The 72,089-nt window shown below is 46.2% G+C and overlaps 1 protein-coding gene, 1 long non-coding RNA gene, 2 other non-coding genes and 1 pseudogene across 4 annotated transcripts; 3 read left to right on the forward strand and 2 right to left on the reverse strand.

Moving 5' to 3' along the window:
- Positions 1-14,082: 14,082 nt before the first annotated feature.
- Positions 14,083-20,821, reverse strand: LOC119269973 (annotated as a pseudogene).
- A 2,155-nt stretch (positions 20,822-22,976) lies between these two features.
- Positions 22,977-25,016, forward strand: LOC119272549. Its single transcript, XR_005134762.1, has 3 exons — positions 22,977-23,089; positions 23,834-24,404; positions 24,886-25,016. It is a non-coding gene; the product is annotated as an uncharacterized LOC119272549 (long non-coding RNA).
- A 328-nt stretch (positions 25,017-25,344) lies between these two features.
- On the reverse strand, positions 25,345-25,418 carry TRNAV-CAC. The gene has a single exon. It is a non-coding gene; the product is annotated as a tRNA-Val (tRNA).
- A 20,246-nt stretch (positions 25,419-45,664) lies between these two features.
- LOC119272770 lies at positions 45,665-58,191 on the forward strand. The gene is made up of 8 exons (XM_037554170.1): positions 45,665-45,670; positions 46,060-46,758; positions 47,122-47,243; positions 51,620-51,746; positions 51,892-52,259; positions 52,348-52,474; positions 54,336-54,862; positions 56,108-58,191. Exons 1-8 carry the CDS (start codon positions 45,665-45,667, stop codon positions 57,759-57,761), a joined length of 3,630 nt encoding a protein of 1,209 aa, XP_037410067.1. The 3' UTR covers positions 57,762-58,191.
- On the forward strand, positions 53,079-53,163 carry TRNAY-GUA. The gene is given in 2 exon segments: positions 53,079-53,115; positions 53,128-53,163. It is a non-coding gene; the product is annotated as a tRNA-Tyr (tRNA).
- Positions 58,192-72,089: the final 13,898 nt, after the last annotated feature.

Consider the following 72,089-nt stretch of genomic DNA (forward strand, 5'->3'; position numbering starts at 1 on the left):
CCCATGTGGCCCCCCGGGGCAGGTGGCCCCACCCGGTGGACCCCCGGGACCCTTCCGGTGGTCCCGGTACAATACCGGTGACCCTGAAACTTGTCCCGATGCCCGAAATAGCACTTCCTATATATAATTCTTTACCTCCGGACCATTTCGGAACTCCTCGTGACGTCCGGGATCTCATTCGGGACTCCGAACAACATTCGGGTTACTGCATATACATATCCCTACAACCCTAGCGTCACCGAACCTTAAGTGTGTAGACCCTACGGGTTCGGGAGACATGTAGACATGACCGAGATCGCTCTCCGGTCAATAACCAACAGCGGAATCTGGATACCCATGTTGGCTCCCACATGCTCCTCGATGATCTCATCGGATGAACCACGATGTCAAGGATTCAAGCAACCCCGTATACAAATTCCTTTGTCAATCGGTATGTTACTTGCCCGAGATTCGATCGTCGGTATCCCAATACCTCGTTCAATCTCGTTACCGGCAAGTCACTTTACTCGTACCGTAATGCATGATCCCGTGACCAGACACTTGGTCACTTTGAGCTCATTATGATGATGCATTACCGAGTGGGCCCAGTGATACCTCTCCGTCATACGGAGTGACAAATCCCAGTCTTGATCCGTGTCAACCCAACAGACACTTTCGGAGACACCCGTAGCATACCTTTATAGTCACCCAGTTACGTTGTGACGTTTGGTACACCCAAAGCACTCCTACGGTATCCGGGAGTTACACGATCTCATGGTCTAAGGAAAAGATACTTGACATTGGAAAACTCTAGCAAACGAACTATACGATCTTATGCTATGTTTAGGATTGGGTCTTGTCCATCACATCATTCTCCTAATGATGTGATCTCGTTATCAATGACATCCAATGTCCATAGTCAGGAAACCATGACTATCTGTTGATCAACGAGCTAGTCAACTAGAGGCTTACTAGGGACATGTTGGTGTCTATTATTCACACATGTATTATGATTTCCGGATAACACAATTATAGCATGAATAAAGACAATTATCATGAACAAGGAAATATAATAATAATGCTTTTATTATTGCCTCTAGGGCATATTTCCAACAGTCTCCCACTTGCACTAGAGTCAATAATCTAGTTACATTGTGATGAATCGAACACCCATGGAATTCTGGTGTTGATCATGTTTTGCTCTAGGGAGAGGTTTAGTCAACGGATCGGCTACATTCAGGTCCGTATGTACTTTACAAATATCTATGGAAACCTGGGCTCCTTGGCAAGAGCAATAGCTCCAGTGTTGTCACAGAAGAGCTTGATCGGCCCCGACGCATTGGGTATGACTCCTAGGTCGGTGATGAACTCCTTCACCCAAATTGCTTCATGTGCTGCCTCCGAGGCTGCCATGTACTCCGCTTCACATGTAGATCCCGCCACGACGCTCTGCTTGCAACTGCACCAGCTTACTGCCCCACCATTCAAAATATACACGTATCCGGTTTGTGACTTAGAGTCATCCAGATCTGTGTCGAAGCTAGCGTCGACGTAACCCTTTACGACGAGCTCTTCGTCACCTCCATAGATGAGAAACATTTCCTTAGTCCTTTTCAGGTACTTCAGGATATTCTTGACCGCTGTCCAGTGTTCCTTGCCGGGATTAATTTGGTACCTTCCTACCAAACTTACGGCAAGGTTTACATTAGGTCTGGTACACAACATGGCATACATAATAGAACCTATGGCTGAGGCATAGGGGATGGCACTCATCTCTTCTATATCTTCTGCCATGGTCGGACATTGAGCTGAGCTCAATTTCACACCTTGCAACACAGGCAAGAACCCCTTCTTAGACTGATCCATATTGAACTTCTTCAATATCTTATCAAGGTATGTGCTTTGTGAAAGACCTATGAGGCGTCTTGATCTATCTCTGTAGATCTTGATGCCTAATATATAAGCAGCTTCTCCAAGGTCCTTCATTGAAAAACTCTTATTCAAGTAGGCCTTAATGCTGTCCAAGAGTTCTATATCATTTCCCATCAAAAGTATGTCATCTACATATAATATGAGAAATGCTACAGAGCTCCCACTCACTTTCTTGTCAACGCAGGCTTCTCCATAAGTCTGCGTAAACCCAAACGCTTTGATCATCTCATCAAAGCGAATGTTCCAACTTCGAGATGCTTGCACCAGCCCATAAATCGAGCGTTGGAGCTTGCACACCTTGTCAGCATTCTTAGGATCGACAAAACCTTCCGGCTGCATCATATACAATTCTTCCTTAAGGAAACCATTAAGGAATGCCGTTTTGACGTCCATTTGCCATATCTCATAATCGTAGAAAGCGACAATTGCTAACATGATTCGGACGGACTTTAGCTTCGCTACCGGTGAGAAAGTCTCATCGTAGTCAACCCCTTGAACTTGTCGATAACCCTTAGCGACAAGCCGAGCTTTATAGATAGTCACATTACCATCCGCGTCTGTCTTCTTCTTAAAGATCCATTTTCTATGGCTCGCCGCTCAACGGGCAAGTCAGTCAAAGTCCATACTTCGTTTTCATACATGGATCCTATCTCGGATTTCATGGCTTCTAGCCATTTGTTGGAATCCGGGCCCGCCATCGCTTCTTCATAGTTTGAAGGTTCACCGTTTTCTAACAACATGATTTCCAAGACAGGGTTGCCGTACCAATATGGTGCGGAACGTGTCCTTGTGGACCTTCGAATTTCAGTAGGAGCTTGATCAGAAGTATCTTGATCAGTATCATTAACTTCCTCTCTAGTCGGTGCAGCCACCTCAGGAACATTTTCTTGAGTTGCGCCATTTTCCGGTTCAAGAGGTAATACTTCATCAAGTTCTACTTTCCTCCCACTTACTTCTTTCGAGAGAAACTCCTTCTCTAGAAAGGATCCATTCTTGGCAACAAAGATCTTGCCTTCAGATCTGAGGTAGAAGGTATACCCAATAGTTTATTTAGGGTATCCTATGAAGACGCATTTTTCCGACTTGGGTTTGAGCTTTTCAGGTTGAAGTTTCTTGACATAAGCATCGCATCCCCAAACTTTTAGAAACGACAACTTAGGTTTCTTTCCAAACCATAATTCAAACGGTGTCGTCTCAACGGATTTCGACGGAGCCCTATTTAAAGTGAATGCGGCAGTCTCTAAAGCATAGCCCCAAAAAGATAGCGGTAAGTCGGCAAGAGACATCATGGATCGCACCATATCTAATAGAGTGCGATTACAACGTTCGGACACACCATTACGCTGAGGTGTTCCAGGCGGCGTGAGTTGTGAAACTATTCCACATTTTCTTAAGTGTGTGCCAAACTCGTGACTCAAGTATTCTCCTCCACGATCTGATCGCATGAACTTGATTTTCCTGTCACATTGATTCTCAACCTCACTCTGAAATTCCTTGAACTTTTCAAAGGTTTCAGATTTGTGTTTCATTAAGTAGACATACCCATATCTACTCAAGTCATCAGTGAGGGTGAGAACATAACGATAGCCACCGCGAGCCTCAACACTCATTGGACCGCACACATCAGTATGTATGATTTCCAATAAGTTGGTTGCTCGCTCCATTGTTCCTGAGAATGGAGTCTTGGTCATTTTACCCATGAGGCATGGTTCACACATGTCAAATGATTCATAATCAAGAGACTCTAAAAGTCCATCAGCATGGAGCTTCTTCATGTGTTTGACACCTATGTGACCAAGGCGGCAGTGCCACAAGTATGTGGGACTATCATCATTAATCTTACATCTTTTGGTACTCACACTATGAACATGTGTAGCATCATGCTCGAGATTCATTAAGAATAAACCATTTACCATCGGAGCATGACCATAAAACATATCTCTCATATAAATAGAACAACCATTATTCTCGGATTTAAATGAGTAGCCATCTCGAATTAAACGAGATCCTGATACAATGTTCATGCTCAAAGCTGGCACTAAATAACAATTATTAAGGTTTAAAACTAATCCCGAAGGCAAATATAGAGGTAGCGTGCCGATGGCGATCACATTGACCTTGGAACCATTCCCGACGCGCATCGTCACCTCGTCCTTTGCCTGTCTCCGCTTATTCCGCAGCTCCTGCTTTGAGTTACAAATGTGAGCAACCGCACCGGTATCAAATATCCAGGAGCTACTACGAATACTGGTAAGGTACCATCAATTACATGTATATCACAATATACCTTTCGTTTTGCCGGCCTTCTTGTCCGCTAAGTATTTGGGGCAGTTCCGCTTCCAGTGACCACTTCCCTTGCAATAAAAGCACTCAGTCTCGGGCTTGGGTCCATTCTTTGACTTCTTCCCGGCAGCTTGCTTACCGGGCGCGGCAACTCCCTTGCCGTCCTTCTTGAAGGCTTTCTTACCCTTGCCCTTCTTGAACTTAGCGGTTTTATTCACCATCAACACTTGATGTTCCTTTTTGACTTCTACCTCTGCTGATTTCAGCATTGCAAATACCTCAGGAATGGTCTTTTCCATCCCCTGCATATTGAAGTTCATCACAAAGCTCTTGTAGCTTGGTGGAAGCGACTGGAGGATTCTGTCAATGACCGCGTCATCCGGGAGATTAACTCCTAGCTGAGTCAAGTGGTTATGTAACCCAGACATTGTGAGTATGTGCTCACTGACAGAACTATTTTCCTCCATCTTACAGCTGAAGAACTTGTCGGAGACTTCATATCTCTCGACCCAGGCATGAGCTTGGAAAACCATTTTCAGCTCTTCGAACATCTCATATGCTCCGTGTCTCTCAAAACGTTTTTGGAGTCCCGGTTCTAAGCTGTAAAGCATGCCGCACTGAACGAGGGAGTAATCATCAGCACGTGTCTGCCAAGCGTTCATAACGTCTTGGTTCTGTGGGATGGGTGGGTCACCTAGCGGAGCTTGTAGGACATAATCTTTCTTGGCAGCTATGAGGATGATCCTCAGGTTCCGGACCCAGTCCGTGTAGTTGCTGCCATCGTCTTTCAGCTTGGTTTTCTCTAGGAACGCGTTGAAGTTGAGGACTACGTTGGCCATTTGATCTACAAGACATATTGTAAAGATTTTAGACTAAGTTCATGATAATTAAGTTCATCTAATCAAATTATTCAATGAACTCCCACTTAGATAGACATCCCTCCAGTAATCTAAGTATAACATGATCCGAGTTAACTAGGCCGTGTCCGATCATCACGTGAGACGGACTAGTCAACATCGGTGAACATCTTCATGTTGATCGTATCTTCTATACGACTCATGCTCGACCTTTCGGTCTTCTGTGTTCCGAGGCCATGTCTGTACATGCTAGGCTCGTCAAGTCAACCTAAGTGTTTGCATGTGTAAATCTGTCTTACACCCGTTGTATGTGAACGTTAGAATCTAACACCCGATCATCACGTGGTGCTTCGAAACAACGTACTGTCGCAACGGTGCACAGTTAGGGGGAACACTTTCTTGAAATTATTATGAGGGATCATCTTATTTACTACCATTGTTCTAAGTAAACAAGATGCAAAACATGATAAACATCACATGCAATCAAATAATAATAGTGACATGATATGGCCAATATCACATAGCTCCTTTGATCTCCATCTTGGGGCTCCATGATCATGTTGTCACCGGCATGACACCATGATCTCCATCATCATGATCTCCATCATTGTGTCTCCATGAAGTTGCTCGCCAACTATTACTTCTACTACTATGGCTAACGCGTTTAGCAATAAAGTAAAGTAATTCACATGGCGTTTCTCAATGACACGCAGGTCATAAAAAAATAAAGACAACTCCTATGGCTCCTGCCGGTTGTCATACTCATCGACATGCAAGTCGTGATTCCTATTACAATAGCATGAACATCTCATACATCACATATAGATCATTCATCATTCATCATAACTTTGGCCATATCATATCACAAAGCACTTGCTGCAAAAACAAGTTAGACGTCCTCTAATTGTTGTTGCAAGTTTTACGTGGCTGAAACAGGGTTCTAGCAAGAACGTTTTCTTACCTACGTGAAAGCCACAACGTGATTTGTCAACTTCTATTTACCCTTCATAAGGACCCTTTTCATCGAATCCGCTCCAACTAAGGTAGGAGAGACAGACACCCGCCAGCCACCTTATGCAACTTGTGCATGTTAGTCGGTGGAACCGGTCTCACGTAAGCGTACGTGTAAGGTTGGTCCGGGCCGCTTCATCCCACAATACCGCTGAAGCAAGATAAGACTAGTAGCGGCAAGAAAGTTGACAACATCTACGCCCACAACAAATTTGTGTTCTACTCGTGCAAGAGAACTACGCATAGACCTAGCTCATGATGCCACTGTTGGGGAACGTTGCAGAAAACAAAAAATTTCCTACGGTTTCACCAAGATCCATCTAGGAGTTCATCTAGCAATGAGTGATTGGATTGCATCTACATACCTTTGTAGATCACGCGCGGAAGCGTTCAAAGAACGGGGATGAGGAAGGCGTACTCGACGTGATCCAAATCACCGGAGATCCTAGCACCGAGCGGACGGCACCTCCGCGTTCAACACACGTACGGTCAGCGTAACGTCTCCTTCTTCTTGATCCAGCAAGGGGAAGGAGAGGTCGAGGAAGATGGCTCTAGCAGCAGCACGACGGCGTGGTGTTGATGGAGCTGCAGTACTCCGGCAGGGCTTCGCCAAGCTCTATGGAGGAGGAGGAGGTGTTGGAGAGGGAGAGGGAGGCACCAAAGATGTGTTATGAAAAGCCCTCCTTCCCCCACTATATATAGGGAGTCCAAGGGGGGCGCCGGCCCTAGGAGATCCAATCTCCTAGGGGGGCGGCGGCCAAGGGAGGAATCCCTCCCCCCCCCAAGGCACCTAGGGGGTGCCTTCCCCCTTTGGGACTCTTCCCTTCTTGAACCTTAGGCGCATGGGCCTCTTGGGGCTGGTGCCCTTGGCCCATGTAGGCCAAGGCGCACCCCCTACAGCCCATGTGGCCCCCCGGGGCAGGTGGCCCCACCCGGTGGACCCCCGGGACCCTTCCGGTGGTCCCAGTACAATACCGGTGACCCTGAAACTTGTCCCGATGCCCGAAATAGCACTTCCTATATATAATTCTTTACCTAACCATTCCGGAACTCCTCGTGACGTCCGGGATCTCATCCGGGACTCCGAACAACATTCGGGTTACTGCATATACATATCCCTACAACCCTAGCATCACCGAACCTTAAGTGTGTAGACCCTACGGGTTCGGGAGACATGTAGACATGACCGAGATCGCTCTCCGGTCAATAACCAACAGCGGGATCTGGATACCCATGTTGCCTCCCACATGCTCCTCGATGATCTCATCGGATGAACCACGATGTCGAGGATTCAAGCAACCTCGTATACAATTCCCTTTGTCAATCGGTATGTTACTTGCCCGAGATTCGATCGTCGGTATCCCAATACCTCGTTCAATCTCGTTACCGGCAAGTCACTTTACTCGTACCGTAATGCATGATCCCGTGACCAGACACTTGGTCACTTTGAGCTCATTATGATGATGCATTACCGAGTGGGCCCAGTGATACCTCTCCGTCATACGGAGTGACAAATCCCAGTCTTGATCCGTGTCAACCCAACAGACACTTTCGGAGACACCCGTAGCATACCTTTATAGTCACCCAGTTATGTTGTGACGTTTGGTACACCCAAAGCACTCCTACGGTATCCGGGAGTTACACGATCTCATGGTCTAAGAAAAAGATACTTGACATTGGAAAACTCTAGCAAACGAACTATACGATCTTATGCTATGTTTAGGATTGGGTCTTGTCCATCACATCATTCTCCTAATGATGTGATCTCGTTATCAATGACATCCAATGTCCATAGTCAGGAAACCATGACTATCTGTTGATCAACGAGCTAGTCAACTAGAGGCTTACTAGGGACATGTTGGTGTCTATTATTCACACATGTATTATGATTTCCGGATAACACAATTATAGCATGAATAAAGACAATTATCATGAACAAGGAAATATAATAATAATGCTTTTATTATTGCCTCTAGGGCATATTTCCAACAGGAAGTTCAGCGACGAGAGGCTGTCACCGCCGACCGGTGGAAAAGGGCAATCGCCAAGAAGGCCCATGACAACGCGGCACATGCGGCTGCGGCTTCGGCGGACCAAGCCGAGACCGAGGCGACTCACGCGGGGATGATGAATCCACCCGGCAGCCACACCCAGTACGCGCCCTGGGGCCAGCAAGGCGTCGGCTCTCCGTCGCCACAGCCATGGGGATGCGTGCCCTCGCCAGGCTGCGCCGAAGGGGACGCGTACAATGGGTTCAACCCCAACGTCACCTTCCCCCATGGACACCCGGCCCAGCGCACTCCCTCGCCCGCCTTCGGCGGCGTGCAGTACCCTCCAACAACTACTCGCCGTCCGCCTACGCGTCCTCCCCGACGCCCCTCTCCGCCGTGGCGCGCTGCCCTTCTCGCACCTCGGCGACACTGACGAGACCGAGGCCGACATGGACGACATCATCGCGACAGGCTCGGCCGCGGCCTCCGCGTCTCCCGAGTTCGTTACCCCGGACGACACGGTGGATCTCAGCGGCGGCATGGACGGTGAGCTCGGCTACGTCTATGACGAGGAGGAGCAGGAGGAGGAGGAGCCGGCGACTGTTCCGGCAAGGAGGCGCAAGAAGAAGAAGCATGCGGCAAGGTCCGGCGAGCCGCGCATCAAGTGGGCGTCCAAAAAGGAGGAATGCCTCGCCGAAGCATGAAAAGTCGTCTGCCTCGACCCGACCACCGGCACGAACCAGAGTATCGAGATGTACTGGGAGAGCATCAAGGCCGAGTTCGACGAGCGCAAGCTCGTCAACCCATACTTTAAAGGCGTCTACATGCAGCGCGGGTCGAAGGCGATGGCGAACCATTGGGGGCGTATCCAGGGGCGTGCAACAAATGGCATGGGATCGTCGAGGAGGTCGCGGCTCGCCCGAAGAGCGGCTCCAGCGTTGAGGATCAGGTATGGCACGCCGGTCTCCCGCCTCTCTTCGCCGTGTGCGCCCCCCAACTAGTTGTTCCTCCGCGCAGCTGCTGCGCATGTTCGCCATGTATCGGCAGGGCAACAGCGACGCCGAATTCAAGTACCTCAACGTTTACAAGCGCATTGACAAGTGCGAGAAGTGGGCGAAAGTCCGGCGCATCCTCGACAAGGCCAAGGAGACCTACAAGCCGGACGCGCCGACTCCGGGCGCGTCAGAAGGGCGTCCGGACGGCAACAAATGTGCCAAGAAGGGGAAACACGCCGACGCGGCCACCACTCGTGTGCAGGAGTCCATCGAGCATTGCCTCGCCGACGCGCAGGCCCAGGCCGCCCTTCGTGAAGAGAAGACCGAGGCGCGGTGGTCGGCGTTGATGTCGAGCAGCACCGTCAAGCTCGACCTACTCCGGACCAATGTCGCCGCGAAGAAGAGAAACACTGACCTGCCTTTCCTGCTGGGCGGGGCGGACATGCTCCAGAGCAACGACAAGGCGGTCAAGGCGTGGTACTTGGCGGAGCGTGGCCTCATCCTGAACCAGCTTCCCTCGACGACGACGCCCATGCCGACGCCCACGCCGAAGACGCCGCCAAGCCCGAGCGATGATGCCGCCGAGACTCCCCGCAACACAGAAGCCACACCGACGCCGCCCAGCACGGAGACCCCGCCAAGCCCGCGCACGCCGACGCCGGAGGCCGACCTTGCCGTTGATGCGCACGCGCGTCCTTTCTGCTTTTTGTACGCCGAACTTGTGGCCGTTTGATCGCCGGATTTGTGGCGTCTATTTTGTGAGCGGGAATGAGACGCCGTTTGAATTTGCCGCGGCCGGGGCAACGCCTGGGGGCGTGGCTGGAAGCTAGGTCGCCCCCAGAGGCTAATCTAGCGCCGGTTCGCCCCCAAACCATTTTTTTTCGACGACGCCCTGGGAGGCTGAACGGCTGGAGATGCTCCGAGTCCCAAGGCGTAGGGCGTGTTGGACGAAATAATGGCCTTTTTTTTGAATTGTTTGGATTGTTTTCCACATGTTTCATGTGGTGACGAAATAATGGCCTTGACCCGACGAAACTGGGATATTGGGGGTCCGACTCGGCACCTAGAGTACAAGGCACTCTCCTGGTAGAATCTGTTATAGAATCAATCAAATCAAACACTACCATACGGAAATTAGTAAAGCGACACGATCTCTTGTTAAACAAGGAAAAGATCATGCCGGAAATCAATGGGGCGGATATAAACCGATCCGCCTCAATAATTGTTCATACTATTTTCCTTCGTTTCTACTCGTAGCAATTATTACCTTCCACGGTTATATAAATAAAAGGGTAGCCATATTATTGTTTCTGCTATTACAAGTCAAACAGAACATCCTCTTTCCCATCATCAACTCAACGCCGCCGTTAGCCAAGATGAGGACCGCCCTGCTGTGCGTGACTCTAATCTTGCTCATGCTATCATCATCATCAGGTACGGACTCGTTTGTTCTTACGCCTATAGTACCACATGCTTGGACAACCGATCCGACCACAAATTAGACGTGCGATTCTCTATTAATTAATACTCGTATATAATGATGTTTTTGCAGATGCTAGACCCGGAGAATCTTGCTTTGGAAGATATGTTGGGACGCGTGATCCATGCAATTCCACCAACTGTGACGATTCATGCCGCGTTGAGAACAAGGATGAACCTCTTTGTCAGGGGAGGTGCTCCCAGGTGGCCAAATGCCGTCCAATCGGGTGCCACTGCGACTTCTGCAGGTTCCCTTGATGCACGTAGATTTAAGATAGATAGAAGGGCACGTTTACAATGAATAACGACGCATCAAACTCTACTAGCTCGAAGGTTGTTAAGAACTTGAATTTTGTATTCTAGCAAAAGTTGTGTGAAATTACGAAGTAAGATTTCCTTTTTCTTTTTTGTGATGTTGCATTGCGCATGTGCACGTATGTTTACATGTAATCGTACCAAAACAAATACGTGGTGTTTGGTTCACCGAGTGATAGATGCTAAGCGAATGCGATGAGGCCTTGCTGCAGGGTGGAGGATGAGTCGCGAGAAGAAGGTGGCGGAGCCGACGACCGGGGGGAGGAGGCTGGACAGCTTTTTTTTTTGAGCATCGGTACAGACACAAGCGCTCATATACACGCGCATACACTCACCCCTATAAACGCACACACGCACACCCTACCCCTATGAGCATCTTCGAAAAACTGAGCCGGCACATCATCTTGAGATTTACGAAGTCACGGTAGGCGCCTCGTCGTCGACGGGAACGTCTTCTCCCATTGAAAACGCATCGCCGGAAATCCTGAAATAAATCCAGGAATAATGCAAGCACCAGGATTTGAACCCTGGTGGGTTGGGGTACCACTGTTCACCTAACCATCTCAACCATAGGTTGATTCGCAGGCTGGACAGCTTTCGTGGCAGATGAATTGGGGTGTAGGGTTTAGGTCAAATCAACGGGATTAATTAAGGAGATCGCTTAATTGGCCGCCCATTACGTATGTGTCTGATTCCAAAACCGAATCTCTGCCCTGTTTCTGTCTCCCTCTCCCTCCTCTCCGCGCACTTCATGGCATGTTTTTCTCCTCGTCGAGGGTGCTAAAATTGCGCTTAGATTTGTTTTCCTTGTCAATCCGGTACCATCACAAGTGTTAGCTGAGCCAAATTCAGCTTTGGCAAAGACATTATGGAAGGGGCGACCTCTTATCAATCCCGAGAGTACCATTTTTCTCTTAAATAAATATATGACGAGTTCTTGTTATAGCCCATAATCTAACAATTTTGCTCCAAAAAGGTAATCTAACAATCAGAGAAAAAAATGTTGGACAAACTATACATACTATTTGAACAAACTAGTAAATGTGTACGTGCAATGCACGTTGATACCAGATAGGCCAATAATTAAGAGTTAAAATATATATTAATGACATGTTGATATTAGGTAGGATTTTTTTTTAGAAAATGTATGATATTAATTGCATGTTAATTACGTGGATAGTGCTATCGTTAATATTTGGTATGCTATTGATTCCACACTAAACATGTTGAGCGCTCGATATAGAAGCAATATAGGTTGTTGGGTGCACATGGTATGATGGCTGAGATTAGTTGGATCTGTCTCTTTGGGTCTTTTTATATTGGTATAGATACGGTGCAATCTTCCAAACGCCTCATATGTTTCTATCAGAACTCTGAACCTTCTGAGCTGACTTGTAAAGTTACCCGTCATGTCTCGCAAATTTTCAGTAGTAATCACTGAACTCTGATATGTCGCTTCCCGGATTTGAAGTAACTTTAGGAACTACTATTGCAATTACACACATAGTTCCTGAAATCTTCGCCTCCTGTATTTGCAGTTTAGGGTAGTCACGCTACATTCGTATTTTTTTTATAGATACCTCAGCAAATGCATGTGAGCATGTTGTGGTAGGTTGTATCTTCTCTTCAACATAGTTTCCAAAATATGCAGCTGTAGCTGACAAAAGTAAACCATTCTGTGTTAATGATTTGTTGTGAAACAATCGCTCATCTCTGTAATATTTACCAGAACTGCATTCGCTTTGTTGGGAATATTACTTGAAATTGCATGCATCTGTCCTGTTAATCACAGGAGTTGGCCAATTTGGATAATGTCGAGCTGATCAAGAATGATGGAAATCCTTTTGGTTCTAAACACTTTCTATCGAAATCCCCCACTACATATGACAAAGGAGGGATGTTCAAATAGTAGATCAGTAACCAAACACTCACGTTATTCACACTTTTTTTCTTTCTATTTAGTGTTACTCTTACTTTCTATTCATGATACTATGTGGTTGTTAATTCTTAATTAGCTATATATGCCCGTTGTTTGGTGGTTGGTATGAAACTACAATTTTCCCTTAAAAAATTCACCTCGTTCGAATTTTGCTATCTAGTATTTTCACAGGATGACTCAAAAATTAAAATAACATTTTATTCTGACACATCATGTTACTGGAAATTTTGACCTTCTAGTTGAACACTATATTACCTAAGTGCGATATTATCACTCACAACTTAAGTACCGTGCTAAGATGCTATGATGTAAGGCATTTTTTCCTTAGTAAGATGTTGCAATTCTCTACATTAATAAACGCAACATATGAGGCCCTAATTTTCCTTAATTTTCTTTTAATACAAAATGACACGAATTTAGGTGTGCATTAACAAAAAAATACGAGGCCCACCAATTATTAATAAAAAATTATATTATTTAAATTTTCTCCACCAAGAGATGAACAAGTCTCGTCAGCTCCTAATTATCAGTACAAAATGACATCTGCCGAATTTGCTCCACCAAAAAGAACATGTCGGATCACTTATGATGCGGTTGGTAATTAAGCTTGGATATGTGTCCTTAATTGATGTTGGTTTCTATATTTTGAAGTACCTTTTCTTGACAACTTTTAGTTTTAAAGAAATAACTAAAGCATCCTATTTTCTTTACTAACCCAATGGTTGAGGTTTAGCATTTGTTCTCTGCGGTGGTTCAACATGGGCTTCACTGTACATTGCATTCTGTAAAACAAGAAAGCTCTGTGAGTTTGTTCTCTATTACATGTAAGAGCACATTCTCTTCTCTTCTTATTTTTTTCCTGTTTTCTGTGTTTCTTTGTATTTTCTCTACGTTTATTATTTTAACCCTTTAGATTAGATGACTTTGTTATTGTAAATGTGAAAATTAGTAGGAGACTGCAAAAGAATTGGTAGATTCTGTATATATCTGTTGGGTATGCTGCAGCGGTTTGTTTTCCTCGCATTTCCTTGATGTCTTTACTATGCTATTTTGCTTTTGAGTGTTGATGCTGTTTGGCGATTTAGCATGTTTTCTTGGGTCCATGGCATATGATCTTTGTTTATAATGACATGAGTGATTTGCAAATATATCGATCTCTAATGCATACATGAATACGTTCTTGCGATAAGTTATAAGTGTTACCAGTTGTGTCATGACCTTTGCAAACAGTAAGCACAAGAGCAATTGAACATGACAATTACAGAGTGATAGACCAGCAAATGATTGATTAGTTGAGAAAATTGAGGAAGGTAATCCTTCTACTTTTTTTCCGACTCAAGGGGCAACGTCCCCAGCTTCAATTAAGAAGCTGATAACACAGCAAAAGTAACAGAGGTCTTTTTTCTACCAAGCGCCTACTTTCAAGTCCTATACTCTGGGAACTTGGGAAGTACACAAAACTACAGTCAAAGAAACTGAAACAGCGTACATCTCTAGCAAAGCATACCAGGAACAAGGATAGCACCTAAGAAAGCAAAACCAGAGCACGCAACAACATCCTGATAGTTCACAGCACCTTCTTTTTTTCACCACTTCCAACGCATTGCTTCTTTTTTTCATTCCAGTCTTTGTCAACGATGCCCAGCCTCTATTCCTGTTGAATCAGACGCCAATACCAGCAGCAACTTTGCTCCGTAGCAAAGGATTTTTCCGAGCCTTTTCCCTGTTCAGAATAGACCAAGAAAATAACAGCTGAGATATGACTATTGCCAAACTATTAGGATCAGCAGGGTAAACACGCTGGAAGCAGGCTTTGTTTCTAATTTTCCACAACCCCCATAAAATCGAAGCCACTCCAGATGCCACAGCCTGCCTTACCACATTTCCTTTAAACGGCAAAATCCAATCATAAAGCTCTTCTATTTTCCCAGGCATCACATTACAATCTAATGCACAAGAACTTACATTCCACACATATTTGGCTACACTACAACCGAAGAACAAATGATCAATAGTTTCTTTACAAGAACAAAACCTACAACGCTCATCACCTGTCCAACCACGATGCACTAAGTTATCCTTAGTTAGAATACTGTCCATAAAAGCCATAGATTTTTTTAACTCTAAGAGGTATTTTAATTTTCCAAAAGCTCTTAAATTTACATTGAACCTGCTGCATCTTAAGAAAATTATACAGAGATTTAACCAAGAAAAATCATTTCTTAGTCAAAAGCCATCTACAACTATCTCGATCTTTAGATAACATTACATTAGCACATTAAGCTCGGCCCAAAGTTTAGCTGTTTCACCAAAAAGGACTCTACGAAATCTAATACAACCTCAACCTTCTTCAAAAACCTTAGCTACTGTAAAATTGACACTAAAAGTTAAATAAGTACAGCCTATTAAAACATCCCCTAAGTGAGTTATTGCCAATCCATAAATCTTGGCAGAAAAGAGTGTTTTCACCATTACCAACTACTTTTCAACAACATCTGAAATATCCTTTTTCTAGGTAACCTATTCTGACTGTTCTGCAACAACATGACCATCTGTTTTACTTGCACGGCTCTTTGAATATTCTCTAGTGTTGGCAAAGCAGATAGATAAGTTCTTGAATACCAAACAAAATAAAATCATAGATTGTTATCTCAAGCGTCATAGTTTTAACTTCAGGCCTACGACGGCACTGTTTACATGTATCAGGGTGTCAATGACTTGCATTCTGCAGGAAAGTTTAACAGGGTGCTAATTACTTGGTTGAGGGCCGAATGAAATGATTCCGGTGCAGAGTTTCATAAACAAGGTGTAAAAAAGTCGACCATGAAAACTAGATTAGAAGCATGTCTTAATAATGCACCTTCATTCTTCTCAGAAGTAGGGATTAGCAAGCATCCAAAGAACCAATGGGACGATAACTGATACGGTTGATTTCGTGGATGCGTTTGGCAGCCACGGGTACGCATCTGGAGGCGGCGTCACACACTTGTCACCATTGAAGTACACTCTTCTTGGAAAGGCCCATCCTGCCCGCAAGGTGAATGTTGACGGGTCCTTCCGGAATAGTAGCTCAGACTGAACATATCCATCAGGTCCAGCAGTCAAGAGATAATCATTGTAGTGCCTGATGCCCCATAACAGAGCGGTGTCATCTGCGATAAGAGGATTTGTTAATAGCCGAAAAAACATTCACAAGGAATATCAATTGTCCAGGGATGAGGTGCTCACTCATAAGTCCATAAGGGTTCAGAGCTGTGTAGTTGAAGCTGGTAATGCTAGTCAAGCTGTTGAAATTAGGGTGCTGAGCTACTAGGTTCCACTGCGAGTAATTCATCCCGTAGTTGAAGTTTGTCACTGTGATCTTTACTCTCCAGTACTCCTTGTAGTTAGCCTTCACATGCCAATGAACTCTTATTGGGCACATATGAGTAGTGCATTGGACCAGAGGTGCCAAGCCGTTCTTGTCTTGACCATTCATGACAGAACCAAGATAAGGTGAGTTTCCCCTAAAAAAGTGTAGCATCCACTGTCAGATAACTAAACAATAAGCTGGCTCTTCATTCTAGTTTATTATTTGGATTATGTCAAATGTAACTTACTCTACACAGATTCCTGGTTTTGTGCTGTTATCTTGGCAGCCACATGAGCATTTGGGGCAGGTAACAAGTGTGTCGCTGTAAAACACGCTGAGAGATAAACAACACGTGGGATACCTCAGAGCGCGAAACTGTGAGTAGGTACAAGTCACAGTCCATGTCACTGCACAATAAAATAAACAGTCAGATATGCATGCTAGTTACTAAGATATTCTTTCCATGCATCAAGAAATGTAGACAATGGCTTACTGTGGGCTTGAGTTTTCCTCCTTCCATCTGGTGTAGTGAACTTTGTAGGTTCATCTAACTTGGTTGCAGGTCCACAGGTATACCCTGGACCAGGGGCCTTCAGAGTGAAATTCATAGGCAATTCCAGAGTCTTGGCTGTGGTCCCTGATCGACCAACTGACACTTCAAAGCACACCACAGCATTAGCAGGGTCCTGTGCCAGTGAGCTGAGGACTCCACCTTTGCAGCAGTTGGCCCTCTGCCTATTGGAAGGTGCCCCGGGAAGCAGGTCGGCTATCTCCGGGTTCACCTTGCAGCTGTGAGGGATATCATATTTGAATTTGGAGCAATCGCCTTGCTCTGTAGCCTGTCCACCTTGCACATACCAGATTATCTCCTTCTTCGACCACACCCAACCGAGCTTCCATCCCGGTGGCTAAATGTGGCGGTACTGCTGATAGTTGAATAGTGAAACCTCAGCCTGGAGAAATTACATCATGTCAGCATTTGGAAGAGGATAAACAATGGAAAGGTACAGTCTCATGCCTGAGCAGTCATTGCTGTACAGTATGTATATTTCATAATGTGGAATTGTAGAGGGATTATTGTTGTTCAACAAGTGATTCATCCTTACCACATAGCCATCTGGAACCCAGCTCCTCACATCCCATCTGATTGTGATGTTGCCCGTTGGATCAAGGGGGTCGTAGGCTCCTGCAGAGAACAGCAGAGGAAAAAGTAAATAGTAAAAATGCTTTCGTGGCTCGGAGTAAAAATGTTAACTTCGTCAGACAGAGGATCAAGGTTGGATGTCCTGACAATCTCTGGTCTTACACAGTCGAAAAAAAACAGTTCTGGTCTTACAGAGGTAGGAAAAAGAAGAGAGGACATTTGGGAGGTGTTTATACAGAGGTAGAGCCTAACATGGAAGTTGACTACAGTCCGCTGAAGATGCAGGAACAGCTGAAGAAATACCTCATATCAATAACCAGGGAGAGATCAAAACAGTAAGAAATAAAAATTTAAATGAATAAGCATATGAAAGACTAGCAGTTATAACCCAAGACAAACCATAGCTCTAGCAAACCAACAAAAGACCAAAAGCACACTAAAAATTACAGTTAACATCACACTTAAATTCCACTATGATTTATAGTGTAAATTCACTGATAATATAAGTAATTACACTACAAGTCCACTAAGATTTATAGTGTAAAATCACAGATCAAGATAGAGTAAAAAACACTAAAAAATCCACTATGAATTACTGTGTAAATTCAAATGATAAGATAGAGTAATTACACCAAAAAATCTAGTAAGAATTACACTGTAAAAATACTGATAAGCAGAGAAAATGACCGCTAACAGTTGCAACCCAAGATAAACGCTGACTCTTGCAAACTAACAAAAGACCAAAATTACACTGTGATTGCATGAGTACACCTTCAAAATTATTAAAAAAACTGCTGCATATTACCACTGTAAGAACTGTAGATTACCACTGTAAATTAGTATAAGTTTGTCAGCCTTATTTGTAATTTACACTAGTAAATCAATTGAATAACAGTAGTATATTTACAGTTTTACGGTGGATTTGTAGATTTGCAATTTTCACAGTAAGAGAGTGCTATCATCTAACATTGACAAAACCCCAAAACTATCTAGAAAAATAATGTTACTCGACAAAGACAAACCAACCAAACAAAGACAAACCAAATAAAATTGCCCTAAAAAGTACGCTGTAACTGCTGTGCGACTTACAGTGAGTTGCACACGAATTACAATTAATTTCTCTATGATTTGCATAGTAATTGCCCTGCGAAATACACTGAATGTTGCACATGAATAATAGTAGTAGTTTCCCTAAATTTATAATGTAAAATCCCTCAAATTACACTGCAAATGCACTCAAATTACATTGTAATTGACCTGAATTTACAGTGTCGATTGCCCCTGAAGTTACACTTTTAGTGAAACTGCAAGTTAAGCAGTAAACTCCAAAAAAGGTTCTAAAAATGAATGCAATATACATCAAACCTAGTAGCAATCCATTTGACAAGCCTTTCAGGGACCTCAGTTCTGACAAAATAAAGAACACACTCCATCCCATATCTCTGAATAATATTCTTATACAGCCATCAACAACGCCACATAAAAGAACTTCCCAGAATATCTAGTAAAGGTTGAACAAACAGGAAAATCACTATATCTCTTATGTCTCTAAATGAAACAAAAAGGGAAAACAAATAAAAAACTAAGGTAGATTACTGTGGAAGATGATTATAAACAATACTGGTCTAAGTACATAGGTAACACTAAAGTAAATTTCTAAAAAAAGAAGTGACTAGTCCGATATGAAAAGAATTTGATGCAACTAACCACATTCTTTGTGCCGGAACATGAAAGCTTTCATTTCAAACATTTTACTTTCTGAAAAAAATAACAAATGAATGAAGAGGACTGTAAACCAAAGGAAGGTGGAAAAGGCATAAATAAAGAAAAATAAAAAATGCAAGGACTACAAGTAAACAAATAGCACGCAAATGATTCATATAGAACTTCAGTAGAGCTTTCTAAAAGTTGCCATCATCTACAAATAGTTCCTGCATAAAAAGAGATAGCCAATAAACAAATTAAAATGAACTAAAATAAAGAACTAAACCAAATGAGGAAAAGAACAAAAAAATAGACAAGAATAACTACCAACGACAACTCATTAAAATGAATCATAAACCACGAAGTTGCTGGGCACAAAAGGTTCATCGAAATAATCTGCAGTTTCAAAAGTTGATACTACAGGAACGTCCTGGTGAGAACCTTCCGTAGTCTACCCATTAAACTAATCCTATAAGCTTACATGACACACAAAAAGGAAGAGTTGAAAAAGAGTAAAGAACTTAATAGTGTAATTTAGAGTGTAACGTTCTGCAGTTCAATTACAGTAGAAGATCACAGTTTTACAGTTTGAATCACATTGTAATTTACAATTGATTTACAGTTAAATAACAGTGAAAATACATTATATTATAGTTGAATTACAGTGTAATTTACAGCAGAATTACAAAGTAAACAATACAGTAGAATTACAGTGTAACTGTAGTAGATCAATACTGTAATTTATAGTAGCTTTACAGTGCAATTTACAATAGAATTATAGTGTAAAAATACAGTAGAATTACATGTAATTGCAGTGGATTAACAGTATAATTTCAATAGATTTATAGTGCAAATTTATAGTAGAATTACAAATACAGTGTGAGCCAGAACCATACTCCAAATGTAGTGAACAAACAGGTACTACATAACGCCAAGCTAAACATTAAACAACCTAATATAGTGTGAGCATCGAAAGTTCCAATAGCCCGTTGCAACAACTATTTGTGCAGAGATAAGCATGAACAGAGACAATAACTGAAAGACACATTAACTAAGCAAAAAAAAAGGCAAACCAGCAAACACACACACACACAGAGATTTGGTTGCTTCATATATATGACTAAATAGATGAGTTCAGAGAGGGGAGGTTTGGCTAAAACACTACCTGCACTCCACTTAACTAGATCACAATTTTAGAAAGAATTATCGCAATAATCAACATGAAGAAGCACAAGCCCCACCGATACAGACCACAAATCCACACTGAAATCAAAACCTAGCCAAGAGGAATCAAACACCTACATCTACAGAGACAATGGGAGAATGAGGTAGAGCTCATATTTGCTACTCCAGCGGAATCAAGCCTCTAGACATACATCTACATCAAAACGGGCAAGGGGAATTAGACGCCCAGGGGAATCGAACACCTACTACTACATCTAACAAGAAAAAAGGCCAGGGCGATCAACCATCTGCACATACATCTACGTCAAATGTGCTAGCAGAATCAAAACGCCTGGGGGGATCCAAACACATACCACTACATCCACCACAAAAGGCCCAGGGGAATCAAAATACGTGCACCTTCATCCACATCAAACTTCAGGGGATCGAATCGAGTCAAACTACAAGATCTGGAAGGGACAGGAGCACCAAAATTGAACAGGGAAAGGGAGAACCACTACACGATACACACAAACCGAACTCACAACCACTGGAGTGGAAATGTTGAAGATGGAGGAGAGGGAGAGCTCGGATTGGCCATGGAGGAAGAAGAAATCGCAAGGACTCGCATCCTTTCGGTGCCGCCTAACGAAATGGGGAGATATTAAAAGGAAATTTAAAATAGAAGTGGAAAAGGCAGCGCGAGCTAACGGGCTGGCCCGGAAACTAAAGCGGACCCGAGATGAAAAACACCAACTCCAAGCGCGAATCTCCGCGCAAGATCGGAGAGCCACAAATTCAAACGAAGACGAATTGCAACCGAGCGAGAATCAAACACCCGCAGACAAAATCTAAACGGCCCACACATAGCAGCTGGATTTCAAAAAAAACCCAAAAGCCCACACATGCCAAATGAATTTTGGTTGCAAATACTACTCCCTCCGTTTCAAAATAGATGACCCAACTTAAAAGTAGTTATGAGTTGGAAGTACAGAACACAGAACACAGAATGACAACTTGAGAGTTGAGAAACATGAGAGGGAACGAAAGGGTGGTATTGGAGAGGCGTCAAAGAAAAAAGCACACCTCTCAACCATCTGGTCGCGGTTGCGTGCTACTAGAGACGAGAAGGGGAAGGACAAGGGCAGCTACAGGACGAGAACAAAAAAAATCAAAAATAAAGAGAAACCGGACGGTGCCGCCAGCGAGGGGAAAAGTAACGGGTCTGCTCGAAATTTTAGCCGGCCCGATAAGAAAAAAGAAGTACACTGAGGCGTAGGAACAACGATGACCTGATGAACCAATGATCCAGGCCATGGCGAGGAGGAGCAACGCAGACATGGCTCTCGAGCTTCGGGGAAGAAGAAGAGCGTGGGCTTGTGTAGCAGTAACATGCATGTTTGTGTATAGCAGCAGTAACATGCACCGGTGACGACGACGTGCGAAGGTAAAGTGGCGCGGCATGGACACGGGCGGGGCGGGGCGATTCCCTCGGTGACAACGACGCCGCCTGTGTGGCCGGCGCCAGTGCCACCATCTTCTCTGCTGGCTAGCGCACCAAGAATCCTGGCGAATCATGCCCCCACCCCCCGAGGAATCTATCTGAAACTAAGATTTTCATCTCGATCGATGCAAAGACCCAGCATGTTCAACAATCTGTAAGCTTGGTCACCGCGCGGTCAGATGTGTGCTTTCCTCGGCGCCTTCTGCAAATCAAGACCCACTACGTTGAGCAATCTGTAATTAATCCCGTGGCTTTTTGCTGCAGAGGTACACAAAGCCGTGGGAAAGCAGCCGTGCTCGTTCTGTATCTCAGCCTCTCAGGGTAGCCACACGTTCCGTGAGCCGCTGCGACGCGCAGGACGAACGAAGAAATGGTGAGTTGTTTGTCAGCATAACTGTATTTTTCTAGTTATTAAATGATATCGGCAATTAAGTAAACAAGTATGCAAGTAAAACATAATAAAATAGTATTGCACAACAATTGTTAATAGAAATTCTAATGGTACCATTCATGTCTTTTCTTAGCGTTGTTACCAACTAATTAGGGGTCAAGTACTGTATAAAGAAGTCTGACTATTTTCCGGAAAAAAAGTCTGACTATGGACGCAAAGTTTCTCAGCCCGAGCTCAAATGAGCTCGGGTGAACAATAAAATAAAATCTAGAAAATCTGATTTTTTTTGTGACAAACATCGACAAAAGTTTCAAGTGCTTGCAAAAAATTGTCATCGAATCACATTCCTAGAAGGCGTGGCAAAAACAAAAATCAATACTCTGAAAATACTACTTTCAAGAGCATTTTGGAGCATTGATCTTTTTTTTGCCACACCTTTACAGAGATGTGATTACATTACGAAATTTTGCAAGCACTTGAAACTTTTGTCAATGTTTGTCATAAAAAAGTACAATTTTTTTATTTTATTACTGTTCGCCGAGCTCATTTGAGCTCGGGAGTAGAAGGACACTTTCATCTGACTATTTATTTTCTACAAGAACATGGGCATTAGATTTAGGATCAAAGGAGTATAACATGAACGATTTGAGCAAGTCTATTCTTGCATAACCCATTAACATAATTTTGCACGCACTAACGAAAAAGTTTAGGCCCTGTTTGATAACAAAGTATATTCTAAGTATTTTAAGAATACTGTAGTTTTTAAGATTACCATAGTTTTATTTGCAATGAGTTGTTTGGTTGCCTCTGATAATTGTGGTTTTCAAACTGCAGTATTTGCTAAACTGTAGTTTTTTCTCTGCATAAAAAATAGAGCTCAAGACCTCTTTTTTTAAAACAGAGCAGCTGGAAAGAAGGGGTGGGACGTCCTTGTCTTCTTCGCTCGATCTAAAACAGAGCCATCGCTCCCACGCCGCCGCCGTCGCCTTTGGAGATATCTCCCTCGGCAGCCATGGGGAAGGAAAGAGACGAGGATGGAGAGACCAAAGGTGAGTAGACTCTGCCCTTCGCCCTCCCTCTTCGCTCGTCCCGCCTCTCCATGGTGATCGCCGGCCCCTTCCTCTGCAGTCTGCACGGCTGTGCCTTTCCTAACTATGGATGTCGTGCAGCTCCGCTCGAACTGTTCGTCTAGACTGCTAGCTGGATCTCTATGCTTGTTAATTCAACTCCGCTCGAGCTGTTCGTATAGTCTGCTAGCTGGATCTCAACGCTTGTTAATTGAAGACTGCTCGAGCTGTTCGTCTAGTCTGCTAGCAGTCTTATCCAGGACTTGTATACATGTCTTTAGAATCAGATAGGTTCACTGTCCGACCTTGTATAGAATATGGTTTTGCTAGTTGCTGGTTAGCTGAATATTTGCTCTGGATCAGTCCCATTTTTAAACGATTGCTTTGGATAAGTTCAGTCATGAACTTGTATATGCATGAACAAATGACATACTAGATACTACTGGAGATGCAGGCCTAGAGCCTTGAATTCAAACTCCTCCCAAAGTTGGCTTTTAATGCAAATAAGAAACTCAGCTGCAGGTTTCTCTTGCCTTATTTATGCATAAATTTCAAACTGTAAGCACTGGGAATTGTTTGGTGATGGCACTATTATTTGTTCTCTCAGAAGTTGATTTGTGGAATAAGTCAGAGATTTTTTGGTTTCATGTTGTATCCTTATCAATTTTCCTGATGTTTGTTTTGATTCGAACACTTAAATTGATGCATTTTGTTTTCCATTTGCAGACAAAAAAACACGAGCATCATGGACCACTGCTCAACTTGACCTGCTCGTTTCTATGATGAAAGAGTATGCAGATGCTGCTAAATTTCGTGGTCAGAACGTATACGGCTTCGATGATGGCCAACTCATCATCTTCTCGGTGTTTACGCTTCAAAAAATCCCCCCACATTGATGGAGCAACTAGGATGACTTACAGAGGATAGAGACGATCCAAATATCAAGTGAATGTGCCGAGCGTGGCCGCGCGATTCCAGTCCTGGCGCAGCTCTTCGTGCCCCTCGACAATGACGGATGACTGGCCAACTACGCCACGTGATGGGTCGCCACCTCCACGTGTAGCTCGGCTGCGCCTCAATGGTGACGCAATGAAGGCCAAGCCTCTCCGTCTGTGTGTAGCTTCATCACCAGATGAGTCATAGGTGAGGCCGTGCCTTGGGCGGTCTTTTTTGTATACACAAGATACCCGTTCGGTTGTTATGCAGGCTGATGGTTAGGGATATCCAGCTAGCTAGCTACAAAAGCTCAACAGAAATAGTATTCAACCGGCCAGCCGCTTGCACTGCTTACGGCTAGGTAGCGTGTTTGAACGCAACGGCTAGGCTGGGCAACAATACTGTGTTTTGCGGCAACAACCAAACAGGTCACAGTAATCTCAACACTTCAATATATTTTGGTATGTTAAAACTGTGGTATCTTGTACCCACTAACAAAAATATTGTGGTTTTCAATACTTCGGTTTTTCTAATAATTTGCTACCAAACATAGTAATAGCGTTTACACATGGATTGTATCCTTCCTTCGTCCCCCTTTATGCCAGGAGCATTCAGGAGGATAAAATAACGAAACTAGTGGCGGCAAATGTTTTGTCTTTTTTAGTCTGACTTCTTTTTGACATGAACCATGCATAATTGCATATAGCCGATTAACTGTGATTAAGTGGATTAATGTTGATCCAAATTAACGCAGATCATCTTTGAGGAATACAAAATGCTGTAAACCTGAGGAATGAAGAAAATATCAAAAAAGAAGTTTGTCTAAGCTGGGCAACGGCTAGGTAGCGTGTTTGAACGCAACGGCTAGGCTGGGCAACAATACTGTGTTTTGCGGCAACAACCAAACAGGTCACAGTAATCTCAACACTTCAATATATTTTGGTATGTTAAAACTGTGGTATCTTGTACCCACTAACAAAAATACTGTGGTTTTCAATACTTCGGTTTTTCTAATAATTTGCTACCAAACATAGTAATAGCCTTTACACATGGATTGTATCCTTCCTTCGTCCCCCTTTATGCCAGGAGCATTCAGGAGGATAAAATAACGAAACTAGTGGCGGCAAATGTTTTGTCTTTTTTAGTCTGACTTCTTTTTGACATGAACCATGCATAATTGCATATAGCCGATTAACTGTGATTAAGTGGATTAATGTTGATCCAAATTAAACGCAGATCATCTTTGAGGAATACAAAATGCTGTAAACCTGAGGAATGAAGAAAATATCAAAAAAGAAGTTTGTCTAAGCCCAGGTTCGAACTGGGGACCTTTAGTGTGTGGGACTAACGTGATAACCAACTACACCACCCAGACAAGCTGTGTTGTCAAGTATGGACCAGCTTTATTATTACAGCTCTGATGAATCGGATTGTGTTAGAGAAAGTGGGAAAATTAAGGAGCAGGTGTAGAAATCCGGCTACAAATTGGGCCACTGATCGTGCCGCATGCATCAGATCAATCACTGCATCGATCAGTAGGATACCGACCAGTAGTAGTTTCCAATGATGAACGCCGCGCCCTTGGTCGCCCTCGTCCTCCTTCCGGTGTCCCTCCCGGCTGAAGCATCGTAAAAAGAGAATTTTCTAATTAGAACAAGACGAAGGGACGATAGTTGGTCAAGAAAATCTGAAAGTCTACATTACCAACTATTATAAGCAGTTGTTTGGACCTCCGGAAGAGAATTCTGTGTCTACAATCTGAAGAGAATTCCTCAACTTGAGACTGACGAGAATGAGATTTTAACAGCTCCCTTTACGAAGAAAGAGGTGTTTGAGGACATTGCACAAATGGAAAATAATAAGGCTTCAAGACCGGATGGGTTTCCGGTGGAGTTTTACAAAAAGTGTTGGCATTTCATTAAGGGAGACATGATGCCAATGTTTTAGCAGTTTTTTGCGAGGCAGCTTCAGTTGTTTAAGCTAAATTTTGGAACGATAACTCTTCTTCCTAAGAAGACAGAGGCAGTTCGCATTTAGCAGTTCATGCCTATTTGTCTGCTTAATGTTAGTTTCAAAATCTTCACCAAGGTCGGGACGAACAAACTTACACAGATTGCGCACTCTGTAGTTCATCCGTCCCAGACTGCTTTCATGCCTGATAGAAATATCCTTGAAGGGGTTGTTGTCTTGCATGAAACGCTCCATGAGATTCACTCAAAAAAACTAGATGGCGTTGTTCTTAAAGTGAATTTTGAAAAAGCATACGATAAAGTTAAATGGCCTTTCCTTCAACAAGCTTTGCGTATGAAAGGATTTGATCCGGCTTGGAGAAACCAGATTGAATCCTTTACGCAAAAAGGGAGTGTAGGGATTAAAGTGAATGACGACATATGTCACTATTTCCAGACACACAAAGGGTTAAGACAAGGAGATCCTATGTCACCGATCCTATTCAACATAGTCGTTGATATGCTGACTATTTTAATAGGACGGGCTAAGTGTAACACCCCGGATGTAATTTACCTTTTATGTACTCCAACTCTTGCCATTTCCGGCACTAAGTTATTTTATTTCCTCGGGTTCGGGTTTTTGTCTCCGTGTGTTGTTGTCGTTGTCATGTATCTCATATCATGTCATCATGTGCATTGCATTTGCATACGTGTTCGTCTCATGCATCCGAGCATTTTCCTCGTTGTCTGTTTTGTATTCCGGCGCTCCTATCTCCTCCGGTGGTCCTTTCTACCTTCTTTTCGTGTGTGGGGGTTAAACATTTTCGGATTGGACCGAGACTTGCCAAGCAGCCTTGGTTTACTACCGGTAGACCGCCTGTCAAGTTTCGTACCACTTGGACTTTGTTTGATACTCCAACGGTTAACCGAGGGACCGAGAAGGCCTCATGTGTGTTGCAGCCCAACACCCTTCCAATTTGGCCCAAAACCCACCAAAACCCTCTCCATCATCTAGAGCATTCGATCACGATCGCGTAGCCGAAAACCGCACCTCATTTGGACTCTCCTAGCTCCCTCTATGCCTATATAAAGAACCCCCTCCGAAATTCACGGGTCTTCTTCCCCGAAACCCTAGACCCCTTCCTCTCCGCGCGCCGGACAACGTCCGGACGCGCCGGACACGTCCGCTGCTCCGCCCGGACCAACCGCGTGCCGCCACGTGGGCAGCCGCGCCCACATCGCCGTTGGCCCGCCCGAGCCCAAGGTCGACCCTCTCCTCCCGCGCCCGGGCCCCGCCTCCTTTCTCCCGAGCGTCGCCCGCGCCCGAGGGAGCCTCGCCGCGCCGCCGTCGTCGCCCTTGCGCCGGCCGCCTCCACCGCGCAGCTCGCCAGCCGGAGCTGAGCTCCGCCGCGGCCGGTCCCGCCTCCTCGCCGCCCGTCCTCTCCTCCTCCGCCGCCCCTCGCCGGATCCGGCTACCGGCAAGCCGCCGGCCTCCTCCATGCCAAGTTCGGCGACCTCCCCGACCACCTCGAAGTCCGCGCCACTACAGTGCCGATCCGGATCCAGATCTGCATCGGTTGACTTTCCCCCGAAACCCTAGTTATTTTGCGTTTTTCATCATGCCGTAACTTTGCATCTGTAACTCTGTTTTGGGCGTGTAGCATATCAAAATGTTCGTCTCTGAGAGTACATAATTTCATCTCATTGCATCATTTTCATTTGAGCTCATCTTGATGCCCGAAATGCTGTTGGAAGAGAGCTATTTGAGATAATTGTCAGATCTGCTGCATCAAATAGCTATTTGTCATTTTTGCCATGATTAATGTGTGCTTGATATGCTCCTGGGTTATACATGTGTTTTGTTATATGCCATGCCATATTTACAGAGGTGCTTACCATATTTTTTTTTGATGTGTGTGGTGACTAGCACAAGCTTGCAAAGTAGTGCATTCGTTAATGCTGATTTCAGGGACTTAGAATTTCACTAAGTCCTTGATCTGTTTTATCAATATGCCATATGTTCATGTTGTTTCCTAGTGATACGTGCCTCTTTTGAGGATGATCAGTAAGGATGATTAGTTAATAATATGGTGCTCTATCCATCCATGTCTTTGTTTGCAATTATGGAGCAACCTAGCTTGAGTCAATCGAGCTCTACTTTTACTATTTCGTGAATCCTGGCAGATTGTTGACTCATTAGCGATTTTGCCGAGGATGTTGTTGTTGATCCGTGCATGCTATGTTGCTGTTCTTGCCATGTCTAGCTCATATAATATGTATTCTTGATGGGTGTATGCTTAGTTTGTCATGCCATGCTCTGTAGTGAGTGCATCGAGCTCGTGAACATGCCTACTCGTTAACAGATTTACATGCTCCAGTTTTTTCTCTAAGTCTGTAATCTGTTTATGTTTTTGCCATGTTCACATGCTTGCAATTGTATTTTCTGATTCCTTTTGGCTTAAGGTCACTAAGGGACTTTTGTTAAATGCCTTGAGTAGCTTCATTTCATGCCTTGCTTTGCCATGTTAAGTTCCTGTAGCATATAGTTTTCATGCTCCAAAGTGTGCTATAGTCTGAAACATGTTTATCATTTGCACTTTTGCCATGCTTGTTTGAACCTGTTAATGGATGAATTGGCCGTAGCTCAGTGTTCATTTTTGTCAAGCATTATGAGTGGATCCCTGCCATGTATTTTGTTGCCATGTTTGAGTGCTATAGCATAATTATCTTGATGCATTTAGATGGCTACTTGCTGTTTATCGCAGACCGGTGCCATATTTGTTTTGCTTGCCATTTCCAAACCGTGCATCCGATTCCAGTGTTCTTTATATCGATTTCAACCGAAATCACCTCACCTTTCCAATGGCACTCTTGGATTTCCAAGTTGAGGCCAGGTTCAATAATTCCTTGTCAAATCTTGCATATGCATCACATATCGCATCCCGCATAGCATACCATGTTTGCATCATGTTGTTCGAGATTTGCACGTGGTTGATTGTGTTCCTTTTGCTTGTTTGTCTTGTTTGGGTAGAGCTGGGAGACGAGTTTGCTAACGAGGAGCCCGTTGAGTTTGCTTCCGAGGATCCAGTCAACTCTGACAACTTTGCAGGCAAGATGATCATACCCTCGAAATCACTTCTATCTTTGCTTGCTAGATGCTCGCTCTTTTGCTATGCCTATGCTATGATACCTACCACTTGCTTATCATGCCTCCCAAATTGCCATGTCAAACCTCTAACCCACCATGTCCTAGCAAACCGTTGATTGGCTATGTTACCGCTTTGCTCAGCCCCACTCTTATAGCGTTGCTAGTTGCAAGTGAAGATTGGAGATCGTTCCTTGTTGGAACATTGTTTATTGTTGGGATATCACTATATTAACTTGTTATCTTAATGCATCTATATACTTGGTAAAGGGTGGAAGGCTCGGCCTTTTGCCTAGTATTTTGTTCCACTCTTGCCGCCCTAGTTTCCGTCATATCGGTGTTATGTTCCCGGATTTTTGCGTTCCTTACGCGGTTGGGTGATAATGGGAACCCCTTGACAATTCGCCTTGAATAAAACTCCTCCAGCAATGCCCAACCTTGGTTTTACCATTTTCCACCTAGCCTCTATTTCCCTTGGGTTTCCGAAGCCCAAGGGTCATCTTTATTTAAACCCCCCCGGGCCAGTGCTCCTCTGAGTGTTGGTCCAAACCAGAGCCCCTTGCAGCGCCACCTCGGGGAAACTCGAGGGCTGGTTTTAGTTGTACGGATTGCTCATCTGAGTGTGCCCCGAAAACGAGATATGTGCAGCTCCTATCGGGATTTGTCGGCACATTCGGGCGGTGTTGCTGGACTTATTTTATCTTTGTCGAAGTTGTCTTGTAAAACCGGGATGCCGAGTCTGATCGGAATGTCTCGGGGGAAGGTTTATCCTTCGTTGACCGTGAGAGCTTGTGATGGGCTAAGTTGGGACTCCCCTGCAGGGATTTGAACTTTCGAAAGCCGTGCCCGCGGTTATGGGCGGATGAGAATTTGTTATATCCGATTGTAGATAACATGAACCTTAATTTATTTAAAATGAATCAATTGCGTGTGTAACCGTGATGGTCTCTTCTTGGCGGAGTCCGGGAAGTGAACACGGTGTTGGAGTAATGTTTGCCGTAGGTTGTTCTCTAGTTCTTCGTTCGTGCTTTGCCTTCTCTTCTCGCTCTCTTTTGCGAACAGGTTAGCCACCATATATGCTAGTCGCTTCCTGCAGCTCCACATATTACCTTGCCTTACCTATAAGCTTAAATAGTCTTGATCGCGAGGGTGCGAGATTGCTGATTCCCCGTGGCTCACAGATTACTTCCAAACCAGATGCAGGGACCGATGATTTCGTTCCATATGATGCGCTTGAGCTCAAGTGGGAATTAGACGAAGACTCGGGCCGTTACTATGTGTCTTTCCCTGATGATCAGTAGTGGTGCCCAGTTGGGGCGATCGGGACCATGTCGCTTGTTGGGGTTGATCTTTTATTTTAGTACCGTAGTCGGACCATGAGTGTATTGGATGATTGTAATGTTATTTATGTACTTTGTGTGACGTGGCGAGTGTAAGCCAACTATGTACCTTTTTCCCCTGTTATCTATTTACATGGGTTCTTGTGAAGCCGCTAAGTCGTGCTTCGACACGTAGGAGATATAGCCGCATCGAGGGCGTTACAAGTTGGTAATCAGAGCCTTCCCCGACGTTAGGAGCCCCCACTACCTGATCGAATTAGCTGACGAGTTGTGTCTAGAAAAATTGTTTTGAGTCATTTAGGAATTATATATCAGAGAGTTTAGGAATTCTTTTTACTCCCCAGTCCCTTCATCGCTCTGGTAAGGCATCCTGACGTAGAGTTTTGACTCTTCTCTTCTCAAATTTCAGTAAAAAAAAATTTAGGATCACGCGGGTATCTTGGAATCGTTCCGATCGATTTGTGACGAGAACATTGTTCTTGGTGCCTCCTGTCATTTAGGGGTTGTGGCAGTGTCCCGGGGAGTTGAGCTCCGAGGTGTTGTCATTACAATTTTATCGTTGCAGTTCTGGAATACCTGAGTTTAGTTCGCTGACATCGAAAATCTCTTTTATGCAGTTGTTGGTGAGATAACCTCGACTGCACCCAGTACTGGGGCGGGAGTTCGGGAGTATTGCCATAACTTGCATAACGGATGCTTTTCGAAGGTTGAGATAGACGATTTCTGAAGTTTTCTCGGTTATGTGTTAAAGGATGGATACAGCTGGATGTAGGATTTGCTAGATTTTGGTGAGATATTATGCTTATCCTGTATCCCCAACACCTGATTGCATAACCGGAAAGGTTCGGGAGTTTCATAGGTAGGAATTCTTGTAGCTCTAGTTCTTCTTCCACGGATATTTGGTTTGAGATTGGGTGATCCTTACCGAGTATTCATTCTTATTCTGTACCTTGTTGATTTTATTCTTCTACATCAATTCTAAGTGGCTTCTCAATTTATGGATATGTGACCATTTCAATTGGAATGCATTCATTCATTTTGTTCGGATGTGAAGACTATGTGTTGTAATTTCAACCCGTTTGGTTCAGCTTCAATTCTTGTCTATCAATGTGCTAATGGATGTCAACCTCTTCAGGATGGCTCCTCCAACGCGCACGACTCCGAATTCTGATCCGCCACCACCACCTCCACCTCCGGAGGCATGGCAAGCTGTGATGGCCGCTACCAATGCAAACACGCAGCTGATCATGCAACTTCTTCAAGGGCGCAACCAAGCGAACCAAGGCAACCAGGGCAACAATCAGAATCACTTTGTTACACTCAACCAGTTCCTTGCTAACCAGCCAAAGATCTTCAGCAATTGCGTTGAGGCAACTGACGCTGATGATTGGCTCGTGGACTTATGCAAGCATTTCGAGTGCAGTAACGTCAGGCCTGAGGACTTTGTCAAGTTCGCTTCCTTCCAACTCAAAGACCAAGCTGCAGAATGGTTTCAGTAGTACAAAGATTCCAGAGGAGGCCGTGTGATTACCTGGGATGAATTCCGTCAAGACTTCAAAGCTCATCATATTCCTCAGGGCGTGGTTGAAAGCAAGCGTGAGGAATTCCGCAACCTGAAGCAAGGCTCTATGTCTGTCTATGATTAAAACAAGATGTTTCAGAAGCTCGCCCGCTTTGCTAAGCAGGACGTCCCTGACGAGAAGAGCATGATATACCAGTTCAGGGGTGGTCTTAGAGAAGAAATCCAGCTAGCTCTTGTTCTCTTTGAGCCCATGAGGTACGATGATTTTTACAATATGGCATTGAAGCAAGAGGCTGCTCAACTGAAGTGCGATGCTTCCAAGAAGCGAGTCAGAGATGCTACTCCTTCTTCCTCAACTCAAGTGGCTAAGCAACAAAAGTATTGGCTTCCTCCTCCTCCGTTCCGTCAGCCGTATCAGCAGAAGAGCAAAGGTGGCAGTGGATATTCCCACCCACCCAACCCTGGCTTTCAGAACAAGACTTAGTCTCAAGCTCCAAGATCGAGTGCTTCGTATCACCGTCCGCTTTCAGTGGTCACGTGCAACAAGTGCCAACAGAAGGGTCACTATGCCAACAAATGCTTCAACCAGAGGCGTCTCCCTCCTCCTCCTCATGTGAGATCGGCAAGTACAGCTGTGGTCAAGCATAACCCCAAGTACACCAAGGTCAACATGGTGAATGCAGCTCAGGCAGAGGACTCGACAGATGTCATTATGGGTAACCTTCCTGTTAACGATATTCCTGCAAGAGTTCTTTTTGACACTGGTGCATCGCATTGTTTCATCTTGAGACCTTTTGCACCTAAGCATGATTTTGTTACTCAAGTGTTGCCGAAACCGTTGGCTATTGTCTCTCCGGCCCGTCAAATGACATCTCGAGTATGCGTTCCGGATGTTTCAATCACTTTGGGTGACTATAAGTTCTTGTCCTCTCCAAATGTTCTTGGTGACTCGGATATTGATCTTATTCTCGGAATGGATTGGCTTTCTAAGCACAAGGCTCAGCTTGATTGTGCTGCCAGGCAGATTCAATTGACTCATTCGTCTGAGGATGTAATTGTCTTTGCCGCTCGTGATGATACCATCCGTCTGTTTTCTCTCAATGAGAAGGGTGAACTGGATGCCATCTCGCAAATTCCAGTCGTTTGCGAATATCAAAACGTCTTTCCAGAAGAGCTTCCAGGAATGCCTCCGCACCGGCCAGTTGAATTCGTCATCGATCTTGAGCCTAGCACAGAACCGGTTTGCAAACGTCCTTACAAGCTTGGACCTGAAGAATTGAAGGAGCTGAAGAAGCAACTCGATATTCAAGAGCGAATGGGTCTCATCCGACCTAGTTCTTCTTCGTGGGGTTGTGGAGTACTTTTTGTGAAGAAGAAGGATGGAACGGACCGACTTTGTGTTGACTACCATCCATTGAACAAGAAGACTATCAAGAACAAGTACCCACTTCCCAACATCAATGAGCTGTTTGAACAAATCAAAGGTGCCCAAGTATTCTCCAAGCTTGATCTCCGTATGGGCTATCACCACATTCGAATCCGTGAGCAAGATATTCCCAAGACGGCTTTCAGAACAAGCTATGGTTCATATGAATACACTGTCATGTCTTTTGGCCTCGTCAACGCTCCTCCGACTTTCTCTCGCATGATGAACTTCATCTTCAACGCCTACACAAATGACTTTGTTTTGGTCTATCTCGATGACATTCTGGTCTTTTCGAAGAACAAGGAAGATCATGCCAAGCACTTGCGTTTGGTGCTCGATAAGCTCAGGGAACATCAGTTCTACGCCAAGTTCTCAAAGTGCGAGTTTTGGCTCGATGAGGTTCTTTATCTTGGGCATATCATCTCTGCCAAGGGCATTGCGGTGAATCCTGAGAAGGTGTCTGCAATTGTGAATTGGGAACCACCTCAGAACGTGAAGCAACTCCGCAGCTTCCTTGGTCTCGCAAGCTACTGTCGAAGGTTCGTTGAGAACTTTTCAAAGATCGTGAAGCCTCTCCCAAACCTTCTCCAGAAGCACGTCAAGTACGTTTGGTCTCCGAAATGTGACATCGCTTTCAACACTTTGAAAGAGAAATTGGTCACTGCTCCAGTTCTGACTCCTCCTGATGAATCCAAACTGTTCGAGGTCTTCTGCGATGCCTCTCTTCAAGGTCTTGGTGCAGTGTTGATGCAAGAGAAGAAAGTTGTGGCTTATACCTCTCGCCAGTTGAAGCCCAACGAGAAGAACTACCCTACTCATGACCTCGAGTTGGCGGCAGTTGTGCATGCTCTTTTGACTTGGGGACATCTCTTATTGGGAAGAAAAGTGGACATCTTCACTGACCACAAGAGTCTCAAGTACATCTTCACTCATCCTAATCTCAACCTCAGGCAGACTCGTTGGGTCGAAATTATTCAAGAGTATAATCCGAGTATCGAGTATACTCCAGACAAGGCCAATGTGATTGCTGACGCTTTGAGCAGGAAGGCTTACTGCAACAGTCTGATTCTCAAGCCTTACCAACCCGAACTTTGTGAAGCTTTCCGCAAACTCAATCTGCAAGTTGTTCCTCAAGGTTTCCTCGCCAACCTTCAAGTCTCTCCTACCTTGGAAGATCAGATTCGCGAGGCTTAACTTCTTGATGCTATGGTGAAGAAGGTGAAGATTGGGATTGCCAAGAGTCAACCCAAGTACAAGTGTTATCGCCTTGATGACAAGGATACTCTCTTCTTCGAGGATCGTATTGTTGCGCCCAAAGGTGACCTTCGTAAAGTTATCATGAATGAGGCGCACAATTCACTCCTCTCCATCCACCCTGGGAGTACGAAGATGTATCAGGATCTCAAGCAGGCTTATTGGTGGACTCGAATGAAGCGCGAGATTGCTCAGTTCGTGAATGAATGTGATGTCTGCAGGAGAGTGAAGGCAGAACACCAAAGGCCAGCTGGTCTCCTCCAACCTCTTGCCATTCCAGAATGGAAGTTTGACCACATTGAGATGGACTTTGTGGCTGGGTTTCCAAAGTCCAAGCGTGGCAATGATGCTATATTCGTTGTCATCGACAAACTCACTAAAGTGGCTCACTTTCTGCCCATTAAAGAGTCTATCACTGCAGCTCAATTGGTGGAGCTGTATACCTCTCGGATTGTCTCTCTGCACGGCGTTCCATAGTTGATCTCTTCAGACCGTGGTAGCATCTTTACCTCCAAGTTTTGGGATTCTTCTCAGAAGGCCATGGGCACCAACATCCGCTTCAGCACAGCTTTCCATCCTCAAACTAGCGGTCAAGTCGAGCGTGTCAATCAGATTCTTGAAGATATGCTCAGGGCTTGCATTATCTCCTTCAGTATGAAGTGGGAAGATTGTCTTCCATATGCCGAATTCTCCTACAACAACAGTTTTCAAGCAAGTTCGGGCAAGGCCTCATTCGAAATTCTGTATGGCAGGAAGTGTCGTACTCCTCTTAATTGGTCAGAAACCGGTGAACGTCAACTTCTTGGAAATGACTTGATCACAGAGGCAGAGGAAATGTGCAAAGTCATTCGTGATAACCTCAAAGCAGCGCAATCGCGCCAGAAGAGCTATTATGATAGTAAGCACCGTGATTTGGCTTTCGAGATCGGAGATCATGTGTACCTCCGCGTCTCTCCCATGAAAGGTACTCGTCGCTTCGGTATCAAAGGGAAGTTTGCCCCTAGATATGTGGGCCCTTTCAAAATCGTCAGTAAGAGAGGCGATCTCGCCTATCAACTCGAGCTTCCTCCCAACTTTGCAAATGTGCACGACGTGTTCCATGTCTCTCAGCTCCGCAAGTGCTTCAAGACCCCTGACCGCACCGTCAACTTTGAAGACATTGATCTCCAAGAAGACCTTTCTTATCGTGAGCACCCCGTGGCTATTCTTGAAGAGACTGAACGCAATACTCGCAATAAGTCAATCAAATTCCTCAAAGTCAAGTGGTCACACCATTCCGACCGTGAAGCCACCTGGGAACGCGAGGATCACCTCCATTCTGAGTACCCGGCATTCTTCCAGTCCTAGATCTCGGGACGAGATCCTTTCATAGTGGTGGAGTGTTGTAACACCCCGGATGTAATTTACCTTTTATGTACTCCAACTCTTGCCGTTTCCGGCACTAAGTTATTTTATTTCCTCGGGTTCGGGTTTTTGTCTCCGTGTGTTGTTGTCGTTGTCATGCATCTCATATCATGTCATCATGTGCATTGCATTTGCATACGTGTTCGTCTCATGCATCTGAGCATTTTCCCCGTTGTCCGTTTTGCATTCCGGCGCTCCTATCTCCTCCGGTGGTCCTTTCTACCTTCTTTTCGTGTGTGGGGGTTAAACATTTCCGGATTGGACCGAGACTTGCCAAGCGGCCTTGGTTTACTACCGGTAGACCGCCTGTCAAGTTTCGTACCATTTGGACTTCGTTTGATGCTCCAACGGTTAACCGAGGGACCGAGAAGGCCTCGTGTGTGTTGCAGCCCAACACCCTTACAATTTGGCCCAAAACCCATCAAAACCCTCTCCATCATCTAGAGCGTTCGATCACGATCGCGTGGCCGAAAACCGCACCTTATTTGGACTCTCCTAGCTCCCTCTATGCCTATATAAAGAACCCCCTCCGAAATTCACGGGTCTTCTTCCCCGAAACCCTAGACCCCTTCCTCTCCGCGCGCCGGACAACGTCCGGACGCGCCGGACACGTCCGCTGCTCCGCCCGGACCAACCGCGTGCCGCCACGTGGGCAGCCGCACCCACATCACCGCCGGCCCGCCCGGGCCCAAGGCCGGCCCTCTCCTCCCGCGCCCGGGCCCCACCTCCTTCCTCCCGAGCGCCGCCCGCGCCCGAGGGAGCCTCGTCGCGCCGCCGTCGTCGCCCTTGCGCCGGCCGCCTCTGCCGCGTAGCTCGCCGGCCGGAGCCGAGCAACGCCGCGGCCGGTCCCGCCTCCTCGCCGCCCGTCCTCTCCTCCTCCGCCGCCCCTTGCCGGATCCGGCTACCGGCAAGTCGCCGACCTTCTCCACGCCAAGTCCGGCGACCTCCCCGACAACTCCGGCGAGCTCCCCGACCATCCTCGAAGTCCGCGCCGCTACAGTGCCGATCCAGATCCAGATCTGATTCGGTTGACTTTCCCCTGAAACCCTAGTTATTTTGCGTTTTTCATCATGCCGTAACTTTGCATCCGTAACTCCGTTTTGGGCGTGTAGCATATCAAAATGTTCGTCTCTGAGAGTTCATTTCATATCATTGCATCATTTTCATTTGAGCTCATCTTGATGCCCGAAATGCTGTTAGAAGAGAGCTATTTGAGATAATTGTCAGATCTGCTGCATCAAATAGCTATTTGTCATTTTTGCCATGATTAATGTGTGCTTGATATGCTCCTGACTTCTACATGTGTTTTGTTATATGTCATGCCATCTTTACAGAGGTGCTTACCATATATTTTTGTGATGTGTGTGGTGACTAGAACAAGCTTGCAAAGTAGTGCATCCGTTAATGCTGATTTCAGGGACTTAGAATTTCACTAAGTCCTTGATCTGTTTTATCAATATGCCATATGTTCATGTTATTTCCTAGTGATCCGTACCTCTTTTGAGGATGATCAGAAAGGATTATTTGTTAATATTGTGGTGCTCTATCCATCCATGTCTTTGTTTGAAATTATGGAGCACCCTAGTTTGAGTCAATAGAGCTCTACTTTTGCTATTTCGTGAATCCTGGCAGATTGTTGACTCATTAGTGATTTTGCCGAGGATGTTGTTGTTGATCCGTGAATGCTATGTTGTTGTTCTTGCCATGTCTAGCTCATATAATATGTATTCTTGATGGGTGTATGCTTAGTTTGTCATGCCATGCTCTGTAGTGAGTGCATCGAGCTCGTGAACATGTCTACTCGTTAACAGATTTGCATGCTCCAGTTTTTTCTCTAAGTCTGTAATCTGTTTATGTTTTTGCCATGTTCACATGCTTGCAATTGTATTTTCTGATTCCTTTTGGCTCAAGGTCACTAATGGACTTTTGTTAAGTACTTTGAGTAGCTTCATGTCATGCCTTGCTTTGCCATGTTAAGTTCCTGTAGCATATAGTTTTCATGCTTCAAAGTGTGCTACCTGATGTTAAATTTCAGACTTGTGTTAATTTCACTAAGTCTGAAATCTGTTTATCATTTGCACTTTTGCCATGCTTGTTTGAACCTGTTAATGGATGAATTGGCCGTAGCTCAGTGTTCATCTTTTGTCAAGCATTATGAGTGGATCCCTGCCGTGTATTTTGTTGCCATGTTTGAGTGTTGTAGCATAATTATCTTGATGCATTTAGATGGCTACTTGCTGTTTATCGCAGACCGGTGCCATATTTGTTTTGCTTGCCATTTCCAAACCGTGCATCCGATTCCAGTGTTCTTTATATCGATTTCAACCGAAATCACCTCACCTTTCCAGTGGCACTCTTGGATTTCCAAGTTGAGGCCAGTTTAAATCATTCCTTGTCAAATCTTGCATATGCATCACATATCGCATTCCGCATAGCATACCATGTTTGCATCATGTTGTTCGAGCTTTGCACGTGGTTGATTGTGTTCCTTTTGCTTGTTTGTCTTGTTTGGGTAGAGCCGGGAGACGAGTTTGCTAACGAGGAGCCCGTTGAGTTTGCTTCCGAGGATCCAGTCAACTCTGACAACTTTGCAGGCAAGATGATCATACCCTCGAAATCACTTCTATCTTTGCTTGCTACATGCTCGCTCTTTTGCTATGCCTATGCTACGATACCTACCACTTGCTTATCATACCTCCCAAATTGCCATGTCAAACCTCTAACCCACCATGTCCTAGCAAACCGTTGATTGGCTATGTTACCGCTTTGCTCAGCCCCTCTTATAGCGTTGCTAGTTGCAGGTGAAGATTGGAGATTGTTCCTTGTTGGAACATTGTTTATTGTTGGGATATCACTATATTAACTTGTTATCTTAATGCATCTATATACTTGGTAAAGGGTGGAAGGCTCGGCCTTTTTCCTAGTATTTTGTTCCACTCTTGCCGCCCTAGTTTCCGTCATATCGGTGTTATGTTCCCGGATTTTTGCGTTCCTTACGCGGTTGGGTGATAATGGGAACCCCTTGACAATTCGCCTTGAATAAAACTCCTCCAGCAATGCCCAACCTTGGTTTTACCATTTTCCACCTAGCCTCTATTTCCCTTGGGTTTCCGAAGCCCAAGGGTCATCTTTATTTAAACCCCCCCGGGCCAGTGCTCCTCTGAGTGTTGGTCCAAACCAGAGCCCCTTGCAGCGCCACCTCGGGGAAACTCGAGGGCTGGTTTTAGTTGTACGGATTGCTCATCTGAGTGTGCCCCGAAAATGAGATATGTGCAGCTCCTATCGGGATTTGTCGGCACATTCGGGCGGTGTTGCTGGACTTGTTTTATCTTTGTCGAAGTTGTCTTGTAAAACCGGGATGCCGAGTCTGATCGGAATGTCTCGGGGGAAGGTTTATCCTTCGTTGACCGTGAGAGCTTGTGATGGGCTAAGTTGGGACTCCCCTGCAGGGATTTGAACTTTCGAAAGCCGTGCCCGCGGTTATGGGCGGATGAGAATTTGTTATATCCGATTGTAGATAACATGAACCTTAATTTATTTAAAATGAATCAACTGCGTGTGTAACCATGATGGTCTCTTCTTGGCGAAGTCCGGGAAGTGAACACGGTGTTGGAGTAATGTTTGCCGTAGGTTGTTCTCTAGTTCTTCGTTCGTGCTTTGCCTTCTCTTCTCGCTCTCTTTTGCGAACAGGTTAGCCACCATATATGCTAGTCGCTTGCTGTAGCTCCACATATTACCTTGCCTTACCTATAAGCTTAAATAGTCTTGATCGCGAGGGTGCGAGATTGCTGAGTCCCCGTGGCTCACAGATTACTTCCAAACCAGATGCAGGGACCGATGATTCCGTTCCAGATGATGCGCTTGAGCTCAAGTGGGAATTCGACAAAGACTCACGCCGTTACTATGTGTCTTTCCCTGATGATCAGTAGTGGTGCCCAGTTGGGGCGATCAGGACCATGTCGCTTGTTGGGTATAAGACAATAAGTTTTGGGGGAACCAGCACAACCCTCTAGGGGTGGCTTATCTCATTATATATAATGGATGTGTTACAATACGTACATAAGTACAGAAGCTATACATAGTCTAACACCCTCCCTCAATCTTAGCCACTTTCTAAAGAACTGAGAAGGGTAAGATTGCGCCTACAAGCCTCAAACTGTGGTAGAGGTAAAGGCTTAGTGAAGATGTCTGCAAGTTGATCCTTAGATGAGATAAACTTGATCTGGAGTTGCTTCTGTGATACACGTTCCCGTACAAAGTGATAGTCAACTTCAATGTGTTTCATTCGGGCATGAAATACTGGATTTGCAGAAAGGTATGTAGCACCGATGTTATCACACCAAAGAATAGGAGGCTGTGGTTGAGACAAACCCAACTCCTGAAGCAAAGACTGCACCCAAATAATCTCTGCAGTAGCATTAGCCACAGCCTTGTACTCAGCTTCAGTACTGCTACGTGACACAGTAGCCTGTTTCCGAGCACTCCAGGCGATCAAATTAGGGCCAAAGAATACTGCATAACCCCCCATGGATCGCCTGTCATCGGGGCTACCAGCCCAATCTGCATCAGAGAAGGCCGAAAGGACCCGAGAGGAAGTCGGCCGAATATGCATACCAAATGTCAGGGTGAACTGAACATAACGAAGAATGCGTTTAACAGCAGCCCAATGAGTATCTCTGGGAGCCTGAAGATACTGACAAACCCTGTTAACAGCATAAGAGATATCTGGTCTCATGATCGTCAAGTACTGAAGTCCACCAACAATGCTCCTGTACTCTGTGGCATCCGCAGGAGACAAAAGCTCACCATCAACAGCTGTTATCTTGTCGGTAGACGACATGGGTGTGGTGGTCGGTTTGCACTTCAGCATGCCCGCTCTTTGTAACAACTCCAAGGAGTACTTCTTCTGTGTAAGGACAAGACCAGTAGCACGAGAAGTGACCTCAACTCCAAGAAAGTAGTGAAGCTTCCCAAGATCTTTGACCGCAAAATCAGCACCAAGAGAGCAGACAAGAGCATCAGCAGCATACTGAGAAGAGCTGACAAGGATAATATCATCGACATATACCAAAAGATACATAGTGACTTCTGGCTTCTGTAGAAGAAATAATGAAGTGTCAGCAGTGGACGGCACAAACCCATGAGCACGAAGGGCAGAGGCAAGGCGGGCATGCCAGGCACGAGGAGCTTGCTTCAAACCATATAGTGCTTTGGAGAGACGACAGATATAGTCAGGACGATCAGGATCAGAGAAACCAGGCGGTTGTTTCATATAAACCTCTTCCTCCAAAAATCCATGTAGAAAAGCATTCTGCACATCAAGTTGACGAAGTGACCAACCACGAGAAACAGCAATGGAGAGAAGAAGCCGAATAGTGGTAGGCTTGACGACAGGACTGAAGGTGTCCTCATAGTCAAGACCATGGCGCTGCCGAAAACCGCGAGCAACAAGTCGCGCTTTGTAACGCTCAATAGATCCATCCGAATGCTTCTTCACTTTGAATACCCATTTTGAGTCAATAACATTTACCCGTGGTGGTGGAGAAACGAGAGTCCATGTCTTGTTACGAAGGAGAGCATGAAACTCCTGCTCCATAGCCTCTCGCCAATGTGGAATGCGCAGGGCAGCCTGATAGGAGCGAGGCTCAGAAGATGGATCCGCAACAGCAGCAGCCAAACAAGCAGCCAACCAAGCAACCGTACCATCCTTACGTTCCTTAGGTTTGAAAATGCCACTGCGACTGCGTGTATGTGGTCGGGACACAGGAACCACCGAGGTCGACGGAGCAGCCTGCAACGGGCTGGAGGACGGCGACGTTGACGAGTCAGCCGGTGACGAGGAGCCAGACACAATAGCCTCGGGCTCGGTCGGCGAAGAAGGCCGGCCCACCGGCGAAACCGGCAGAGCAGACGAAGCAGCTGGCGACGCCGGCGTCACAGACCGGGCCGATGGCGAGCCCGGCATAGTGGGCCGTGGCGCGGCCAGTGTTGCGGGCCGATCCACGGATGAAGGCGACGTGAGGACGGCGTCACGGACCCGAGCTGCAGGCGAAGACGGCGTGACGGGCCGAGCCGCGGGCGAAGACGGCGTGACAGGCCGAGCCGCTGAAGACCCGGCGGCCGCTGGCGAAGAGGGCCGAGCCGCTGGAGACTCGGCGGTCGCTGGCGTAGCGGACTGAGCAGTGGAGATGCTCGGCGCGACGGGCTCTTCGGGTGACCATGCATGGGCACGCGAATCGATGCCATGCAACATAGGACGATCGACGTGCCCATCAGAAGGCGGCGATGATGATGGTGAATCCTCCAACAGCTCCAAACGAGCCCCACGTCCGGTTCCTGCACCATGGTTAGGTAACAACAAAGGAGAGTATGCAACATCATCAAATTGGTCAGAAGCAACAGAGGATGAATGCAGAGATGGTGGTTCGACAGTGGACACAGGAAGTTTGGCAAAGGGAAAAACATGCTCATCAAACACGACGTCCCGAGATATATAGACACGATTAGTGGGAACATGAAGACATTTGTAACCTTTATGAAGAGAGCTATAGCCAAGAAAAACACACTTCTTAGAACGAAACTCAAGCTTGCGCTTATTATATGGACGAAGATGCGGCCAGCAAGCACACCCAAATACCTTGAAAAAGGTATAATCAGGTTGTTCATTAAGGAGAACCTCAATGGGAGTCTTCATGTTTAAAACACGAGTGGGAGTACGGTTGATGAGAAAGCATGCAGTGGTGAAAGCATCACTCCAAAACCGAAACGGAACAGATGCATGGGCCAAAAGAGTAAGACCAGCTTCAACAATATGACGATGCTTACGTTCGACTGAACCATTCTGCTGATGTGTATGTGGACATGCTAAACGATGAGCTATCCCAAGCGACTGAAAGAAGGAGTTGAGGTTGCGATACTCGCCCCCCAGTCCGACTGGACATGAACAATTTTGTGCTTGAGAAGACGTTCAACATGTTTTTGAAACTGAACAAAAATATCAAACACATCAGATTTGCGTTTAATAAGGTAAAGCCAGGTAAAGCGACTATAAGCATCAACGAAACTGATATAGTAATTATGACCACTGACAGAAGTCTGAGCAGGACCCCATACATCTGAAAACACAAGTTCTAAAGGATGTTTCACCTCACGACTGGACTCTGAAAAAGGAAGTTGATGACTCTTCCCCTGCTGACAAGCATCACACACTGCTACATCTTTATTACTAGACAAACTAGGAAGCTCATGACGACGCAAAATATGATGGACAATAGGTGTGGCCGGGTGACCAAGACGAGCATGCCACTGTGACGGAGAGACCCGAACTCCACTGAAAACACGGGCGACGCCAGGATGCTCCAGACGGTAGAGGCCCTGGCACAACCGCCCACTAAGAAGAATGTCCCTCGTGCCCCGATCCTTAATAAAAAGATCAAAAGGGTGAAATTCACAAAGCACATTATTATCACGTGTGAGTTTAGGAACTGAAAGAAGATTACGGGTCACAGATGGAACTCGAAGAACATTGCGAAGCTGAAGACTCCTATTGGCATGTCTAGTGAGAAGAGATGCTTGAACAATATGAGAGATGTGCATACCTGCTCCATTGGCGGTGTGGATCTTGTCGGAGCCATGATAGGGTTCACGAGTGTGAAGCTTCCCCATCTCGCTGGTCAGATGCTCTGTCGCCCCAGAGTCCATGTACCAGTGTGGATCAATGGAGTAGGACTGAGTGTGTCCCTGTTGCTTCTGCGGCGCGGGACGATCAGCCATGGCGACCTGACGGGCATTGTTGCGTGTATCTTTGCCGTCATTGCCAAGACCAAGGAAGCTTCGCTGGAAGCGCTTATGACACTTGGAGGCCCAGTGCCCATCGCGGCCACAAAGCTGGCACACACGTGGACCGCCAGCCCCCGGTAAGGTCGCAGTAGGTGGGGGGCCGAGGCGGGCGACGGTGGCAGCCCCAAGGGAGACCGGGGTGATGAAGAAGAGCGGCCACCCTTGGTGGCGGCGTTGGCCGAGAGGGAGCCAGTGCCCCTGGAGCGGCGTGTCTCGACCCGTTGCTCAGTGAGAAGGAGCCGAGAGAAAACCTCGTGTGCCAGCATGGGTGTCGAGTTGCCCCGCTCGTTGATGATCTCGACTAAGGCATCATACTCCTCATCAAGACCATTGACAATAAACGAGTTGAACTCGGAGTCGGTGAGGGGTTGTCCAATGGAGGCCAATGTGTCGGCGAGGCCCTTGACCTTGTTGTAGAACTCAGTGGCAGTGGAGTCAAGCTTCTGACACTCTCCAAGCTGACGACGGAGTGCAGAGACACGAGCCTGGGACTGCGCTGCAAAGGTGCGCTCAAGGATGGTCCAGGCCTCATGAGACGTCTTCGCGAAGACAACAAGGCCGGCAACTGCCGGCGAGAGCGACCCCTGGATGGAGGAGAGGTTCGCCTGGTCCTGCCCCGTCCAGACGCGATGGGCCGGATTGTAGACCGGACCGTGCACGCTGTCTACCAGTGCGGGTGGGCAGGGAAGCGATCCGTCGACGTAGCCTAGCAGGTAGTGACTCCCCAAGAGCGGGAGAACCTGCGCACGCCAGAAGATGTAGTTGTCGGCGGAGAGCTTGATGGTGATGAGATGACCGAAGTGAAACGGCGGCGGCGAAGACGATCCCATCGAGGGGGCTGCCTGGGGTGCAAACACCATGGAGGCAGCCGGAGGCACCGAAGCCGATGCGGGAGGAGGCGGGACCGCAGCCAGGGCGGACGCCGCAAAGCTCGCGGCCGGGTCGGACGCCGCAAGGCCCGCGGCCGGGGCGGACGCCGCCAACCCCGCCAGCGGGGCGGTGTGATCCGCTTGCGGTAGGAGCGGCGGGACGACGCCCGCGGAGTCCGCAGCGGACGGCGGCGCCGCGGTGTGGACCACGAGGTCGCGCCCAAGCGAGGGCGCCGGCGGCGTGGAGTAGACGGAGCCGATGCTCCTGGTCCCGATCGGAGCCGGAACGGCGACGGCATCGAGCGGGAGGTTGAGCAGAGCCGCAAGAGAGGCCGGGAGGAACCCCGCAGTAGTGGAACCGGTGGTGGCGGCGCTCGACATGGCGGCGGTGAAGGCGGCGGCGGCTGCGGCGGCGGTGCGGGTATTAGGGTTTGGAAGCGGAAGCGATCGTAACCTAGCGTGATACCATATAAGACAATAAGTTTTGGGGGAACCAGCACAACCCTCTAGGGGTGGCTTATCTCATTATATATAATGGATGTGTTACAATACGTACATAAGTACAGAAGCTATACATAGTCTAACATTGGGGTTGATATTTTATTTTGGTATTGTAGTCGGACCATGAGTGTATTGGATGATTGTAATGTTATTTATGTACTTTGTGTGACGTGGCGAGTGTAAGCCAACTATGTACCTTTTTCCCTATTATCTATTTACATGGGTTGTTGTAAAGATTACCTTACTTGCGACATTGCTTTCAATGCGGTTATGCCTCTAAGTCTTGCTTCGACACGTAGGAGATATAGCCGCATCGAGGGTGTTACACTAAGGACGCGGGGCAGGTAGGTGGCCTTGTTCCGCATCTAGTTGATGGAGGTATTTCCATCCTTCAGTATGCTGATGATACTATCATCTTTATGTAGCACGACTTGGCAAAAGCAAGAAACATGAAGATTCTGTTATGCTTATTTGAACAATTGTCCGGGCTCAAAATTAACTTTCACAAGAGCGAATTGTTTTGTTTTGGAAGAGCTAATGATAACCAGGAGGCTTATAAACAATTGTTCGGTTGTGAATTGGGCACGTTACCGTTCACGTACTTAGGTATACCCATTCATCATCGTAAGCTGACTAAATGCATCGAAGATCGTTTTGAAAAGAAACTGAGCTGTTGGAAAGGGAAGCTCATGTCATACGGAGGACGATTAATTTTGGTTAATTCGGTCCTTACCAGTATGCCTATGTTTCTCCTATTCTTTTTCCAGGTCCCGGTGGGTGTCAGGAAAAGGTTAAACTTCTATCGATCTCGATTCTTTTGGCAGAGTGATGAGCTTAAACGAAAGTATAGGCTTTCTAAGTGGGATATAATCTGTAGGCCGAAGGACCAAGGGGGTCTAGGAATTGAAAATCTGGAAGTCAAAAACATATGTCTCCTTAGCAAGCGGCTATTTAAACTTTCGTCAGAGGCAGAGGCTACTTGGGCACAAATTCTACGTAATAAGTATCTTCATGCTAAAACCCTGCCCCAGGTGACTGTGAGGCCCTCTGACTCACCTTTCTGGAAAGGCTTGATGAGAGTTAAACAACTCTTTTTCAACAAGACAAGATTCATAGTCGGGAATGGAGCTAATACGAGGTTCTGTGAGGATACGTGGCTTGGGGAGAACCCCCTTGCACTTCAATATCCTACACTGTACAACATTGTTCAACGTAGAGAAGCCTACGTTGCAACCGTTTTACAATCCACTCCCCTCAATATTAGTTTTCGGAGGACGCTAGTTGGAAATCGTTGGGAGGCCTGGCTTCATCTTGTAAGACGTTTCATGGATGTACAGCTGTCCCAGCAGCCAGATCAGCTGTATTGGAAACTTACTAAGAACGGCGTGTTCTCGGTCAAATCCATGTATCTGGATGTCATAAACTCTAGCGTCATTCCTTCCTCCATGTACGTTTGGAAAGTAAAGGTACCCTTGTGAATCAAAGTGTTTATGTGGTTTGTGCATAAATAAGTCATTTTGACTAAGGATAATCTGGCAAAATGCAACTGGGTGGGTTCTGCTAGATGTAGTTTTTGTGACCATAACGAAAATATCAAACACCTCTTTCTTGATTGTCCGTTGGCTAAGATTCTATGGCGGTCGATTCATATTGCGTTTAATATTAATCCGCCCACCTCTATCAACATGTTATTTGGAACGTGCCTTGATGGGATTGATTCCGATACAGCGAGGCACATTCGTGTTGGCGTTTGTGCTTTACTTTGGGCAGTCTGGAACTGCAGGAATGATTTAGTTTTTAATAGATCAACGAACATTTACTTTTTGCAGGTTGTCTTCAGGGCCACGGCATTCATCCGTATGTGGACGCTACTCACTCCGACAGAGGCCAGGGAGTGTTTGGTTACTGCGTCTACCCGATGGGAGATGGTAGCTCGGGATATTTTCAACCGGTTTGGATGGCGGTCATGTAATAGAATAGGCATGTAGTGCTCCTATTTTATTTGCCAGCCGGTTGTGGCTTTTTGTCTTAGCTCTTTTGAGCTTTTGTTTTTTTCACACTTGGAGACTTGGAGACTTGTTGCTGGACTATCGTTTTAATTTTATGAGCCTTATGCATCTATCTGATGTAGAGGCTAGGGTAAAACCCCTTTTCGTAAAAAAAAAAACTATTACTGTTGGATTGCACCTGCCACGCGTGCGCGTCGGAACTCTGAAATGCGAGAACAGAAGTACGTACGTACTAATAGCTAATAACGCGTGTTTATTGTTGTATATCAACTAGTACAAATGCCCGTGCGTTGCAACGGGCGAAAAAATTACAAAACCTAAAAAATTGTGACAAACAGTGGTTCGAAACTTGGAAGGCCAAAAGATTGTTCGATAAAGAGCACATTGGCAAGCACATTTGAAATAGCAAAACAGAATGCTATGTGATAAGAAAAAATTCTGTTATTCACCTAGACATTAAAAAAAAATCGCAAGTCACTCTGATCCATTCTGTGTTATTTACTGCACTACAATTTATTGACCAACAAAATAAAGACCAAGAAGCAATGAATCTGGAGATTCCTGACCTTGATGCAACAAAGGAGACACGGCTATATGTGGTTCTGCTCGGTAGCCCATAAGTACATCATGAGATCCTTCTTATTGCTCCTGTACGTCGTCTCATTCAGACAACTGTAGCTACTAACATCAATCAACATTCCTTCCAAGCACTTGAATTCGGTAGACACTATCAATGCCTTGGAGTGCATTGGATCTAAAGGCAGCCTAGCCATCTACCCACTGGATTTGACAGCTTACACTGATCAATCAAATAATTTATCATAATAACCTGAATAAACCCACATCATGTAAGTAATATGATATCTCAATTAGGTGTGTGTGTGTGTGTGTGTGTGTGTGTGTGTGTATGTGTGTGCCCGTGTAGCTGGTCTATTTGCAAATGAAACTGCTCCAAGAAAATTTCAATTAGAGCTAGGTGATAGTGACAGATTGCTACATATATATGTGAACCTGTATTATCGTACAGTCAATACATACTTGAGCTAGCTGATAGTGACAGATTACTACATCTATGTGAACCTTTATTATCCTACTCTGCTTCTCTTGATCCTCTTTGCCTTGCTATAAAGCTCGGTTTTGGAAACTTAACCCTGAACTTCCAAAACATGCTTTCATTTTCCAAAAAGGAAGTAAATTTGTTTGGCATGATCAAGCCAAATCAACCTCATCCATCTTGGTCCCTAGCTCAAATGATATAAAGTTGAGGCAACTGACCTTTTCCACTTTACAGGTAGATTACAGTCTGCATAACCCTGAGCTACAGAAAACCACACTCTTTGATATATCATTCCTTCTTCTATAGAAAAGATCATAAATGTAATGGCTTCTTGAAATGCGGAAAATTGGGTAGAGTGCTTCGCACTTTCTCTTCCTGTCACGTGTATCATTTTCAGCTGTGCGTGCAGATCATATTAGTACTCATCCTGTAGTATGAAATATCAATCGACATCTGAAAAGGTCAGATCGATAGATAGCATGCTTAATAACATGCATACCTTCTCTAATTTTGGCATCCAACTCACAGATTGTGGGTTCAATAAGCACCCACCCTTCAGTATATTCGACACGGCCTATCTTTATCTTAGGCATACTATCACAAGGGGTGTCCTAAGGCAGGCTTGGAATGCACAAACCTGAGAAACAATAGAACATATGCCTTGTCTGGGAATTGCAACTTATAATTATTAAAAGGAACTGTCACATACATAAACTAATCAGACCAACAGGCACTCAATTGACTGAACAAAACACTCTCATTAAGCGATTAACTATCTCTTATGATATCTATGGTATAATAGAATAAACAAATCAGAAAAGCAATATATGATGACTGAAACTGGTTGTTTGCTATCAAGAAAAGTAGTGGTGTTGCAGCAAGATGATCTGAATGTAAATCAAATGGAGCTGAATTTTAACCGTGCTTCTTGCGGCTAGTTCATCTAGCGATGGAATATGAGTAAACCATCTAGCTTAACATAACTATTTAATAGGTTCAGTTTTTATTCCTGTCAAATCTGAATATAAATACCACAACAGTTACCAACTTCATGATGTGTGTATCAGGACCACATAAACTTTCTGGAGTTTTCATGCCAATACTCCAATTCTGGAGTTTGCATACCGATACTCAAAGTAAAAAAGGTACATCATACATTTTTCCGGAGTGTTGATCAAAATTTCCAAAAACAGCAGCCCGTTGATATTTGGAAAAGAGGTTTTAGCTGAACCATATCTTCAAGCAAGTTAACTCTCAATCACGTGTCAGGCGTACAACACATTACTTCCTCGGGGTCGCTAGAACTAAATTTAACAGTACGAATAGCATATATAGGTAATTTCTGACGGTCATCACAATACAGCAAACCAAACAAATAGAACATCTTTGTGACGGCGAAATTATAGGAAATCAGTATGATTCTATCTATATCCGACCAGAAGGTACAAGTTACAGTAAGCAACCGAAGAATATATAAAATCCTATCAAAACTCATGCTCTTTTCAAATTTCAGTTTCAAAAAGATTACAGTAAGCAACCGAAGAATATATAAAATCCTATAAAAACTCATGCTCTTTTCAAATTCTAGTTTCAAAAAGATACTAAACATAACAAACATGTCGCAAAAAGCCATCAAAACAAGCCGATCAATCAATTCAGATCAAATTCTACTAACACGTCCATCTCCCGTGTTCATCCAGAAGGAAGCAGAAATAGGCGTCCTGACAGTCAGCGACACCAAGATAACCACAGGCGGCATGGCCGTCAGCCCGACACCAAGGTTCTTGACCAATTGTCGAGCTGAATGTTGTGTGTACTTGTATTAGTTAAAACTGACCCATTCGCTGTACGATTTTATCTTTGAAAGATGGTTGGAAGAGAAATCTTATTTATATGTAGGTTAATTCTGCAGATGACAGGTAATGGTTTTGCTTGTTTGCAACCTGCAACATCTTAATTTCTTTACTTTGCACATGAATATGTACATGGATGGAATTTGACAGCATAACATCATCTATATATTACAAAATTTGATAGGCCCATGCAATTTGACAGCGATGTATCAGAACACTTTGTTAACCAATGGTTTCTGCAACTCAAGTACATGGGGAATGAGTGATTTCTGCAGTTCAAGAACATGGCGATTGAGGACCAGATCGTCGGGAATTAGGAAAAGAGAGGAGATGAATGGATTACCTGATGGTGATGAAGTCCTCATTCGTACGCCACCCCTGGCCTTGTTGGTGTCGCCCGACCGGCCGGCTTTGAATCCCTCCGTCTGCAGCGCACGTCCTCCGTGGCTCGGCTCCGGCGAGCTCCTGCCTAGGACACCGCACCTCCCCTCCTTTCTTCCTTCTTCTCTCCCTCATCTCCATTCTTCTTTCTGCCCAGGAGCCGCGGATGCCATAGATCTGCCAGGGAAACCACGCTCCAGCCTCCCTCTCATCACCGGCGACCTCTGCCTCGCCGCCCGCCTCCGAATCGGCCTCCCTCATCATCACCGGCGACCCTTGCCTCGCTGCCCGCCTCCGAATCGGCCTCCCCAACCTCTGCCGCACACGGAGCTTTTGTTTTTTTCACACTTGGAGACTTGGAGACTTGTTGCTGGACTATCGTTTTAATTTTATGAGCCTTATGCATCTATCTGATGTAGAGGCTAGGGTAAAACCCCTTTTCGTAAAAAAAAAACTATTACTGTTGGATTGCACCTGCCACGCGTGCGCGTCGGAACTCTGAAATGCGAGAACAGAAGTACGTACGTACTAATAGCTAATAACGCGTGTTTATTGTTGTATATCAATATCATGGTTTGTTTGACGGCATTGTTGGGATGGGTATCATGGTTTCAGTCGTACGTCGTCTACATGTGGAGCCCGTCGGCAGGACCCGCCGGCGACGCGCAGTCCGGCCACCGCGCCAACCGCCTCGGCCGCCCGGCCTCCGGTCCGGCGATGTCATAATCGGCGTCATCGATACCGGTGCGGGCGACAAGCGCACGACTCGCATCGTGAGTCGAGACAGACACTGCCTGCATTTCATTTTTCTGATTTGCTGTCTCCTTCACGCGTCTGGCCGGAGTCGCCGAGCTTCGACGACGCCGCCGGGATGCGGGACGTGCCGGCGAGATGGCGAGGGGTGTGCATGGAGGGCCCACGCTTCCACAAGAGCAACTGCAACAGGTGCTGTAATAACAAGAAAAGAAAAAACACTTGCAATGTGCACCTTGTGACACGGCTGAACTTGTGCCATCGTGTGCCGCAGGAAGCTCATCGGCGCGCGGCACTACGGCAAAAAGGCCTCCTCGCCGAGAGACGACGTTGGCCACGGCACGCACTGCGCGTCAACGGCCGCGGGCGCGGCCGTGGAGGGCGCGGACTACTACGGCCTGGTACGGGGGCGGCGCGCCGGCCGCACGCGTGGCCTCGTACAAGGTGTGCACCACGGACGCGTGCCTGGGCTCGGCGCTGCTCAAGGCCATCGACGACGCCGTCAGCGACGGAGTGGACGTGATCTCCATCTCCATCGGCACATAGCGCTCGGCGCCTTCCACGCGCACGCGCACCAGAGGGGCGTCCTCATCGTCTGCTCCTCCGGCAACGACGGGCCCGACCCCTACACACGTCGCCAACTCCGCGCCGTGGATCCTCACCGTCGCCGCCTCCACTATCGACCGCGCCTTCCAGTCCAGCATCGTCCTCGGCAACGGGAAAGTCCTCAAGGTACGCGTCGCCATGGCCATCGCCGTGCTACACTGCTTCGTATCCCTCAACCTCAACGCGACGCGCCATGCCATGTCTGGGAGTCGGCATAAACTTCTCAACCAGAGCCTCGGCGGAGAGCGCTACCCTCTGGTGTTTGGGGCCCAGGCGGCAGCCCGGCGCGCGACGGTGGCCGAGGCAAGGTACATATATCAAGACCATTTTGAAGACGTCAAGTTACTACGTTTTACAATGTTGATCGCTGATCAGTCTGTGACGGCTGCATTGCAGCAACTGCAGTCCAGGATCGCTGCGCGCGCGCAAGGTGGACGGGAAGATCTTGGTGTGCGTCGCCACGGACTTGACGGTGTCGCGGCGGATAAAGAAGCTCGTCGCGGAGGACCTCATCACGGCGAACGTCAACTACCCGTCCATCTCCGTGCCGCGGCTCGCGGCCGGGAAGCCTGTCGCCGTGTCGCGCACCGCCACGAACGGGGAGCCGTCCAAGTCCGACTCGACGTACGTGGCGTCCGTCGAGGCGCCGGCGGGCCTGTCCGTGAAGGTATCGCCCCAGCGGCTGCTGTTCTCGAGGCGGTGCACGACGGCGGCGTACGAGGTGCGCTTCGCGGGCGCCGGGGCCAGCAAGGGGTACGCGTACGGCGCCATCACCTGGTCGGATGGCGCGCAGTCGGTCCGGACGCCTTTCGCGGTTAATGTTGTGTGATCCTCCTCTAGATGGAGAAGATACTCGGTCAAAATCACGGCCTGCCTGCCTCTGTTGCATGCAGCATAGCTGGTGGGGTAGTCATGCACTCATGTTTTATGGCTTCCTGTAGGCCCGCAAAATGTAACTCGAGTAGATTAGGTTCCTAATTACAAATAACACCCCCAATCATTTCTTTACTCTTTGTTTCCCTCAAGTACCGTTGATCAACTAACTAATCGTGCATCTGATCTACGGATCGAATCCTTGTCACAGCTTCTTATTAATGTAAGAAAGAATTATTTAATTCAAACACAAACCGACCTTAGCTCAGTTGGTAGAGCGGAGGACTGTAGTGTTGCAGATCAATCCTTAGGTCGCTGGTTCGAATCCGGCAGGTCGGACACTCTTGACATTTTTTTTCTTCCTTTCTTTTTTTGAGGGTGCTTTGTGGCTGCCAAGGTTAGACTAGCCACAGTGGGAGTAACTTCAATAGTAACATCGGGTCCAACTCAGCAAATTTGTTTATGTGACAATGAGTTAATGAGGAGAGAGCTAGTTGTAGTAACTTAGCTAGTTACTGTAACATCACATGTTCCAATGCAATATGAGTCTATAACCTAATAAATGAATCTTTGCATGTTATCACACTTAAGTTACTACCCACTATAAAGGTAGTAATATAGTCCAGGGATATGTGTATGTTACTCTCAATTGTGACTAGTCTTATAGCGAGCGATCCAGCACAGATGGGTCGCTGGAGATTGGTTTGATGGGGTCGCATGCCTAGACACCAAAGTCGACCAAGATCGGCACGCCGGGTAAAAAAGTGGTGACCAAGGATGATGGGCCGGCCTCGGGCAAGGTGGCCATGGAACAATGCAGAGGTGTCAGGGACGGGGCAGGTATTGGCGAGCCTGCTCGAGTATGCATGTGATTGGTGAAGAAGAAGAGAAATAAAAATAATAAAGAAACAAAAAATGCTTCGTGGTGAGCTGAATTGTATGTCACAGACGCAGAATCATTGACCGGACATGCTTGGACACTCCTCGTACTCATTTCATATACTCTCTCCGTTTTTTAGTCTGCATATAAGATTTGAGCAAAGTCAAACTTTATAAAGTTTGACAACTTTGTTGAAAAAATATCAACATCTACAATACTAAAGCTATACGTATGAAAATTAATTTCATGATGCATCTAACAATATTAATTTTATATTATGAATCTTAATATATTTTTCTATAAACTTAGTTAAAGTTTAACTCTGACCAAATCTCATATACAGAGTAAAAAGAGACGAAGGGAGTACGAGGGCAATATGAGGGGTGCCAGGCAATAATAAAAACATTTAAGGAGACTTTGAGAGGTTTGGTTAGATCAATTATTTAGTTTGTCTGGTTAATGGCTCTGCGTTCTGATCAATTTGAGGAGCCCGCTTACAGATGGTTTTACTCTCTCTATTTAAAAATACTCGTGGGAGAGAAATTGATAAGGCATCTATTTTCCGACGAGTATTTTCCGCACGGAGGATGAGATTTTTGTGCAAAATAGTAAAATTCCCCACCTGAACCAGTTCCTCGCTCCTTTCCCTGACACGCCGGCCGTCGCTCGCTCGTACACGGCGACTTCGCCGGCGACTTGCGACGACGACTACCACCTCGAGCGCGTGCTCCTCCTTGACCGCAAGGCAGCGCAGGAGCTGTACTCGTCAAACGCCCTCAGCTTCTTCCTCGCGCTGCATGAAGGTCGCAGCCCACCTAGCGAGATGCCCACTTCCTCCCCCTCGTTTGTGTCGGCGGAGGAGGAGATGAGGAACTGGGCGGAGCTGCCGCCGGACGCGATCTCAACCATCCTCCAGAAGCTCGACCACGTCGACATCCTGATGGGGGCCGGTCAGGTGTGCCGCTCCTGGCGCGGCGCCGCCCGCGACGAGCCCGAGCTATGGCGCCGCATCGACATGCTGGGCCACGCCGACCTCTCCCCCGAGCTCAACCTCCACGGGATGGCGCAGGCCGCCGTCCGCCGCAGCGCGGGGAGATGCGAGGCGTTCTGGGGCGACTACACCGACGACCACGACTTTCTCCTCTACCTCGCCGACCAGTGAGAATTTTTAACCACCCCCCACACCATCTTCTTGTTTTAGGAGCTTTCTATTTAATTTGTTAGGCAGTGGCTATATGTTCTGTTTCCGTTCCAATCCCTTGCAATTTATGTGTACCTTCGTGTTTCGTTTAGCGGAAAAGTTCTGTACAATTTTATTTTTGGGTAGGAATCATGCAATTTTGCTATGGAATCACACAACTGAAAATTATGTGGTTTCTGATTTGATGCTTATAGTGCCTTTTTGTATTATCACTTTATCATGTTTTTCAGACTTATAACACTAGTTATTTTATTGAATTTATTATATATATTTCAGTAAGAGGAGTGACTATTCTTAGTTTGATAAAGAGAAAGCGCTAGAGAAAACCTATCACCGTGCATTACTCCGGACACCATACCGCCTTCATGTTGTCTGCAGCTTCGTAAAATTTAGTGATACTTAATTGGCAAGGGAGAATGGATGAGCGACTTACAAATAGAAGCACTTGTGGACGTATGGGTAAATCATAGAATGTTTGCAATAATTGGATGATTCTGACGTTTCAAGTTTTACTCTGCTGAATTTCTCTTATCACAACATTTAGCCACCCTCTGGTCTGGTCATTGATCTACTTATCTTCATACAGTTAAACCTATCCCTTTGTGCCCACCCTATTGAAAAGGAATGCTGATTTTCCAGCCAACCAAAAATTGTTGTCCCGTCGTCAACCTGTGCATTGGCTTGCCAACTAAGAATTAACTCAGCCGAGTTCTTCATATATTGGTTTGTTAATACAGCGGGGAAGTATTCTTTGGTTTGGTTTGAAACACAATACAGTTGTGAGTTAGCCTTTTAGCGCTTCTGAGTATTTTCCAGTGAAACAGTCCCATTAGCAATGGTTTGAGACTTTGGAGTTATGTTGCTTGTTGAACAGAACAAACTCAACAGATTTCATATGCTGGAGTGCAGAGTTTATTCTAATTTTGCAACCTGCGATGAGGCATAAAAAACTTAGCATCCCTGAAATTTTTGTCAAATCAAACAATTAATCATTAATTGAATTGTCACTAGACCTCTTTAAGTTATGATCTGTGTCCTATGATGCTATGCAGTTATCTGAATTTATGAAATGTTCTATTCGTGCTCTGCAAATCTGTCGAAACATAAATTTAGCTTACTGTTTTATACAGGGTGCTTATGTCTTTCTATATGTGTGGCATATTTTTTTATTGGTTATTGAGATCCAAGTGCTACATTTGCAGGGCACCATCTCTCAAGAGTCTTCGCCTCATTTCTCGCTATAATTTTGATAAAGTACTTAAGGAGATGATAGTGAAATTCCCTTTGCTCGAGGAGCTCGAGCTTTCATTATGTTCAGATGTGGGTGAGAGTGGTGTGTTTGGGGTTGTTGGCAAAGCATGCCCACAACTGAAACGCTTCAGACTGAATAAGGACGTGTTCTATGATTTTGAAGCTAGTGACAATGACAGGGACGACGAAGCCATGGGGATTGCAACTATGCATGAGTTACGCTCTTTGCAGTTATTTGCCAATCGCCTGACCAATAAAGGACTGACAGCCATCCTGCATAATTGCCGCCACCTTGAGTCCCTTGACATTCGTCACTGCTTCAATGTCTGCATGGACAACACCCTGCGTGCAAAGTGTGATAGGATAAGTACATTGAGGCTTATCCTGCCAAGATTAAGTGATGTTCGCATGAGAGGGCAATTTGTTCGTCGGCAAACATCTGACAGGGGATTCCCCAGAATAATATCTTCCTCATCCATGGATGCCCAGGATGATCTTTCTGCCATCGAGAATCAGGTGTGCAAGCTAAGTGATGTTCGCATGAGAGGGCAATTTGTTCGTCGGCAAACATCTGACAGAATAATATCTTCCTCATCCATGGATTCTCGGCGTGATCTTTCTGCCATTGAGAATCAGGTGCGCAAGCTAATCGATGATTTGAGAAGCGATTCCATAGAAGGTCAAAGATCAGCGACATCAGAGATTCGCCTTCTAGCTAAGCACAACATGGAGAACAGGATTGTCATTGCAGATTGTGGGGCTATAAACTTGCTGGTTGGTCTTCTTCATTCACCAGATGCCAAGATCCAAGAAAATGCAGTGACATCCCTCCTCAATCTGTCCATCAGTGATAACAATAAGATTGCCATCGTGAATGCATATGCTATTGATCCTCTCATCCATGTCCTGGAAACAGGGAACCCTGAAGCTAAAGAGAATTCAGCAGCTACTTTGTCCAGTCTCTCGGTTATTAAAGAAAACAAAGTGAGGGTTGGACGATCTGGTGCCGTCAAGCCTCTCGTGGACTTGCTGGTAAGTGGGACCCCGCAAGGAAAGAGAGATGCAGCTATTGCATTGTCTTATTTATCCATAATTCATGAGAACAAGGGTCGCATTGTGCAAGCTGATGCGGTGAAGCAACTAGTTAAGCTTATGGATCCTGCTCTTGGAATGATCGACAAAGCTGTAGCTGTCTTGGCAAATCTTGCTATGATACCAGAAGGGAGAACTGCGATTGGGGAGACACGAGGTATTCCAGCTCTTGTTGAAGTTGTCGAACTGGGTTCACCGAGAGGGAAGGAAAATGCTGCCGCGGCATTGCTTCAGCTATGCACAAACAGCAGCCGATATTGCAGCGTAGTTCTTAAAGAGGGCGCCGTGCCCCCTTTAGTCACACTGTCACAGTCAGGAACACTGCGAGCAAGAGAAACGGTCTGCCACTTTTTACAACAAAATTTACATCTTGAAGAAAACCACCTGCAAAATCATTTTGCTAAGAATATGTATTTGTTGCAGGCACAGGCTCTTCTCAGCTACTTCCGCAGCCAGAGACATGGGAGCTCATTAAGCGTTTCCAAGTGGTTGACCGGTGCTGCGTATTTATAGTCAGATTGAGATTGTGCTCATCATCTCATGCTACTTGTTGGGCGTGGGTGTTTGTTGTTGAGATGGCGTCTTTTTCGGGTTTTTTTACATATCTTTTGTGCAGCTTGTTCATTGGTATCTTTTTGACCGGGATTTTGCTTTGCACGTGCTGTTAGCTGACTCGCACTGGTTTACTGCTTGCATGCTTCTACTGAGAGATGTCTCTGATGTGCCTGATGATGCGATTGTAGGCTAGCAGCGCTGTATCATGATAGCTCCAGGAGCTATCCTGGCTCAACTCTGCCAGGTGGCTTTTGTGATGCGTTGATACTTGGCAGTTAGCACAAATTTGCGTTATGCAGTACTAGTAGCTCAGCAGTCTACCTCAGTTATGTCTCTCTGATTGCACAGACTGTTTTCTATAAGAGAAAAGGAAGCGTCATGTTTCTTGTGTCACTGGCCTATTTCATCTGGTTCAGCGAGACAGATCGTAGGATGCAACCATGTGTTTCTCCCTGCCCCTCGAAGGGAAAATGTAATCGTGCCTGACAAGATTGGGTGCTGTCTGCATGAGAGGGCAATTTCTTCGGCGGCAAACATTTAACAGGGGATTCCTAAGAATAAATCTTCCTCGTCCATGGATGCCCGGGGTGATCTTTCTGCCATCGAGAAGCAGGTACGCAGATTAATTGATGATTTGAGAAACGATTCTATAACAATCTATCGCGAATGCAGATGCTGTCTATCCAGTCATCCATGTCTTGGGATATTGAAAGAGAATTGGGCGTCTGCTTTGTTGTTCGGTCTCTTTGTTTGTTTTTTCAACCGGGCATTCCCCTTGCCATTACGGGCTTAACGGAAATGGAGTACAAAGTTCACTGGTATTACAAGCAAGATAGGAGGAGGGAAAGAGAGGGGAGGCGAGCTGGTGCATTGCCAGGAAACCTGCTACGAATGCTCGACATCGAGAAACCCATTACGGGACAAAACATGACAACGCAAATAGTTATACGGTAAACAAGCAACCTAACACCGTCATAATGTATTGAGAAGGACCCTAGATCGCCGCCGCCGCTCCCCTTTCTCGCCTTCCTTCTCCCTCGCCGCCGCCGGGCAAAGCCCGCGTGTGCGTCGGCGGCGGGGGGGCTCCCTCCCTCCTCGCGAGGCTCCTGGGCAGCGCGGGACGGCCGGCCCTCGCGGCGGCGCTCGGCTCGGCGGCAGGTCGGGCCGCCGGCGGATCTGGGCGGGGCTTCCCTGTGCGGCGCTGGTGGCGGCGTGGTCTGCGCGGGGCGGCGAGGCACGGGCTCCTCCTCCTCTCGATCTGATGGCGCCGCGGTGGCGCCGGCGCTCGGGCGTGCGGCGGGGTCCGTGACGGTGGTCGGCGCGCGACGTCTTCCTCCCCGATCTGATGGCTCCACGGTGGCACCAGTGCTCGGGCGGAGGTTGGCTTCGGCAAGCGGTGGCGGGCGCTGGGCTCTCGGCGGCGCTCCGGCGTGTGCAGGCGGCGGCGGTCCCTGTGCGCGGTCGGCGGCTCCGTCTCTGACCCGGACGGCGCGGGGGATGGCGGCGGCCCGGCGTGGCCGGCGATCTGGATGCGGTGGTGCCGGCGGCTCGCTGATCTGCCGGTATTCCAGGGTCTGCTTGATGGTGCTGGTAGTGACGTCAACCCGTGCACGGGAGTTGGATCCCTTCGAACTGATCTGGGTGAAAACTTGCCTTCGGCTTCTGCTAAGGCCGGCGGTGGCGGCGCTATCTGCGTCGTTCCCTTCTTGAAGGCATCGCCGCGGGGAAGTTCAAGGCCACTCTCTGCTACCTCCAGGGGAAACCCTAGATCGGATGATCGGATGACGGCGGCGCTCTGGTGTCGTTCCTCCCTTGGGGGCGTCATTCTTGGCGGTACACACGTGATCAAGGGACCAGAGGACTGATTCTTTGGTGGAGCGGTGCTTCATCCTACACACTGATGGCGACGGATCTTGATGGCGTGGCGCAGTGCAGATTCAGAGTTCGTTGTGGGAGGATGGACTCGCGCAGGAGGACGACGTTGTCGAGCGTCGTGGTGGCGTCGATGGCAGAGAGCCCTGGCATGGTACATGCAACAGTACAGCTCTGAAGATGGATTGATGGCAGGTGGCTGTGGCAGCCTCATACCCGGCAGGCGTCCTGGTTGAGGAGTGCGCCGGACCGGTAAGTGCCCCATATCCCGGCAGGCGTCCTGGTTGGGACCTCAGGTCTTAGATGTTTAGTTTTGGCTACGATGTCTGTTTGGTATTAGGCCCAGACTATCTGTGCCCCTTCATTAATTGTATAGGTGTAGCGACAGTTGTTGCTTAGACGGTGACTTTAGTCTTGCTGTTGTATGGCTTTATAAGGTCTTGTGAAAATAATTAATAAAATGGCCGTATGCATCGCCTAAATGTAGAAGCCGGGGGTAATCCTTCTTTTCTAAAAAAATAGCACGAGCAGTACACCTCCAGGTAGTACGAAAGAACTCATTGAATTCTTTTCAAGATTTTTAGCAGTAGTTTCCCCCTTATAACACAGTAATAACCACATTGCTAGCACGTTCTTTAGACAGATTACCCAGATTAGCATGAGGAAAATAAGAAAAAACTTAACAAGAACAAAGTGAGGATTGGATTATTTGGTGCCGTTAAGTATCTCGTGAAAGTTGACGTGGTCGACACATGTGCCACTTGTATCATCTAATTGGACTTGTGCCAATCGTACCATCTAACAACCTTGTTACACGTCGGCCGACGGATCTTTTTAAAAAATCCGCCGCCTTGACAGCAACTAGATATGGCATCATCGAATGATCCAACCACATCCTTATCATTGCAACAAAGACGGTGTTGCAGTACTTTCTGCAATAGAGTTCATGTTACAGATTTTTTTTTGCAACAGTGGTTGTGTTGCAGATTTGCAACGTGGATGATGTTGTGGAAATGAGTTTTGCAACGTGAAAGATGTTGCAGAATGCAATGAAAGATGTTTTCGCAACTGCCCCACCATCGAGTGACCCACAGGAAACACGTTGAGTACGAAGGAGGTAGTCAACAAGTCACATGAGATCTAGATCCTGCAACAACCTAGTTGTTGAGGTGGGGGAGATTGCAACAGTGGCTTAGTTGCAAACCTATAGTATGTCAATAGGCTACTGCCCGAACCATCCCATCAAATCATATCCGATGGCCACAGAGGCGACGGATGTGTGCGTCGTTATTGGTCGGGTCATGGTAAGCGTTTCATCTAATGGCATTGTGCGAGGAAATTCCGATTTCTTGTTGCTTTTCTCTTCACGTCAATACAAAATATTCCCCTTGTGCAAGAACTTTCTCACCATGCACTCGGCAGAAAAGAAAACTGCCCCCGCGTGGGCGGCACGGGAGGCGACTCTGAACCTAGTCGCCAGTCCTCTCTTCCCCCCTCCACTGTGTCGTCGCATGGTCGACGGTAGCAATGGGGTCCTACTTGTGGTTGTGTGCTGAACTCCCCCTCCTCTGCACGAGTTGTGTAGTCGTGGCGCTGGTGGCAACTCCTATTGGTCAACGGTGGCGCGGGGAGCTTCTGATGGCATGCACAGTGGGCACAACAGGAATCGGCAGCGGACCTCTAGGTCTCGCTGTCATCAAGGTCTGGAGGCCCTAGATCGGCCTCCCCAGTGGCCCGGGTTCTCGATGGTGTCGTGTGGGTGGACTGTTGGTGGCTGCCAGTGGCCTGTCCCTACATCGTCCGGGCCCCGTCTTTGCTCATGGGTGGGTCTCGGTGCGGCCCTACCCTGTCCCTGCTCCATCCGTTATGTAGTGCTTGTATTAGGGGTGGAAGGAGAGGCCTACTGCCCATCTTGGTTGGTGGTGCCCATGTGCTCTGACGACGGCTCATCTTGGTTATGGTTGGTGGTGTCCTTATGCTCTGACGACGGTGGAGGGGCGGTCTGGGATGCCGGGGAGGTGGCCCTGGATGGTGGGATGCACGACTATCTCTCTGACGAGTAGCATGGTGGTTGTAAGGGCATATTTATCCCTAAGGTGTTTTGGTGATTGATGACAACACGTTTGTGGACTAATCGTGTGCCTTGAGTATCCCAGACATTTCATCGCCAGGCACAAGACGGTTGGGTGCCTCTCGAAGACTGTTGAAGATGACGTCTTTTCTACGTTTCTTTTTGGTGGATTTGAATCGTAGGAAAGCCATACTATTAAGAGGGGGTCCGCGTCGGAAAGGTTTGGGTGGAATCATCACGTACACATCTCCTTCTTGTCCCCTCCTTTCCCTTGGAGCATCCTCCGCTTTCTCGCCGCCTTGTTTCTGGCTGCTGCGTTGGCTCACGGTAGTACTGCTCCCAAGTGAGCGGTAGTACCGTAGGCACCAGCTGTAGTACCATGCAGCAGCGCGGTAGTACCGCAGGTGCCCACGGTAGTACTGCTCCCCTGGAGCTGCGCTACCGTTGCCCACCAGGCTAGTACCGCTCCCTCGCGGTAGTAGGGGCGGATGTAATTTTTTACATCCGCGCCTACCACGGTAGTACCGCTTTCGCTCCGCGGTAGTAACGTGCTATGTTGTCAGGCAGTTGTACCACCCATCTGCAGTACTACTGTGTCGGGTTTTTGCTTCTTCGGTTTCTTTGCGGAAGTAGGCACAGATGTTTCCTTCCCCCTGGCTGGGGGATTCCTGCCTTGCGGTAGTACCGCATGGGGGCGCAGTAGTACCGCGCTCGCGGAAGTACCGCCCTCAGCTCATGTGTTTCAGATCTGACCTTGCTGTTGATGGGGTTGCGGCAGTACCGCGGGCCTGTACGGTAGTACCGCATGACCATGCAGTAGTACCGCTTGGCAGCAAGCGGTAGTACCGCGCGGCCCTGTGGTAGTACCGCTGGCCTGGAGCGGTAGTACCGCTGGCCGCGGGCTGGTAGGTGGATAACGGTTGGATCTTTGTCCCTCACTATATAAGGGGTCCCCTTCTTCCCCGTTGACTCATCTCTTCCAACCCTAAGCTCCATTGTTGCTCTAACCTCCATTTTCGCCCGATCTCACTCCCTAGCCAATCAAACTTGTTGATTTGCTCGGGAGTGGTTGAGAAGGCCTCGATCCACACTTCCACCAAGAGAAATTTGATTCCCCCCACTAATCCCTTGCGGATCTTGTTACTCTTGGGTGTTTGAGCATCCTAGACGGTTGAGGTCACCGCGGATCCATAGTCCATTATGGTGAAGCTTCGTGGTGTCGTTGAGAGCCTCCAATTGAGTTGTGGAGATTGCCCCAACCTTGTTTGTAAAGGTTCGGTCGCCGCCTCCAAGGGCACCAATAGTGGAATCACGGCATCTCGCATTGTGTGAGGGCGTGAGGAGAATACGGTGGCCCTAGTGGCTTCTTGGGGAGCATTGTGCCTCCACACCGCTCCAACGGAGACGTACTTCCTCTCAAAGGGAAGGAACTTCGGCAACACATCCTCGTCTCCATCGTCTCCACTCTTGGTTATCTCGTGCCTTTACTTGTGCAAGCTTATTTGTATCATATCTCTTGCTTTCTTGTGTTCCTATACTTGTTGCATCATATAGGTTGCTCACCTAGTTGCATATCTAGACAACCTATTTTGATGCAAAGTTTAAATTGTTAAAGAAAGCTAAAAATTGTTAGTTGCCTATTCACCCCCCTCTAGTCAACCATATCGATCCTTTCAATTGGTATCAGAGTCTCGTCTCTTTATCAAGGACTTTACCGTCTGAAGAGTATGGTTGATACTGTAGATGGTGTGGAGGAACACTCTGGTGTGAATCCGATCTCGTCTACGGGCGATGGGGAAACCTCGGTCTCTCGTGAGGAGTTCAATGTGGCCTTGGAGACATTGAAAACCTCCATGACGACCGAGGTTGAAAGCATGTTTACTAAATTCCTTGAAGGGCTTAAACTATCCACCGCACCGTTCAAAGTGGGTAATCCCACCGACAAGGTGACGGATGCTACCTCTGATAAGGGGGAAGCTAGTAGTGAAAAGGCTCCTTCTTCTAGTGGTAAGAATGGCACCGGTATCTTTGCTCATGTGGAACCACCACTTGTTTATGGTGGACCGGTTCCTTCCACTCATTTGAATCATGCCGGTCCTCCCCCTAGGATTGTGAAAAATGAGGACTTTGATTCTTGGGTTTACCGCTTTAAACGTCACTTAAATCATGTGAACACTAATCTTTGGAGAATCATTGAAGAAGGTTTCTATCCGCATGATCCAAGCAACTTCACTCCTCGAGAAGCCGCGAATAATCAATCCAATGAGAATGCTCTCTTCATCATTCAAGATGCAATCCCACCCAAAGACCTACCTCATCTTTGGCCCTTCGCCTTGGCCAAAGACGCATGGAATTGTGTTGTCTCTCTCTACCGGGAAAGCGCAAGTATTCAACGCTCCAATTATGAAGTGGTGCAAGATGAGGCCGATGAGTTTGCAATGAAAGAAGATGAAGAACCTCGTGAGCTTTATCGGAGAGTAACCAAACTCGCGGTCTCACTACGAGATCACGGGATCAAGGACACGGATGACAATTGGATCAAGCGCAAATTCCTCAAGGCAATGATGCCCTACCATAAGGCCATGTCCTCCGTCATTCATCAAAGACCGGACTTCCACACTTTGACCTCAAGTGAAGTGTTGGATGAGTTTGTGGCCATGAACATTTTGTACAAGACCGCCGACAATGAGGTGCTTCGTTCTCAAAGGGAAAAGAAGCCCAACCTTGCATTGAAGGCCAAGCTCATCGTTGAAGAAGAATAAGAGGAAGAAGAGGAGAGCAACCCCGAAGATACAAAGTATGCATATCATGAACACATGGCACTCGCTTCAAGGCAATTTTGGAGCAAGAAAAACTCGAGGCCAAACTTTAACAAAAACAACTCAAGTGGCACGAAGAGCAAGCAACGTGTAAGGACTTGCTACAATTGTGGCAATGTGAGTCATTTTGTTGCGGAGTGCCCGTATGAGAAGAGGGAAGACAATGATGGCCAGTGAAGGAAATATGCCCTAGAGGCAATAATAAAGTTATTATTTATTTCCTTATATATCATGATAAAAGTTTATTATTCATGCTAGAATTGTATTAACCGGAAACATAATACATGTGTGAATACATAGACAAACAGAGTGTCACTAGTATGCCTCTACTAGACTAGCTTGTTAATCAAAGATGGTTATGTTTCCTAACCATGGACAACGAGTTGTCATTTGATTAACAGGATCACATCATTAGATGAATGATCTGATTGACATGACCCATTCCATTAGCTTAGCACCCGATCGTTTAGTATGTTGCTATTGCTTTCTTCATGAATTATACATGTTCCTATGACTATGAGATTATGCAACTCCCGTTTGCCGGAGGAACACTTTGTGTGCTACCAAATGTCACAACGTAACTGGGTGATTATAAAGGAGCTCTACAGGTGTCTCCAAAGGTACATGTTGGGTTGGCGTATTTCGAGATTAGGATTTGTCACTCCGATTGTCGGAGAGGTATCTCTGGGCCCTCTCGGTAATGCACATCACATAAGCCTTGCAAGCATTGCAACTAATGAGTTAGTTGTGAGATGATGTATTACGAAACGAGTCAAGAGACTTGCCGATAACGAGATTGAACTAGGTATTGAGATACCGACGATCGAATCTCGGGCAAGTAACATACCAATGACAAAGGGAACAACGTATGTTGTTATGCGGTCTGACCGATAAAGATCTTGGTAGAATATGTAGGAGCCAATATGAGCATCCAGGTTCCGCTATTGGTTATTGACCGGAGATGTGTCTCGGTCATGTCTACATTGTTCTCGAACCCGTAGGGTCCGCACGCTTAAGGTTTCGATGACAGTTATATTATGAGTTTATGAGTTTTGATGTACCGAAGTTAGTTCGGAGTCCCGGATGTGATCACGGACATGACGAGGAGTCTCGAAATGGTCGAGACATAAAGATTGATATATTGGACAGCTATATTCGGACACCGGAAGTGTTCCGGGTGATTTCGGAGAAAACCGGAGAGCCGGAGGGTTACCGGAACCCCCCCGGGAGAAGTAATGGGCCATATGGGCCTTAGTGGAGAGAGAGAGGGGCAGCCAGAGGTGGGCCGCGCGCCTCCTCCCCCCTGGTCCGAATTGGACTAGGAGAGGGGGGCGGCGCCCCCCCCCTTTCCCTCTCCCTCCCCACTTCTTTCCCCCTCCTAGTAGGAGTCCTACTCCTACTAGGAGGAGGACTCCTCCTTGGCGCGCCATAGAGGGACGGCCGGCCTCCTCCCCTTGATCCTTTATATACGGGGGCAAGGGGCACCCCTAGACACAAGTTGATCCACGTGGTCATATTCTTAGCCGTGTGCGGTGCCCCCTTCCACCATAGTCCTCGATAATATTGTAGCGGTGCTTAGGCGAAGCCCTGCGACGGTAGTGCATCAAGATCGTCACCACGCCGTCGTGCTGACGGAACTCTTCCCCGACACTTTGCTGGATCGAAGTTCGGGGATCGTCATCGAGCTGAACATGTGCTAGAACTCGGAGGTGCCGTAGTTTCGGTGCTTGATCGGTCGGGCCGTGGAGACGTACGACTACATCAACCAAACGCTTCCGTTGTCGATCTACAAGGGTACGTAGATCACACTCTCCCCTCTCGTTGCTATGCATCACCATGATCTTGCGTGTGCGTAGGAAATTTTTTGAAATTACTACGTTCCCCAACAGTGGCATCCGAGCCTAGGTTTTATATATTGATGTTATATGCACGAGTAGAACACAAGTGAGTTGTGGGCGATATAAGTCATACTACTTACCAACATGTCATACTTTGGTTCGGCGGTATTGTTGGACGAAGCGGCCCGGACCGACATTACGCGTACGCTTACGCGAGACCGGTTCTCCCGACGTGCTTTGCACATAGGTGGCTTGCGGGTGACAGTTTCTCCAACTTTAGTTGAACCGAGTGTGGCTACGCCCGGTCCTTGCGAAGGTTAAAACAGCACCAACTTGACAAACTATCATTGTGGTTTTGATGCGTAGGTAAGATTGGTTCTTGCTTAAGCCCGTAGCAGCCACGTAAAACTTGCAACAACAAAGTAGAGGACGTCTAACTTGTTTTTGCAGGGCATGTTGTGATGTGATATGGTCAAGACATGATGCTAAATTTTATTGTATGAGATGATCATGTTTTGTAACCGAGTTATCGGCAACTGGCAGGAGCCATATGGTTGTCGCTTTATTGTATGCAATGCAATAGCCCTGTAATGCTTTACTTTATCACTAAGCGGTAGCGATAGTCGTAGAAGCATAAGATTGGCGAGATGACAACGATGCTACGATGGAGATCAAGGTGTCGCACCGGTGATGATGGTGATCATGACGGTGCTTCAAGGATGGAGATCACAAGCACAAGATGATGATGGCCATATCATATCACTTATATTGATTGCATGTGATGTTTATCTTTTATGCATCTTATCCTGCTTTGATTGACGGTAGCATTATAAGATGATCTCTCACTAAATTTCAAGATAAAAGTGTTCTCCATGAGTATGCACCGTTGCCAAAGTTCGTCGTGCCCAGACACCACGTGATGATCGGGTGTGATAAGCTCTACGTCCATCTACAACGGGTGCAAGCCAGTCTTGCACACGCAGAATACTCAGGTTAAACTTGACGAGCCTAGCATATGCAGATATGGCCTCGGAACACTGAGATCGAAAGATCGAGCGTGAATCATATAGTAGATATGATCAACATAGCGATATTCACCATTGAAAACTACTCCATTTCACGTGATGATCGGTTATGGTTTAGTTGATTTGGATCACATGATCACTTAGATGATTAGAGGGATGTCTATCTAAGTGGGAGTTCTTGAGTAATATGATTAAGTGAACTTAAATTTATCATGAACTTAGTCCCTGATAGTATCTTGCTTGTTTATGTTAATTGTAGATAAATGGCCCGTGCTGTTGTTCCGTTAAATTTTAATGCGTTCCTTGAGAAAGCAAAGTTGAAAGATGATGGTAGCAATTACACAGACTGGGTCCGTAACTTGAGGATTATCCTCATTGCTGCATAGAAGAATTACGTCCTGGAAGCACCGCTGGGTGCCAGGCCTGCTGCTGGAGCAACACCAGATGTTATGAACATCTGGCAGAGCAAAGCTGATGACTACTCGATAGTTCAGTGTGCCATGCTTTACGGCTTAGAATCGGGACTTCAACGACGTTTTGAACGTCATGGAGCATATGAGATGTTCCAGGAGTTGAAGTTAATATTTCAAGCAAATGCCCGGATTGAGAGATATGAAGTCTCCAATAAGTTCTATAGCTGCAAGATGGAGGAGAACAGTTCTGTCAGTGAGCATATACTCAAAATGTCTGGGTATAATAATCACGTGATTCAGATGGGAGTTAATCTTCCAAATGATTGTGTCATTGACAGAATTCTCCAATCACTGCCACCGAGCTACAAGAGCTTTGTGATGAACTATAATATGCAAGGGATGAATAAGACTATTCCCGAGCTCTTCGCAATGCTGAAAGCTGCGGAGGTAGAAATCAAGAACGAGCATCGAGTGTTGATGGTCAACAAGACCACTAGTTTCAAGAAAAAGGGCAAAGGGAAGAAGAAGGGGAACTTCAAGAAGAAAAGCAAGCAAGTTGCTAATCAGGAGAAGAAACCCAAGTCTGGACCTAAGCCTGAAACTGAGTGCTTCTACTGCAAGCAGACTGGTCACTGGAAGCGGAACTGCCCCAAGTATTTGGCGGATAAGAAGGATGGCAAGGTGAACAAAGGTATATGTGATATACATGTTATTGATGTGTACCTTACTAGAGCTCGCAGTAGCACCTGGGTATTTGATACTGGTTCTGTTGCTAATATTTGCAACTCGAAACAGGGACTACGGATTAAGCGAACACTGGCAAAGGACGAGGTGACGATGCGCGTGGGAAATGGTTCTAAAGTCGATGTGATCGTGGTCGGCATGCTACCTCTACATCTACCTTCGGGATTAGTATTAGACCTAAATAATTGTTATTTGGTGCCAGCGTTGAGCATGAACATTATATCTGGATCTTGTTTAATGCGAGACGGTTATTCATTTAAATCAGAGAATAATGGTTGTTCTATTTATATGAGTAATATCTTTTATGGTCATGCACCTTTGAAGAGTGGTCTATTTTTGATGAATCTCGATAGTAGTAACACACATATTCATAATGTTGAAGCCAAAAGATGCAGAGTTGATAATGATAGTGCAACTTATTTGTGGCACTGCCGTTTAGGTCATATCGGTGTAAAGCGCATGAAGAAACTCCATACCGATGGACTTTTGGAACCTCTTGATTATGAATCACTTGGTACTTGCGAACCGTGCCTTATGGGCAAGATGACTAAAACACCGTTCTCCGGTACAATAGAGAGAGCAACAGATTTGTTGGAAATCATACATACAGATGTATGTGGTCCGATGAATGTTGAGGCTCATGGCGGATATCGTTATTTTCTCACCTTCACAGATGATTTAAGCAGATATGGGTATATCTACTTAATGAAGCATAAGTCTGAAACATTTGAAAAGTTCAAAGAATTTCAGAGTGAAGTTGAAAATCATCGTAACAAAAAAATAAAGTTTCTGCGATCTGATCGTGGAGGAGAATATTTGAGTTACGAGTTTGGTCTACATCTGAAACAATGAGGAATAGTTTCGCAACTCACGCCACCCGGAACACCTCAGCGTAATGGTGTGTCCGAACGTCGTAATCGTACTTTACTTGATATGGTGCGATCTATGATGTCCCTTACAAATTTACCGCTATCATTTTGGGGTTATGCTTTAGAGACGGCCGCATTCACATTAAATAGGGCACCATCAAAATCCGTTGAGACGACACCTGATGAACTATGGTTTGGCAAGAAACCAAAGTTGTCGTTTCTTAAAGTCTGGGGCTGCGATGCTTATGTGAAAAAGCTTCAACCTGATAAGCTCGAACCCAAATCGGAGAAATGTGTCTTCATAGGATACCCAAAGGAGACTGTTGGGTACACCTTCTATCACAGATCCGAAGGCAAGACATTCATTGCTAAGAATGGATCCTTTCTAGAGAAGGAGTTTCTCTCGAAAGAAGTGAGTGGGAGGAAAGTAGAACTTGACGAGGTAACTGTACCTGCTCCCTTATTGGAAAGTAGTACATCACAGAAACCTGTTTCTGCGACACCTACACCAATTAGTGAGGAAGCTAATGATAATGATCATGAAACTTTAGAACAAGATACTACTGAACCTCGTAGATCAACCAGAGTAAGATCCGCACCAGAGTGGTACAGTAATCCTGTTCTGGAAGTCATGCTACTAGATCATGATGAACCTACGAACTATGAAGAAGCGATGGTGAGCCCAGATTCCGAAAAATGGCTTGAAGCCATGAAATCTGAGATGGGATCCATGTATGAGAACAAAGTATGGACTTTGGTTGACTTGCCCGATGATCGGCAAGCAATTGAGAATAAATGGATCTTCAAGAAGAAGACTGACGCTGACGGTAATATTACTGTCTACAAAGCTCGACTTGTCGCAAAAGGTTTTCGACAAGTTCAAGGGGTTGACTACGATGAGACCTTCTCACCCGTAGCGATGCTTAAGTCTGTCCGAATCATGTTAGCAATTGCCGCATTTTATGATTATGAAATTTGGCAGATGGATATCAAAACTGCATTCCTGAATGGATTTCTGGAAGAAGAGTTGTATATGATGCAACCGGAAGGTTTTGTCGATCCAAAGGGAGCTAAAAAGTGTGCAAGCTCCAGCGATCCATTTATGGACTGGTGCAAGCCTCTCGGAGTTGGAATAAACGCTTTGATAGTGTGATCAAAGCATTTGGTTTTATACAGACCTTTGGAGAAGCCTGTATTTACAAGAAAGTGAGTGGGAGCTCTGTAGCATTTCTGATATTATATGTGGATGACATATTACTGATTGGAAATGATATAGAATTTCTGGATAGCATAAAGGGATACTTGAATAAGAGTTTTTCAATGAAAGACCTCGGTGAAGCTGCTTACATATTAGGCATAAAGATCTATAGAGATAGATCAAGACGCTTAATTGGACTTTCACAAAGCACATACCTTGACAAGATTTTGAAGAAGTTCAAAATGGATCAAGCAAAGAAAGGGTTCTTGCCGGTGTTACAAAGTGTGAAGTTGAGTCAGACTCAATGCCCGACCATTGGAGAAGATAGAGAGAAAATGAAAGATGTTCCCTATGCGCCAGCCATAGGCTCTATCATGTATGCAATGTTGTGTACCAGACCTGATGTATGCCTTGCTATAAGTCTAGCAGGGAGGTACCAAAGTAATCCAGGAGTGGATCACTGGACAACAGTCAAGAACATCCTGAAGTACCTGAAAAGGACTAAGGATATGTTTCTCGTATATGGAGGTGACAAAGAGCTCATCGTAAACGGTTACGTTGATGCAAGCTTTGACACTAATCCGGACGATTCTAAATCGCAAACCGGATACGTGTTTACATTAAACGGTGGAGCTGTCAGTTGGTGCAGTTCTAAACAGAGCGTCGTGGCGGGATCTATGTGTGAAGCGGAATACATAGCTGCTTCGGAAGCAGCGAATGAAGGAGTCTGGATGAAGGAGTTCATATCCGATCTAGGTGTCATACCTAGTGCATCGGGTCCAATGAAAATCTTTTGTGACAATACTGGTGCAATTGTCTTGGCAAAGGAATCCAGATTTCACAAGAGAACCAAGCACATCAAGAGACGCTTCAATTCCATCCGGGATCTAGTCTAGGTGGGAGACATAGAGATTTGCAAGATACATACGGATCTGAATGTAGCAGACCCGTTGACTAAGCCTCTTCCACGAGCAAAACATGATCAGCACCAAGGCTCCAGGGGTGTTAGAATCATTACTGTGTAATCTAAATTATTGACTCTAGTGCAAGTGGGAGACTGAAGGAAATATGCCCTAGAGGCAATAATAAAGTTATTATTTATTTCCTTATATATCATGATAAAAGTTTATTATTCATGCTAGAATTGTATTAACCGGAAACATAATACATGTGTGAATACATAGACAAACAGAGTGTCACTAGTATGCCTCTACTAGACTAGCTTGTTAATCAAAGATGGTTATGTTTCCTAACCATGGACAAAGAGTTGTCATTTGATTAACAGGATCACATCATTAAATGAATGATCTGATTGACATGACCCATTCCATTAGCTTAGCACCCGATCATTTAGTATGTTGCTATTGCTTTCTTCATGACTTATACATGTTCCTATGACCATGATATTATGCAACTCCCGTTTGCCGGAGGAACACT

The sequence above is a fragment of the Triticum dicoccoides genome, chromosome 3A (assembly GCF_002162155.2).
Source record: "Triticum dicoccoides isolate Atlit2015 ecotype Zavitan chromosome 3A, WEW_v2.0, whole genome shotgun sequence".
Taxonomy (NCBI): domain Eukaryota; kingdom Viridiplantae; phylum Streptophyta; class Magnoliopsida; order Poales; family Poaceae; genus Triticum; species Triticum dicoccoides.

Coding starts and splice junctions, on each gene's coding strand:
- LOC119272770 (XM_037554170.1), top strand. Junction 51,747..51,891: donor GCGCGGACTACTACGGCCTG/GTACGGGGGCGG, acceptor ATCGGCACATAG/CGCTCGGCGCCTTCCACGCG. Junction 52,475..54,335: donor AGGACCTCATCACGGCGAAC/GTCAACTACCCG, acceptor CACCTGAACCAG/TTCCTCGCTCCTTTCCCTGA.